This window comes from Diabrotica undecimpunctata, chromosome 7 (assembly GCF_040954645.1).
Source record: "Diabrotica undecimpunctata isolate CICGRU chromosome 7, icDiaUnde3, whole genome shotgun sequence".
In the NCBI taxonomy this organism is placed as follows: domain Eukaryota; kingdom Metazoa; phylum Arthropoda; class Insecta; order Coleoptera; family Chrysomelidae; genus Diabrotica; species Diabrotica undecimpunctata.
The window spans coordinates 2,890,031-2,962,119 of NC_092809.1; the positions used below are offsets into that span (position 1 = coordinate 2,890,031).

Sequence of the window (72,089 nt, forward strand, 5' to 3'; positions counted from 1 at the left end):
AAATCCACATTTCAAAAGCCTCTAACTTTTTCATTAAAATCTATGTAAGGGTCCAGCTCTCCATACCATACAGCAATGCGGAGAATATGTAGCAGCGTACTCATCTGCGTTTAAGGTTTAACGTAATATCTCTATTAATTAGAATTTTCTTTAATTTATAGAAGACGGCTCTGGCTTTTTCAATGCGTATTCTTATTTCTTCATTTATATCTTACTTATCGTTTACGCTTGTGCCCAAATAGGTAATATTGTGGACTCTTTCTAACTTTATTCCATACGCTGTGATGTTCGTCGATTGTAACTCCGTTTTGTTGACAACCATAAGTTTTATATTAGAAGTATTAACATACCGTACCGTGTGTATATAGCCAGTTTAATTGGTTTGGATACATTATCGTTTGTCAAAATGAAAAAGTTCCTATGCAGCCGGGACATAAATATAAACTTAAGAACGAGAATGTTAAGGTGCTATGTTTTCTCCGTTCTGCTGTACGGCATGGAAGCCTGGACAATGAAAAAGATAAACATCAAAAACATTGAGACATTCAAGATGTGGTGTTACAGGAGAATGTGGAAAATACCATGGACAGAAAGAGTAACAAATTAAGATGTTCTGCTGAAGATGGGGAAGGAATGCGAAGCCATAAAAACCATACAAACGAAAAAACTGGAATATCTGGGCCACATAAAGGAGAAAAGTACTCTCTGCTTAGACTTATAATCCAAGGAAAAATCTCGGGAAAGAGAAATGTGGGACGTAGGAGGATTTCTTGGTTGCGAAATTTAAGGGAGTAGTATGGGTGCAGTTCAATACAGTTGTTCAGAGCTGCAGCCAACAAAGTAAAGATTGCTGTGATGGTAGCCAACCCCCGATAGGAGACCATACTGCAAGAAGAATAAGGATACATTATCAGTTTTGGATTGTTCATTGACATCCAATATTCAAACGCATTTTTCAACTATACCTCCAAAGCGATAAGCAATTGGACGATCTATACCTCAAGTATGAAAGAAAAGAGCATAACGAGCTTCAGGATAAGACGAGCAGCGAGCGTTAAGGCTGAAAAATCTTTGAGTACATGCCACTGAGACCCGTGTGTCTGAATAATAAGAGAGGTTAGAAACTGATCGAATACAACTGGAAAGAAGGCTGCAAAATGTTCGAATAAGCACCACTCTTCTTCTTCTTAAAGTGCCTATTCGTTCCGGATGTTGGCGATCATCTCGGCTATCTTTACTTTGTTTATTGCAGCGCGGAACAGTTCAGTGGTGATCGTGTTATACCACTTTCGTAAATTTTAAAGCCAGGAAATGCGTCTTCTTCCCGGTCCTCTCTTACCATTTACCTTCCCTTGGAGAATCAGCTGGAGAAGGCCGTAACGTTCTTGATTTCTCATTACATGTCCTAGATATTCCAACTTTTTAGTTTTGACGGTCATGAGAATTTCACATTCTTTCCCCATTCTACGCAGGACCTCCACATTAGTAACTCTGTCAACCCAGGATATACGTAAAATGCGCCTATAACACCACATTTCGAAAGCTTCGAGCCGATTCATAGATGCAACAGTCAGTTTCCACGCTTCCATTCCGTAGAGCAGAACTGTGAGTATGTAGCAGTTCAATAGACGGCATTTTGTTTTTAATGATATGTCTTGACTGTTGAAAATGGTTCTCATTTTCAACAGTCGTGATTCTCATTTTCAAGCACCACTCAATCAAGACAAACATTGCATGAAGATTAAAATCGTTCTGCATTCTATTATGACTTTATACAAGTGTCGTCATTGAAAAAATGGATATAATTTCCATGTACTGTAGCATTCTCAAATTAAAAACGAAACGCAAGGAATGTGTTGCGCCAATGCAGAAGTTTAACTGCCAGAAATACATCCAGGTGGTAAAGGCAACACCTTTCTTCTTTTCTTGCTATTAAAAATTCTTGCCAGAATTTTTATTAGCAAAAGACAAAATGCAATTGTCGTTTTCTACATAGTTACAGTAAGTTCAGTTTGGTGTATTCTTTGTTTCAGTAAAGTTGTGTTTAAGTATTTATCAAAAGTGTTTGAAAATGCCAAAATAAAGTGCAAGTAAATCAATTCTTCCGAAAGTGTGGATTACTAGTAAAACAGGGTTCAAAATCATTGATGACAACCATAAATTTTGCACTGTTTGTAACAAACTGATAAATATTATGTTTAATTTAATTATTGTTTTAATTTTTAAAATTTTTCTAAAAATATAAGCTAAATATAATTTTACGTTTAAATGTAAGTTTTAGAATAGGACTGTCATTCATTATGAAAAACTTATTTAATTTAATGCCCTGATTTTAAAATTATTTTTAGCAAAGGTGTATACATGGTTTTAACACTCATTTTTTCGTCATAAATTAATATGATATTTTATTACCACACAAATGGGAAATTTTACTAAAACCTCCGATATTTTTGAAGTGAAATTCTACGATCAAAACTCAAACAATGGTTTATATAGGAGATGTGTATCTGTATCTGTAGAGTAGGGAGGGCGAGTTAAGTTTCACAGCACTTAGGCCACAATTGACTCATTGTGCATCCTCCCAGGGAGCTATCACCCTTAGCTCATTGTCCATCCTGCCATTTCTAGGAAGGTGGACAAATCACCAGGAGACATCTCTCTTATATGGGCAGGTGTGGGCCAGGACTCGCCGAACGCGTACTTTCGTATTAACGATAACTCCAAGCATTCACATAGGACATGCTCTGCAGTTTCGTCTTCTCGTTCACACTTCCTACATAGAGGTGTGTCTGCTAGCCCCAGTATGTGAAAGTGTTTGCTTAGTTGACAATGACCAGTTAAAAAACCAACTGCCAAACGTAGGTCTTTACTGGTCATTCCCAAGTACTTCTTTGATGTTGACTCTTCAAGGTTACTTAGTATCACCCTGGCAAGTGTACATCCTTGCCCATCTTCCCATCTTTTTACGGTTTGTGTATGGGAGTGACATTTGACAATTTCTGCGATTGTTGTAGTTGACCAACCAAAAAGATCCCCAAGTCCTAAGAGTCAGGCCTGCCACCTTCCTAGATAATTGGTCAGCAATGCGATTGCCTTTATTTCTATTGTGTCCTTTAGCCCACCTCAGGATGATAGTATTACTATCCAAAACTTGAGTTAGTGACTCGTGACACTCCATTACTAAACCTGATGTGACACGTGGTCTATTTAAGGTTAGTAGCGCTTGCTTGCTATCTGTGCAGATTATTATAGTTTTCCCTGCCATACCTTTTTGAGTTATCTCTTTTGCTGCTATGGAGATACCAGTCAGTTCTGTCTGAACTACTCTGGCATTTTTGCACATACCCCACTTTATTCATAGGTTCAGCAATCTGCGGTATATCCCGCATCCTGAGCCTTCTTTCATTTTTGAGCCATTGGTGTATATGCAATAGGCATTTGCCACGTTTGTCTCCATATGCTGTCTTGTTTTAATTTTGTAGGGTTTGTTAAAGACAAACTTTTGTTCAATTGAGCCGCAGCCTGCCTGTAGCAGTGGTAGCGCATCCAGCTCTTCCCGCCAGAAACGAGTTCTCAATTGTCCCATTCCTACATCAAGGTTTGCACCTTGCAATATTTCGGGAAACAAATTTGATAAAATTGTAACATGCAGTGTGCTTGATTAATATTTTTTGTCCATTTAAAATTGACTAAGAAAATCGTTTTATTAGTAAACAAATGGCTACAGTGTATATGCCAAATAAGCTATCATATTTTTCGTATTTGGCAACACCTGACAAATCAATAATCTGTAATAGTAAAATGACCTAGCCCGGTACTGGTTCTCCCTTCGGGATGATGATATGCTACCTTCCTTCCTTCAACATAATAATTCGGAGAGTAGGTTTTCTGGCGGACCCCATTTGCTTACTACGCGTTCACCACCCTATTTTCAATATATGCGTGTGTAACACACTCGGCTGTATCCGCCGAAAAAGTAATCTAAATAGAATATTAAATTCCTTCTCTTTCCCTCTCTGTCGAACAACTTAAAACACGCCTGAGAACATTATGAGTTTCACTTTTGTGATTATGACATCCCGTGGTGGTTTCTGATTAAACATATTTTAAAGACAAATAAATGAGTACTTCTTGCTTCAATTAAAATCGAATTTGGCGTACGTACCAAAAGGAAATACGAAATACATATATTCTACTATCTATATGCAGAAATATTTGGTTAGCAAAAAATAGACGCCATTGTGTATTTTTAAACTGCGCTACAAACTTATATTCTTCTTGGAGTTTCTTATTATATAGGGTGGAATATCCAAATGTAATAAATTCGATAATTATTATAATATGGCATCGTGTTAAAAAAGCGCTCGGACGCGTCTCGATTGGTATTTTTAGTAGCCCAAATTTTACAATAAAATTTTTTTATACAGTGTTATGTAACAGTGGCTAATACCAACTTTTTTTTTCAAATGTAGCACAATATAATATACTATTTAATTTTTGGATTCCCCAAAGTATTCTAGATATACTCCATGTACAATATACATGTTATATACCTATACTAAATTTTTTGGAAATATTAAGTGCTTTTAGAGTTACGATCTAAATTTGTTATAGCACACTAAAAAACTAATTAGTGATACGATTTATTTCTTGATATTGGTATAAAACAAAAAAAACTACAATAATGTGAATGTAGGAGATTTCACAAAGCTCACCGCGAATGTCTTGATAAAATCCTAATCTTAAATAGAAATTTCTTCTAACGTTACTCAACATCTCAGCGTGACCGATCTAATGGTAAGCGTTACTGGGCTATTTAGGTCAGCTACGTCGAGGGGTTTAGTTTTGTATACAATATTTTTCCCATATCCCCATAGGAAGAAATCTTATTGCGTGAGCTAACTTGATGAGAAAGCTAGAAGCTTTTGAGATGTGGCTTCTTAGAAGAATTTTAAAAATACTATAGACCCATCATATTATCAACGAAATGATGTTACATTAGGCACTTTAAAAGTAAAATAAATCTTGACCAAACAAGTGGATTGAGACCCTGGAAAAAATGGACATAATACATAGTAGCAAAATAGTATGGAACCTTGTAAAAAAACTTAGCGGTGATCCAAAAGAACATAAATCACCTTGCAAGGTTACAGCAAACCAAGTCGCTGCTCAACTCCTTATAAATGGAAGAAATACGAACCGATATAAGGACCCAAACACTTTTATACTAACAAAACTCCACGATGGTATGAACAGGTTAAAAAACGCGAAAGCTGCAGGTGTGGATGATATATGCAGTGAACAAATAAAGCATCTAGGTCAAGGAGCAAAAAACTGGATCTTGCAATTTTATAACACGTGCTGCAAAACCTGCGAAATTCCAAAATCATGGATGAAATCTAAAGTAGCCGCCTTGTTAAAACCAGGAAAGGACCCAGAAAACCCCAGTAGCTACAGACCTATCTCGCTGTTGTGTACTTTTTCAAACTATACGAGAGACTCATACTCGCCAGAATAAAAAAAAATGTCGACAAGCACCTCATCCCACAACAAGAAGGATTCAGACCCGGCAAATCTTGCACCGGTCAAGTCCTCGCACTAACAGAACACATTGAGGAGGGCTTTGCAGAAAAATTTATAACAGGGGCTGCTTTCGTAGATTTTGCAGCAGCCTATGACACAGTAAGGCACAAAACATCGCTCCGCAAATTATACGACACTCTTAATGGCCACCATCTGGGTAAGGTCGTATATTCCTTATTGCAAAACAGACGTTTTTTGGTTATGCTGGAGGGTAAAGTAAGTAGGTGGACAGTTAAAAAAATGGCCTCCCACAGGGAAGTGTTTTAGCACCAATGCTCTTCAGTATATACACAAACGACCAACCTACGCCGACCGAAACCAAGCACTTACTCTATGCTGACGATCTTGCAATTTGTGCTCAAAAAAATAGTTTTGAAGAAGTGTAGGAGAAACTCGAAACTGCCTTAAAAACAATGACAGCGTACTACCTGCGGAATTCCCTGAGACTCAATCCCTCCAAAACCCAAGTCTGCCAGAAACCCAAACGAAAACTGAAAATTGGGTGAAATGGTAATACATTAGAATACAGAAACCAACCTATATATCTTGGAGTAACTCTGGATCGATCCGTCACCTACAAACAACATTGCATAAAAACAAGAGGGAAAGTAACAACTAGGAGCAGCATACTCAGAAAGCTAACGGGAAGTTAATTGGGCGCACGTCTTGGCGTTTTAAAAACAACGGCACAGGCACTGTGTTTCTCAACTGCTGAATATGCGTGCCCCGTTTGTGGCAAATCTGCCCACACCAAAAGTTGATAATGGTCTAAATGAGACATGCAGGATAGTAACGAAGTGCATTAAACCAACGCTCAAATCTATATCAAGCAGCAGGTTTTGCAGAACCCTCAACACACAGAGGCGTTACAGAGCACATAAAGAAAATTAAACAGATTGCGGACTAGCGGCATGCCCTATACAAAGCTCGAACACCACTAAAGCGACTAAAATCTAGGAAAAGCTTCCTTTGAACAGTGCAAGATGAATCGCCTGAGTATTTTTCTCTTCCCCAGGTTCAATGGATCGGCCAGTCCCTAGACTTTAAAACGTGGAAAACTATGAATAGGATATGAACGGGGATCGCTCCAGTAAAATCAAACATGGCTAAATAGGGAAAAATTGACCAAGATGATGTGGACTGTGACTGAAAAAACACAGAATATGGAACATCTTTTTACAGGCAGAAACTGTCTGGCAGAAAGATGGCATGTCCGGACACGATAAAGTAAAAGTAAGTATGTTTTTTTCACGTTTATCAAATCTAATGAGAAATATTTTTTTTAATATACATATTTTGAATATAAGACATTGTTGCTTGTTGTTTTGTACTACATACGGCAGAAAAAAAATAAAATACATTTATTACTAAAAAAAACACTTAGGGTTTTTGAGAACCCACTGTTGGATGAAAGAACTGGGCTGTTCTAGGGTTAAGGACACTATTGGAAATTATATCGGAATAAAAAATGTAATCATTTAATCTAGTTAATTGGTTTTATTGTTAGCTTTACTACGTTTTGTGCAAACCAAAACTTAGTCTAATTTTAGTTTCTGATTACATTAGATTTTAAGCACTGTCTGTAATTAAACCAGCCAGTAGCAATGAAAACTCCACTATTTATTTGTGCTCTGCTTCTGCAATATCCTGTACAAACTGTAATTTAAATCGCCTCCAACTATTTCGACAGATCCAGTAAATCACGGATCCATTATAAGTTTATAGCTGTTTTTGTTAATGCCGAACCTCACTTTTGATCTTAAATCTGTCATTTACTACAAGTCGTAATTCGAAATAAACGACGACCGTAACCTAAGTTAAACCTCCAAGTTCGTAACTTGTAAATAAACTATAAAGTCCTAATGACTGTTCATCGCGTCTGACTATTTTAAAGTAGCTGGAGTAAATTGATGGTTCTGGAATATCGTGTTTTCCAGAAATTATCCAAGATGGTCTAGCAGCCACGTCGATGCCGCCATGAACATTTATGAATTATAAATTTCAACAAGAAGAGTTATGGTGATGAGGATTCCCCCGGGAAATTAAATAGGGTTGAGATGTGGTGAATATGGCTCGGCAGACATATACGGTCAGAATATGCTACAGGGGATTTTAACCAAATACGATTCCAATGATCATCATTAGACAAAAACGTTTTTATTTTTATATTATGTTGTAAACGACAATTTTCTTTAGCAGATTACTGATTAGCATGGTATGAATTGTTTTTAGAATATTTTGAAAATAAAAAAAATGACCACTTTGTATTCCATTTATTCCTGATCAGAATTATATAATGATACCAACCACCATGGCAAAGGATTCAAGGTTTTGTACTATATAAAAAGTTTTCCCGAATTTTTTGTTTTGATGAAATCTCGAATTTTTCTCTGTAATGAAGCATAATAAGATTCTGCAACTGTTTTCTTGTAGCATGTTAAATAATATGTTTATATAGTATCAAGCTATAATTCATTATAATAAAAATTACATTTTTAACCTTTTAGTGGATGCAGTTTAATTTTGTCAAATTAAATTATTTTTTTAATGTCAGTTAGTTCTTTAAAAATCGATCACCTATGGCGGAATATTAATTGGCGTGCACCAAAAGCAACACAACAAGTTTTTTGAGGTTTTTCCTATTAAACTTTATTATATCTTACCTAATATTCCTAAAATATCTATAAATAAAACATGTAATATCCAAAATCAGAAGACAAAATAATTTACGATACCTTTTTATGAATAGTTTCAATATATTTCTACAGAATATATTGTGTCTATGCCTAATTGTAACATACCTACATTAAAAATTAATTTTGTGAATTAGTAGTTACACACAGTCTACTGTCTACTACACCGGTCATAAAAATAGTTCTCTGAGGCTCTATATGTCATTGGAGCGGTAATACCGACCGTTTTGTTGTGCAAAGAGCGAGCAAGGGGGTAAGCGAGGAGGATGGATGTAAATATAGATAAAAATGAGATAGACAGAACGATAGTAGAGTGGCAGTGAGAATTAGCGAATGATAGCGGAAAGGCAAGGTGGACGAAGGAGCTTATTCCTGATCTGAGGCCGTGGTGGAATGTAAGTTCAGGAAACTAGACTTACTTCCTGATGCAGTTTTTGACCGGATGTGGAATTTTGGCACCTTCACAAATAGAATAGGCAAATCTGCCTCAGCAGACTGTACTGTTTGTGGGGTACCGGAGGCTCCCGCCCACATGTTTAACTGCCAGAGATGGGCAAGTGATAGAGGAGATTTCGAGAGGCGAATGGGTTTCGGGCTAGATGAAAGAAACGTTGTAAACATAATGTTGAGAGCAGAGAAAAAATGAAGAGAAGTACACTGTCTGATTTCTGAAGTAATGAAGAAAAAGGAGCAGGAGAACAGAGGAGGAAATTAAGCCAGGGATCTGAAATTTATGGTTAATATTTATAGCCTAACGTCTGAAACATTTTCTGATTTACGGTAATAGGTCTGGTTATTTATAAATTTTTAGTTTTTTATTTTGAGTGGCAAGACTACCTTTCTGGAACGGTAATTAAGGTTTTAGCCGGAACACGGTTAATCTGGCACTACCCTGGGCTCTTCTGGAATAGTATCCTACTCGGCCGGAAGGGTGTCTTGTTCCGTGACAAGATGTCCAAAAAAGATTTCTTCCGCCGTTGCCTGCCAGAATTCAATGAATACTTTCTTAGGTTCTTACTGAAATTTGGCAATAAAGCAATTAAAAAAAAAAGGAGAAACAGATTTGTCAACTAGAATTTTTCAAGAATGGAGTTCAAATATCCTAAAAACCTCTTTTTAAAAACGGAGAAAAATTGGACCCAGAAAATTACAAAGAAATTGAAGAGCTTAATGTGAAACAATGACAAGCCTCAAAAAGGCAAAAGTGAGATATTTGACTTTGAATGTTAAAAATAATATTATAAAATCCAGTAACAACTTTTGTTCTTTTAATTTAGATATGTGGGTGCATGTTGCGCTATGGAACTATATTTATAACAATATTAATAAAATTACTCCAAAGTTGAGATAAAAACAGTCTTTATTTAAAAAAAATGTGGCTTGTTACATTATTACATTAATGATAAGTACCCAAAATCTTATTTAATCAACCAACTCGGCGACCTCATCAGCAACATCAGGGCTGACATCCTCTTGTAAACTCTTGTAGAATGGATGATACACTGAAGGTATGTAGGGTAATAATGATCTTACATTTTCGAGTTTCTTTTTTGCAATCCGAATGGGCTCAATATACTTCTGTTTTAAAGCAGATACAGTAAGCACATTAGGACGTCCCTTCTTGACAACACTGACGGGGTTGTAGGTACCATTCACCGAATGTTTAACGTAAAATGCTTGTCTGTTATCACTTATGAACAAAAAAGAAAAAACATTGGAAAAATCCAAAGATTGCTGGTCATCAGTGCGAGTACTCTTTTTAGTGTTCTCTAAGAGTGGTTGTACATTGAGGAAATCTTCCTGCTTTATAACAGTTAAGTTGAAGGGCTTCTTTTTATTAGATTCTTTTATAATTTTTTGCCATTCCTCAGGAGAGTACACAAGCGGAGCATACTTTCTATGTCGTTTTTCTATAAGAGCAAAATCCTTGTCGGAGGGAAGGTAAGTGGGTCCGCTGACTAAAAAATGGTGTGTAATAGACTTAAACTTTTGTTCCTTCACTAGCTGGAACCATAAAGACATTAAAAGCCAGTTTTTGTTTTGCCCGGGACAATTATCCGTGAAGAAAACGAGATGCTCTACTTCACCTATCTTTGAGCTTAGAAATTTTATGAGTATTGATGCAATTTCATCACTTCCTCTTTTTGCAATGTTTTCCGTCCAGACAAACATATGACCAGAGTCTTCCGTACAATCATGGATTCCTAGATTATACATCCAGATTTTCCTGCAATAAAATGCAGGACCAGTGGTTAATTTGGGAATCGGTAACGCTTGCTGCAAGTCAAACGATATAACACATGTCCTGTTATCAATTTTGGACTGGGCTGTTTCGCTCTTCAGTAGTTGTTGCATTGCCTGAGCCTTAAACTTATGCAAGTTAAGTCTTGTTGTTAATTTGTTATAATCATTTTTTTCTGATTTTGCTGACTCTATTTGGATTTTAATTTCGTCGCATGTCTTGCAAGTATCTGATTTTGGCAGCTTGAATCCAATATTATACTCGGTACAAAATATTTTACGGTAAGTATGCTCCTTGACTGGTTCAATTCCCATTTCTGTACACCAAGGGACATATAGATCCAAATAGAGACTGGCTATACTCATGTTATGATCCAGATAAACTTTATTCATGTTCTTGTGTCGACTGTAGTGACTTTAATACTTTGTAATCGAATGTATGTGGTTTTTAACACTTAGTATTTCAGAATCAGATATTTTGTTCACACGGTTTGTATGCTTTCCTCTGTTGTCTTTTTCTGGCACTAGATTTCCTTCTATCTTCTTGTGAACAATGTTATTTACTCTGCCCTTAGAAGCTTGAAGTCCGTGGATATTTAAAAATTTTGTTTTACGGACACGTGTAGTTTCACCATTAACATTAATGGAGTAGACTGCATTGCTCTTTCTATGCGATTCTTGATGTTTTTTCTTCTTTCGGTAGGACCTTTTCTTCTTAACAATATCTATACATCCGAATAAGTAGCTATTTTGTAACTCCCATGAACCGAGGTTCCAGAATTCGTTAAAAATATTGCTCTCGTGGCCCTAAAGCTTTTCCCTACACTTGCAGTGCAACTGCAAGGCGGTCCCAATTCTCGACCAGGCACATTTTTTTTTCGTTTTGTCGCTTACATATGGTTGCCCTAAATTTCGTCGAATTTTTCTTTTTGATCTTGAATAACAGTGTTCATTGCTTTGTGTTCATCGACTTGTTGGTGTTTTGTCGGGTGTGTTTGGTTTTGTCCTTTTTCTTGACGGACCTTGTTCATTATCCTACAACAAAATGCAATAATATAACAAGCCATGTCACAAGCCACAACAATCATACTTTAATCTTTAATGGTAATAATGTGACAAGCCACATTTAACAAAAAAATTACGTACCGCTGTATTTTCATCACTTGAGTCACTTCTAGATTATACATAGTCAGGATCACGGTCACTGTCATCGAATGTCGACTGAACTTCAGTATTTGTCTTACTAGAATCGTCAGAACTCACAGAAATATCTGAATCGCTTTCGCCCATGTTCGCCATTTTGATGTGGCTTGTCATTATGTCGAGTAGATACTAAGACAAACTAGATCTATGCAACACTGTTACCATAGGTTTGTCGCGTCATCTATTAACGACGGGCTGAAATAAATTTTTAGTGGCTTGTTATACTATTACTTTAACCGATCATAGCACTAACTCTTTTTGAACTCATGTGTGGCTTGTCATTGTTTCACATTAAGCTCTTCAATTTATTTATTGAATGCTGATTGTAATGTTAATAAGTAGCTTTGTAGTTGTTTTAAAAAATGTGTAATTTAGATTATGTAGTTTGTACGATGAATAAAAAATTTCAAGTTTTTGAAACTTCGTATAAAAGCAATTTTTTGGCGTTATTTGTTTGGCAATTTTTTTCTGTAGCGTCTAATAAAACACTAAAATGAATTAAAAACAACACTGATATCCTTAAATACGATGGTAGGTTACGCCAATGTAATTGTTTATCTGAATTATACTGAACACTTAAAAGAACGAGCAAAGTTGAGTAATGCCCAAAAATGAGTCTCTCCTCTTAACCCCCGGAGACCTGCTGATTAACGCATGAACTATCAGGGAACATAATTAGGCTTGTCAGAAAGTCCTGTTGCAAATGTCCGCATTCTCTGATCTGAGTTTCCACCCTCTTGAGTATTACAAGGATTAAACAATTTCCTTTTATCAACGGAAATTTGCGAATTTTCGCCCCGGCCTTATCGAACTCCCAGAGGTAGGTCAATATTCTTTAAGTTTACAAGGATTTAGATAAAACGAAAGTTAGACTTAGAAAAATTATTATTTCGAGTAAATTGCGATATAAATTATTATTTCTATAAATTTTATGATTTTTATATTTCTTAACATTTTAGGCTTTTAGTTATTTTTGTTTATAACTTTTTTATTTTCAACTTAATGTTAAAAAGTAAGATACATAAAATTGAGGCAAATTTATTCTTTTTTTATTTAAAATTAACGTGTCTCGACAGCTTATGGTCATTGACACGGGTACAGTAGTTTACAACATAATACATATTTTATATAGGTATGGGTACAAGAATTAAATATGAACATTTTTTTTAGAAAGGTTAGAACAATAAAGCTTATCACTATGCACTGTTTATATTAGCTGAATTAAACTTGTTTCTTTTAAAAATCTAAGAACACTGTCAAAACGGTTTGGAATACTGAGAATGTCTTTTAGATTTCTTTTAAGGCTGTGCTTGTTTCTGGAAGAATCATACTGGCAGCTGTCCACTATCACGTGTTTGATGGAAAGGAGGCTATTACAGTGGTGGCATACTGGAGGGTTTTCTGATGCCATAAGGTATCCATGTGTGGGACGTGTATGCCCTATTCGTAGTCGGCGAATAACTGATTTTTCTTTCCTGTTTATAGAGCAGATATTGACGCGAGATAAGTTGGGTTGAACGTCATGCAGCTTAGTTTTTATTTTACTCCACAGGTCCGCCCATGAGCTGAGGATTTTTTGTTTTATTAATATTTTAAGATCCGTATGGATTTGGACCTCTTTGAAGGCTATGTCAGAAGAACATGCTGCTTTAGCGGCTTGGTCTGCTTTTTCGTTTCCCATTATACCAACATGAGATGGATTCCAGATCATTATGACTTTTATGTTAGCAGAATATAGTTGGTTACAGATGGTTTAGATTTCCTGCACTAGTGGGTTTTTTGAGAAAATGCATCTTATGGAATGAATCGAGAAAAGAGAATCAGTGCAAATGGCGATTTGTATGCTTTCATTTAAAGTAGGATGGATTGAAGTCTTTAATGCTTAGAGTGTTCCATATATTTCTGTGGTATAGATACTACAACTTTTAGGCAATCGCACAGAGCTTATTGTCGTCGTCAGTGTGGACACAGCCAAGCCACAACAGTCTTCATTCTTGGACGCATCGGTGTATAAAATCTCATCAAATTGTGTTAAGTTAATGATGTTTTGGAAGGATTTTTTAAGAATTGAGTTTGGGGTTTCTGTTTTGTTAAATCTGCATAAATCAGTATTGAATATTGGAAGATTGTGCATCCATGGAGCTGTCTTGGGAGTATAAATAGAAGTAGTATTGGAAAGGTTGATGGAATCTGATAAAGGAGATAATATTTGTGGTAATGTGAGAGACTGATTGAATGCGTTTGCTGGGGGAGGTTCTATGGGATTGATTAGATTTATTACCGGGTTACTTGGGTTTGCTGATATTCTTACAAAGTATGAAAGTAGAAGCTGCTGCCTTCTTAGATGGAGTGGTGGCTCTGAAGATTCAATGCACACACTTTCAGCGGAGCTTGATTTGAAAACACCGAGGCATAGTCGTAGGGATGTATTTTGAATCGTGTTTAGAGACTTTAGTAGGGAGCTACTAGATGCCATATAAAGAATACTGCCGTAATCTAGCTTAGAGCGAATTAACGCTCTATATATGTTTAGAACACATTCTTCGTCAGCTCCCCAAGAGAAGCTAGCAAGAGATTTAAGTAAATTGATTCTTTGGATACAGTTTCCTTTAAGTTTCTGAATATGCTGTCTCCAGATAAGCTTTTTATCAAAGGTGATACCAAGAAGTGTCAAATAATTAACTGTTTCTAAACGAAGTCCGTTTAGAGTTATAGAAGGTGGATTAGGTCTATGCTTTTTGGTAAAGTGAATTACTTTGGATTTAGGAGCTGAAAACACAAATCCAGCACGCGTAGACCAGGTGTCTATTTTGTTTATTGCGTTTTGTAGCAGGTGCAGGTGGTAGATGTGACTCTGCCTTGGCAGTATAATATAATATCATCAGCATATATCGAGTACCTGACTGGTGGTTCTATATATGAGGAAAAGTCATTCATGCTAAGTAAAAATAAGGTAGTGCTTAAAACTGAGCCCTGAGGCAAACCGTTGTCCAAAGCGTGTGGTTTTGATATTTTTCCATTTGTTAATACTCTAAAATATCGACTTGTTAAAAAAAATTTTTAAAATAAATAAATATTACCAGTTAAATTATATTCCGTTAATTTTTCTAGAATTAGAGGTCTTTGTACAGTGTCGAAGGAAAATGGGTTAACAATGCCAGTATGTAGTGTGACCAGGTTATCCATTGTACTTCGATTTGATCTGAAACCTGTTTGGAATGGGTCAAGAATATTATTTCTTTCTAGATACCATAGTAAGCGTTTATCGACCATCTTTTCTAACAGTTTACAAAGTGAAAAAGTGAGAGAAATTGGTCTATATGATTCTAGAAGATTTGGAGATGAGTCATTCTTGTTGATAGGAATTGTAGTTGCTTGTCGTCATAAAGTTGGGAACTGGTTTAATTTGTTACAAATAATGTGTTATTAAATTTTCTGTACGGTTGCTAATTTACGAGATACAGTGCGAAAACACTTTGGTCCATTTTAGTCCTCTTAAAAATGTGATCTTAATGTAACTTTCCAATGTGCTTATTAATTACTCTCATATATTATATTGCGCCTTTGAAAATTACACCAATATACAACCGTTTCAAATCCCTAAGTCGTCGCTTTTACCGCTATGACTTCTGGATTTCAAACCTATTAAAGTTCCATTAGACCTTCGCACGATAATTGTTAACTTGCATAATATACTTTGTTTAACAAATGTTTTATGATTATTGTTTGTCGTTAGCACCCTCTGGATATTAAGGGAGCCCTAACAAGCTGATCATTATTATTAAGATCTCATTTACACCAACACATAATTAAACATAAATTAGCCTATTTTTAAATAAAACTGTAGGCTTACGGACAAAGGAAAGTGATTTAAAATACAGGATAAATTGGAAAATAAGTTCACGTCTCCATATAATAATTTGCGTGTCAAATAAAAGGAAATCAGAAAACTTTTGTAACAAGATCGCATTATTTTCTACAAATTACTGCTAATGAAATCAGATATATTCTTAAAATTAAAAACAATTCTTTTAGTGTTAAAAAGATTAAATATTAAAATGATACCAAGCAGACTAAATTGGTAATTTTCTATATTTATTTGCACTTTCAATTTCGTTCTAGCTACGAAAAGCTCGAAACTGAAGTGGAAAATCAAGTGAATGGAGCAAACAGAGCCGCAGGCTGCCATAATGAAATAATATCGAGCAATAAAATATCGGGAAAGAAACGAAAGATAGAATTAACGAAACAGTCATCAGAATAATAATAACATATGCTGCAGAAACAAGACCTGACACAGAGAGGACAAAAAGGATGTTAGAAACAGCAGAGATGAGAACATTTGCAAATTGATGGTAACACACTATGGGACAGAGCTAGAAGTACAGATATACAACGTAGATGCAAAGTGGAAAACATCAGAACTGGATAAGAAATAGAAGAGTAGAATGGAAAACAGATTAAACACTAACTTATATTTATTGCTAAGATTAAATAACAATTTCTGATAGCTGTCCGGAAACACTGTGTTATGGGATATTTCACTACACTTTTAACTGAGGCTATTTTCACTTTTATGTATAATTACAAGTAGAATTTCTTAGCGGAATGTCGTTTATATATACAAAGCGAACTACTGGCCACACTGCTGGTTTGAATAAATGAAGTGTTTATATGGAAATTATAACTGCGGTTTTAGGAAACGCTGATTACTATGAATGATTGGCTTGATAATATTTATTAAGAATAATGCAATGCGAACTACTTAGTTGCAAATATAATACATTAATAAACGAAGCGAGTATTTTGCGAGCTAGCGATTTCAGCTTACAAGATTTTGCGACCGACTTCTGTGAAGGCTTTTTCTCAACTAGTTCTGATAATATCCAAATTATATACGCAGGTAGCGGCGGTCGCTGACCCCAAGAAGTATCGTTAAATATCTTTCCTTATTCCTTTTAAGAATTGGAATATCGGCATGGTTGAAAATCTATATCGAGTGGAAGGGAATTTCACCATATGCGTAAGACAACTTTTGAATCAACGTTTGCCAATTTAATTGATAGAAGGGGTCCAATAGAGTGGCCGGCCAGATCACCGGTTCTTTCGCCTTTGGATTTTTTTTTGTGGAAATATCTATAATCAAAAATATACGCCATTCCGTCTGCAGATCTTGCGGAGTTGCGACAAAAGAATTGTGGCAGAACGCCGAACATTAACACCGGAGGCAAATGTATGAAGGGGCTTTGAAAATAGACTGTATTATTGTATAGAGGTCACAGGAGGTCATTTTAAACATATAGGGTATCATGTAGAGAAAAAAAAGTACCTTTCAAATGATGTGCCGGTCGACCACATTTATTATTAAAAAAAGGCGTTGATGTGGGACAGTAGGGGTTTTGCATGAAAATTCTTCACCTTTCCAATACCAAATTGACGGGGTTCTTTTAAATTTTGGAAAAACTCTTCGTTTTTGAGTTTCTGGGCAGGTCAAATTTTCGTTGAAATACACTGTATACAGTGTGGCGCACCGAAAACGAAACAGAGGCATTTACTGGCAGATGATTCCTTTTTTGAAAAAACGCTCGGACCCGTCGATTTTGTTTTCGAGGGGGAGACAAAATTGGCATAAAATCACTTTAACATTTGCAGCCCCTTAAGCGGGGGTGGCATCATCCTTAAAATCTTAAATGAAAAGGGGGGTCGAATGATCCATTATTTGAAAGGTCTTTCAACTCCCTTTATAATGATGTAAAATTCATGTATTCAATTCAGTAGTTTTGGAGATTTATTGATTTAAAGTTTAAAGTAGACTTTAATAGGTACATCAAATTAGTTTGTACTTCTTTCAGAAGAAATTTGAGTAAAAGCATTTTCTTGATAAGTAAATGCTTTTATTTACTACGCCCATGGTTTATTAATAATAAAAATAGCAATTGAAGTGTTCTTTGTGACAAAAAAAGTTGTTTCTTGAAGAAAGATAAGTAGAGAATGCCACGTACTTATTTTAAATAGGAAATAGTACATTAGTTTGCTATTGATTTGACCAATCTTTGTTGTTAAAATATCATTTATTGCTTTATACATAAATTAACCATGGTATATTCCACGGCAGAAAGGGTTGAAATTATTGAAATATTTTTCGGAAATAATCAGTGCGCTAATAGAACAGCACAAATTTTTAATGAGCGACATGAGAACAATAATGTGCACCGAAAATATGTTCTAGAACGTGTAGCTAAATTTCGGGAAACTGGATCAGTCGCCAATAAAAAACGTAATATTGAAAATCCTATAAGGAACGAAGCAACAGAAGTGGGGGTTTTAGTGCAAGTTATTGTAGATCCTACATTAAGTACCCGCAAATTGCAAACTTCGTGTGGTGTTAGTCGACGTACTATCCAACGGATTCTAAAGGCCCATAATTTTCATCCGTATAAAATTCACCTTGTACAAGAACTTAATGAAGACGATTTTGATAAGCGATTAGAATTTTGTGAAGTTATGAGTGAACGAATTACAAACGATGAACAATTTTTATTTAACATTTGCTTTTCCGACGAATGTTCCTTTTTTTTAAACGGCGAAGTAAATCGTCATAATTGTCGATATTGGTCGGACTCTAATCCCAGAATTTACCATGAGGTACACACACAGCAGCCAGAAAAATTAAATGTTTGGGCTGGCATTTTTGGCGATCATTTGGTTGGTCCTTTTTTCTTACCTGGAAATTTGACTGCTGAAATGTATTTGGAATTACTGCAAAATGCCATAGATCCTGCGCTAACAGATATAATTGAAAATCAGAATGATGGTCGATACGTTGAGAATATGTTGATGTTTCAACAGGATGGTGCCCCACCACATTACGCATTAAGAGTTCGGCATTATTTAGATCAGACCTTTCCAGGTCAATGGATTGGTAGAAGAGGTGCCGTTGAATGGTCCCCAAGATCGCCAGGTTCATCACCTTTGGATTTCTTTTTGTGGGGTTACTTAAAAAGCAAAATCTATGCTACTCAGCCAACATCCTTAGAAGATTTACGACAAAGAATTGTGAATGAGTGCCATCAAATTACTCCTCAAATATTGCAAAATGTCCGGCAACGTTTTCAGCAAAATCTTTATTATTGCATGGAAAGTAATGGTGGTCATTTTCAACATTTACTGGCTGACAGGTCAGTTCATTCTTTATTTTTTAACAACTTTGCTGCTATGTATTGATCTCCTCTTACGATGATGTATTTAAACTTTAAATCAATAAATCTCCAAAACTACTGAATTGAAGTACATGAATTTTACATCATTATAAAGGGAGTTGAAAGACCTTTTAAATGATGGATCATTCGACCCCCCTTTCCATTTAAGATTTTAGGGATGGTGCCACCCCCGCTTAGGGGGCTGCAAATGTTAATGTGATTTTATGCCAATTTTGTTTCCCCCTCGATAACAAAATCGACGGGTCCAAGCGTTTTTTTTAAAAAGGAATCATCTGCCAGTAAATGCATCTGTTTCGTTTTCGGTGCGCCACCCTGTATATATGAACATTTATTTGTGTCGCATAACCATGCACAACATATCACACAAGCCGGTCCTGTTGGAAGAACTTTTGTAGCATCAAAGAAAGAACTTTTTGGCTAAAGCATCTTAAAAATTACCACTATAACTTAAGTTGGACAATAAAAGCATTTACCCTGTTAATCGGAGAATATTATGTTATTCTCCTTTAAATTAGTTCGTTTCCTAATGTCTGAGCGTAGCATCGGTTTTCATAATTTGATAACGATGCGAGTCCTATGCTGTTAAATTATATCAAACGATTCCGGATTTAATTAAGCCATGTCTACACTCCAGACGATGCCATCTCCAACGCCATTGTGGTAAATGATAAAATCAGGAATATTTGCTCCTGATACAGGACGTTAAAGTTTATGTCAAAGTACTCAGCATATTGATAAACAATTTTCTAAGTAGTATTTAAGTAATTTAAAGGGTTGTATAAGTAAATTTTAGACATAAAGTCAATTTTTTTAAGCCTGGGATGACCGGTTACGACCACTACAACTTTCTGGTCATCTTCAGGTGTCTGGACAGGTTAATCAAATTAAAATATTAACAGTAATAACGAAAAACTTGTTAGTTAGTCAGATTGTAAGCCAATAAATAAGTTTCACTAAAATACTATATAATATTCAGTACAAGCAACTCTGCTGGTACTGATCTATCACTATTACAGTTATACCCGTGACTGCAGAATGACAGTTTAACCCACCACTAGTTGTATATACATGATACATATGTGATAAATCTGTGTTACAGAGTCTCTGATATAACTCCTTATCAGGAACGTCACTAATTTAGTCTAATAATTTTTTAACGGGCGTATTTGACTCAAAATGCACTTAAATTAACCCGGCGTCACCCAGGTGGGGTCTATTGGTACCCCCAACACACTTAGAACTAGCATAATTGTATGGGTAATACACAGCTATTTAAGACACAATTTTACTTCGCAAGGTAACTAAGACAATTTTAATTCGTGGCATTATTTGTTGTACATATAAACTATTTTCTCTAGAATGAATTACGAAAAAAGAAACAAGGCAAACTATTGGCACTTTGGCAGGAACTCGAAGATGATGAGTACGAAAGTATGGACTCCGACGATGAAAACGAAATTGATCACATAAGTAATCAGCGTGATTGTAAACAAAATAAAGAAATTGAGGAACTAGAACTATTGGACTCTGAAAATAAACGAAAAGAAGATAAAAAATATCGTTATTATTTAGGTAGGGATTCACAAACAAAATGGAGAAAACACCATAGTAATAAACCAGTAAGAACGAGGACAGAGAACATAATTTCGAACTTACCAGAATTCAAACCATATTCTAAAAACGCTAAGACTCTTTTAGATTGCTGGCTTCATTTTTTATGAAGAAATGCTTAAAGGTATCACGGTCTGCCCAAATGTATTGATAGATAAAAAAGCGTTAGCCTACAAAGATAAAGCATATTGTAGCATGACCAATATGGTTGAAATAAAGGCATTATTTGGCCCCCTCTACCTAGCGGATGTATGTAGAAATGGTAATCGTGATCTAAAAGACCTTTAGCGAACAAATGGTACAAGAATCGATACATTTCGTTCAGAGATGGCACTCAAATAGATTTACATTTTTATTGCAGTGCTTACGTTTCGATATTGTACACAATCGACAAAAAGGGCAACAGTCTGATAAGTTGGCTCCTATTAGGGCAGTTTTTGAAAAATTTGTCGTAAATTGTCAACAAGCTTACTCACCAGGACAGTACTTGACTATTGACGAGAAGTTAGAGTCTTTTCGTGGGCGTTGCTCATTCCGGCAGTATATTCCGAACAAGCCCGCAAAAAACGGGATAAAAGTTCAGGCTCTAGTAGACTCTCGTACTTTGTTTTTAATATGGAAATTTATGCATGGACTCAGCCAGATGGGCCGTACCAAATAAGCAATAAACCAATTGATATTGTATAAAGACTGATAGCACCAATTTCTGGTAAAAATCGAAATGTGTGTATGTGTGTGTGTGTGTGTGTGTGTAGTTTCATTTTATAACTAGAGATATAATCCATTAGCCCATTATGTTTTAAAAATCGAAATATCACTTTCGATAATTAGTATACCTCTTACAAACTTGTGAAAATTTTGTGCGAACGACGTACTTTAACTTCAGTAGGAACTCTGGGGAAAAACAAGCGAGAGATTCCTCCAGAATTTATACAGATTAAGAACAGACAACCAAAGTCCTCGGTATTTGGATTTCAGGAACATATAACTATGGTATGCTTTGTACCAAAAAAAGGGGAAAACGTGATTTTGTTATCATCAGTTCATCACGATGATGAAAAAGATAAATCTACCAACGAGAAACTTTTACCAGAAATAATAAGTTTCTATAACTTTACAAAAGGAGGGCTCGCTACGGTGGATGAGTTGACAGGAAGTTACAGTGTAACTCATAATTGTAGAAGGTAGCCACTAAAAATATTTTTTGCACTAATCGACACAGCTGTAATGAACAGCCAGGTAAATTAGGGAACAAACACTAGTGACTATTCAAAGAAACGTCGTATATTTCTGGAAGATCTGGGATTAGCATTAGTTAAGCCAATTATGGAAGAACGAAAAAGTAATCCGCGATTTACGTTCCAAAATAGTTCAAATTTTGGGAGAAAGTGACCAAGCTCCACCGAAAAAGCAACGTACGGGACGTTGACGGTATCAAAAGTGTTCCAGAAAATCTGAGCGGAAAACTAAACAAACGTGCGATCAATGCCAAAATTTTTATTGTTTAGATAACCTTCACCATTTGCGACGAATGTATCCAGTTCCGGGACTTCTAACTCTTTTCAAGCTTGGATATCCAATGTCCTTTTTTATATTTTTATTTGGACCTTTTGAAAGAAATTTTTTGGAAAATCTCTTATTTTGAATCATTATCTTTTGTTTGTAAATTTTTGAATCTAGTCTTTTTTGTTTGTAGAAATTGTAATACGCGGTTAAATTTAATCCAGTGGTAAAAATTGCTGTTATTTATGAAAACTTAGATAGTCAAATAAGGTATTTAAAAAAATAAATTCGTGTTCAAAATGTTTGTCGAGTTTTTCCAATCAATTTTATATGGGGTCAATAGTACCCCACTTGGGTTATTATACACACATTTTTCACCTGGGTGACGCGGGGTTTAAGAGCTAATATTTTCCTACTATACTGGTTAACTTCAGGTTCATCCTTACATTTTATTTTGCTATATTTAATTTCTGTATATTTTGCAATATCTTGAGCGTAACAATATATAATAGTACCTGTGCTATTGCTTAATACTTAATTTTTTGCTTTTTTAATTAATGATTCTTATGTAAACTATTGTCTGTGGTTAAGAGTAGTTTTACATAATCTAAAAATAAATACCTGTGCTTAACGTGTTTCTGAAATAATATAAATAATAAACAATAAATATTAGCACAAAAAAGTGAAGGTCGTATATTCTGAATAGATAAAAAATATTTTTTAGAGATCTTAAAAGTTTGATTTGTGTACAAAATTATATATGTATGAGCAATAAATATTAATAAACAATAAATCATTTTTAAAATTGACATTTTTATAAATATTTTTATAAAGATTTTTATTATAAATACCTAACACTATTTTTAAAATTGACTAAATTGGATAACTAGTGTACAAGGTTGGATAAAAAAGTTGGAATAAAGCGTTGGAACCAAATGAAAATATGTAAAAAAAAGGTCGATATTCATGAAACTTTATAATACACAATTACAATGATACATAGTATCTGTTGCTTTATTATTTATTACTTTTGTTTTTACTGGAAACACCTTCAATCTATATAACTTAAATAGGATACTCTGTATATTATTGTATATTTCAAAAACCTCCTTCTTCTTCTTCTTATTCGTTTTATTTTTATATAGACATGACTCTGTCTGTTTTTTAGTGTTTTTCCACTAAGTTGTCATTCCATCGTTTTAAAAACCACACAGAAAACTACTATGTCCCTGGGCAGATGTAGAAGAATGTGCGGTAAGAATTGGGGACTTAACCCCAAAATGACTCTATGGTTATGTAAAAGGGTTATTAGACCCATGATAACCTATGGCTCGGTGACGTGGTGGACAAAGACGCAGCAAGTGGGAGCAATAAGGCTGCTAGGTAATACACAAATGCTAGCATGCTTGTGTATTACGGGGGCCTTAAAAACAACTCCTACTGCATCGTTGGAAGTCCTGTTGAATCCATTACCACTTCATATCTTTATTAAGGGCGAAGCCAGATCAGTGATGCACAGATTAAGCCATAGTCAGCGACATATAAGCCAGATGCATGGTACTGATAACAGAAGCTAATCGATGAGTTAAAAGCCGACATTATGATGGGAAAACCTATCGAAGCAATAGTTACGAGATATAGCTTTAATAAGTTCACAATTAAGATACCAGCCAGGGAAGACTGTAATAAAGGTGTACCCATACAAGCTGCTGCTACCTGGTACACGGATGGCTCAAAAACATCGGAGGTTGTGGGAGCCGGCATAGTAGGGGCAAATCAAGGCATACATTTCCCGGTAAGTCTATCCAAGGATATGACAGCTTTCCAGGCGGAAATAACTGCAATCCATCACTGGGTGGAAGAAATAGAAAGATAGGAATGAACGTTCTGTTCAGTTGGCATCTTCACAGATAGTCAGGCAGCGCTTAAGGCACTCAATTCTATAGAGGTTAATTCTAAGCTAGTATGGGATTGCGTGTGTGCCCTAAATAAACTAGGAGAACGTAGCAAGGTTACGGTAACCTGGGTACCGGGGCACGAGGGTCATAAGGGCAATAAAAAAGCAGATGAAATGGCCAAATAAGGCTCATCATTGCCATTCATTGGACCGGAACCCTTTTGCGGAGTTGCAAAATCAGTAACAAGAACGGCTACAAGGTAGTGGCTAGCTCAAAAATCTCTGGAATGGTGGAGGAACTCACCAGGACAAAGACAGGTAAAACAGTTCATTAGAGAACATTTGCCAAAATTTACGGCAGACCTAATAAGCAAAGACAGGAAAACAGTCAAGGCCATAGTAGGTCTTCTAACAGGGCACTGTAAGCTGAATAGGCACTTGAAGTTGATGGGATTATCAGATGATGACCTATACAGATTCTGTCACCTCGAAGAAGAAACAGCAGAGCACATTTTATGTCAGTGTGACAGTCTGGCAAATGTGCGGTTCTTTGCATTAGGAGAAGAAAATCCACCGGCAAATAGCTACATGGAAGGTACAGTCTCGAAGCTACTAGACTTTATAAAAAGGGTCAGGCTAGAGAATGTTATCTAGAACTAGAGGACTACAATAGTTCTGAAAAGGTCGCAGTGGAATAGTCCGAAAGGCCACCTCTCTTAATCTAATCTACTCTAACCAGATGTAAAATAGAAATTAATGGCATCGGTATTGAACAAGTAATGGAAATCAAATACCTAGGAATTACACTGTCTAGGTATGGAGGAAACCTGGACCAAGAAATGAGAGATCAGGTATAAAAAGCAAATAGACTGGCATGATGCCTTAATAACACTATATGGCGAAACAGACACATTAACACTGAGATTAAGTCAATAATTTATAAAGTCAGTGTAAGACCAATAATTACATATGCCTCAGAAACAAGACCCGACACAACGCAAAGCCTTCTGAAAACGGCAGAGATGAGTTGAGAACTGGGAGATCGAAAAAGAAATGAATACATTAGCAGAAATTGCAATGTACGGTCTATAAATAAATGGACATAAAATAGAAGCAAAAATGGAATAACCACATAAACAGAATTAAGGAGACACTGGTCGCCAAAATAATAAGAGATAAGTCACCAATCAGCAGAAGGAGTGAAAACCTTCCACAGTGGTATTAATCCGCCAAAGAAAAAGCAAAATTGCTTATAAAGAGGAAAAAGAAGAAGAACTTCTAGATTCAAGTTGTTACCAGGTGATCTGGTATCTTTTAAACCACTCGACAGTATTGCTAATGAAGACGAAGCTGTAAATTCGTTTAACATAATAAACATAATTAGGCGTATAATAACCAAACCACAACTGATTCCTGGTGTGCTAGAAATTTGTACATGCGTTAAAAAAATGTGCAAAACTTTTGATAATTTTACTTTTATTTATTACGCAAACAAATACATATTATTTTTCAAAATGGTAGATAGGTTATATTATACTAAGGGTTATATTATACTTATATTAACTCACTAACTACTAATATCTATAAAATAATTATTATACAGTGATCTTATGTCTTACCGCCCGGCTTTTTAACGTAAGAGATAGAAAAGACAGCTACCTTGTGAAATAAAAAAGGTGAAACTCGTAGAGGTGGGAAATAATCAATACAAACCTATAATTTACATTACATTACATTACCGCTATCGATAGTCTCACACCTTTAAACGTTATAGAGCGATCAGACATAACTTATTTTCACACAGATGAAACCTTAGAGTCTGAGTAGCGTCTCGTGTGCTTTGAATACCTGGGTATTTATGAAACTTGCTGAGTGACACCTGGGCAGGTACCAGGTGAGAAAGGTAACTAAAAATAAGAGCTATTTAACTTAAATTTACATAACTGATTTTTATACATATTTTGTAGAATATTATTTTGAAAATACTGTAATAAGTGTCAAAAACTTGTCATGGACCAGAACTTTTGTCAAACGCTTTAAAGCTCAACTAAAATTAAATGAACTTTACTTACTTTAACATGTCTGATTTTTAAACAGAGATGCAAAAATATTTAATCGGATCGAAAACAGTAAGTATTCTTAATGTATTTGAATTTTTTACTCTGAGGATCATGCGCACAGCACTCTCGCGCTCATACTTCTGGTTAACTAATTTTTGTGTTTGAGGGATGTTTGGTCATATTAATTTGTCTGACTGATTCAATACAACTTTATTCTTCTTCTTCTTCTTTAGATGCAAATCCACTAATGGATGTTAGCGATCACATTTTCCATTAATTCTCTATTTCTTGCAATATGTATCAGAGATTGTATGTCGTTAATCCCTGTCCATTGCCTTATGTTTCGGAGCCAGGACATTTTCTTGCGTCCCATTCCTCTCTTGCCTTCAATTTTACCCTCGATTATAAGTTGGAGGAACTGGTATTTTTCATTTCGCATGATGTGACCTAGATACGCCGTTTTCCTTTTCTTGATGGTTTCGAAAAGTTGGCGTTCTTGGTTTATTCTTTTAAGGACATCTATATTTGTGATTTTCGCTGTCCATGGTATTTTTAGGATACGGCGATAGAGCCACATTTCGAAAGCTTCTAATCTGTTTATATCCCTCGTTTTGAGTGTCCAGCCCTCTACGCCATATAGCAGCACTGACCACACGTAGCACTTAGTAAACCTTAGTCTCAGTTGAAGATCGAACTCTGAACAAGTCAGTACCTTCTTGAATTTTACGAAAGCTTGTCGAGCTTGCTCAATGCGACATTTTACTTCCCTGTCCGATGCCCAGTCTTCAAAAAGCCACGATCCCAGGTATTTAAATTTACTCACTCTTTCAATGGACTTAGTATTCAGTGTTATGTTGGAGTTTTCAAGTGCATCCAAGTTTCTGGAGATGATCATAAATTTGGTTTTTTTGGTATTAATCTCTAATCCCATTCGCTTACTGTATTCTCCGATTATAGTGACAAGTTGTTGAAGATCGACTATGTTGTCACAAATTAAGACACTATCATCAGCATATCGTATGTTGTTGATCAGTACTCCATTCACTTTGATTCCCATCTTTGCATCCTCCAGAGACTCTTGAAATATGGCTTCCAAATAAATGTTAAATAAAAGAGGGGAAAGCACACATCCCTGTCGAACGCCCCTTCTTATATGTATGGGTTTGGATATAGAATTGTCTATTTTTAACTGTGCCGTTTGATGCCAGTACAAGTTTTCAATGCATCTTATGTCTTTTTGGTCTATATCAACTTTCTTGAGGATCTGCATTAACTTGTGGTGTTGGACACGATCAAACGCTTTTTGGTAATCTAAAAAGCATAGGAACACATCCTTCTTCTGATCGTAGCAATTTTGGACCAGCACCTGTGTTGCTACTATTGCTTCTCGTGTTCCTAAACCTTGCCTAAACCCGAACTGGGAGTCACTGATGTCCCATTCACATTTTTTGTATACTCTTTGATGTAGTATTTTTAAGAATATCTTTAAAGTGTGACTCATCAGGCTAATGAGTCTGTGATCCTCACATCTTTTTGCATTGACTTTCTTGGGCAGGGGAATAAAGGTAGAGCGTAACCACTGTTGAGGATAGCAGCCAGTTTCATAAATTAAGTTAAATATTTTGTGTAGTGCTGAAATTCCCCTTTCATCCAGTAATTTGAGTATTTCTGATGGGATTTCATCTGGTCCAGGTGCCTTATTGTTTTTTGAATTGAATATTGCCTTTTCTATCTCCTCTTTGGTGATTGAAGGGCCAGTCAGCTGGTCGTCTGTATAAACTTCACTCATGGGTCTTGCGTCATGGAAGAGCTCCTGGATATAATTTTCCCATATATCAATTTTTTCCTTTTCACCCAGCACTATCTGGTTATCCTGATTAACTATGGTGGTTGGTCTTCGTTTTCTGTATATTCCAGCAGTCTCCTTAAGCTTTTTATGTAAATTACGGTCGTCGTGCGGTCGTTGTAAATGTTCTAGATCGATACATTGTTGCTTAAGCCATTCATTTTTTGCTATTCTTATTTTTGCTTTTATTTGCCTGTTAATGTTTTCATACATATTGCTGCCATCTTGTTTATTCTTGTGTCTTCGTCGTTCTTCCATTAGTAATAGTATTTCGTCTGTCATCCATTTTTGCCTCTTGTTATTTCGTTTGTACCCTAAGTTGTTTTTCATGATGTCTGTTACAGCACTTGTAATCGTATTCCATGTTGGTGTTAGATCTTCGGCAATGTTTGTCGTCAATATTTGAATTTGTGCGTTACAACTTTATTATAGTTTCATTAATAACATATTTAAAAATCAGACATGTAAAAGTAAGTAAAGTTCATTTAATTTTAGTGGAGTTTTAAAGCGTCTGACAAAAGTTCTGGTCCATGACAAGTGTCTGACACTTATTACAATATTTTCAAAATAATATTCTACAAAATATGTATAAAAATTAGTTATGTAAATTTAAGTTAAATAGCTCTTATTTTTAGTTACCTTCCTCACCTGGTACCTGCCCAGGTGTCACTCAGCAAGTTTCATAAATACGCAGGTATTCAAAGCACACGAGATGCTACTCAGACTCTAAGGTTTCATCTGTGTGAAAATAAGTTATGTCTGATCGCTCTGGGATCTTGGACTATTAGCTTCGAGCTAAATCATCTCGGTCATAATTATTATGTGTAACGTCGTATGTGTGACGTATTTCCATTTTTTAGTTTCGCATAAATTAAAAACTTATTGACCACAATAAAGCAAAAATGTGAATAAAATAATTTAATTAATAGTGATTATTTAATCTAAAGTTTTAAATTATTAACCAAGAATAATTTCTACTGTGATTTGAGGAGTTTCATACACTCTTGTCACGAAATAATTATTAATCCTTCGTGGATTAGTGGTAAGAATTCGACACTGCGACACAGACGTAGCAGACGATTAGAGTTCAAAACCCACATGTGGTTTACTTTTTTTTTTGTTTTTTAATAATTTGAAATTATGCAGAGATCGTTTTGCTTTCAATCACTAAACATTTATGTCAGTCGTTACTAGTATTAGAAGTGTTAGTTAAACATAAATATCTTATTGAAAAACCAGTATCATCGTACTTTCGAATATAAGGTAAAAATTCTTCAAAATTAAAACAACGGTGAAAGAATGTTTAAATAAGTATAAATTCTACAAAAATAAAAAAAAAATATTTTCTATTATTTTTTGATTGAGTAAAACAAAAATTTTATCCTTGGTGTGTATTGAACCCCAATCTTCTTGTCAATAGACCACGTCTCTAACTATTACACCAATTCCACACACAGTAATTGTTTTCGGACAGAACATACCTACCTTTAGCTTAGTCAAATATTTCAGTTGAGTTATTTTTATTATTAAATAAACTTAAAGATTTATAATTTAAAATCGCTACTAATTAATGTTTTTTACTACAATATATCTTAATTTATTCAATCATTTATTCTAACATCAGAAATTATTAAAATAAAATATTTTCGAGGTCATCCGTATAATTATGACTGAAGTCAAATAGAATCGTCTAAGAACTAGCTTTATCTCGTACTATCTCATAACTTAATCTGTCTTCTATCCTTTCCGCTATTTTGCCGGGTTGTAAGACACTCATCACTGTATAAACGAAAGTTTAAATTAAACTCATTAAACAGATGTGTAATTTTTAAACAGCAACGATTTATAATTTAAAACAGAAAAACAAAAATATTTATAAATACATAAAAGAAAAGTTTATTTCTGGAAAAGACATTTGGAAGGTAATTATTATTTTTTTAATTTGAAAAAACAGTTCTACCACAATACAGTAAAGAATATAATACAACTACAACATTAGAAACAGTATTATTGACATCCAACAATTTAGGAATACGACGTTTTGTACAGCAAAAATGATCAAATAATAACTTATACGTTTTTTGTATTTAAAACTCGACTTGACTTTCGTATGTCGCCTGAATCAATTTGCCCAAAGTTTCACTACTGTATTTGCTTAAGTTAGCTCCACGGGTGACAAATAAGTTGATTTGGTTTGAATTGGAACTAACTGACACTTCTAGTTTATTAAAGCTTAAATCAATTAAATTTAGTCCCTTGACATCTTCAAAAGCGTTTTCTTCTAAGCTAGAAATCTGGTTTTTCGCCAAACTAATAAAACCGATTTCTGCACCCTTAAATGTATCTCTTTTAATAGCCGTTAAGGAGTTGTTGTGAAGTTTTAATGAAAGTAATGTAACTTTCCTGAATGAATTGAATTCAATATTAGAAATACTGTTATTATCAAGACTTAATTCTAATTCTGTATTGTTTAGTGTTCCCAAAGAAGCAACAGTTAAATCGCCAATTTTGTTGCTTCCAAGTTTCAAAGTACGAAGTTCTTCCGTATCAGCAAAACTACCATCTTCGATTTTAGAGATCAAGTTACCAATAAGAGCGATAGATTTAAATGGAAGACCATTAAAAATCCCCTTACCGATTTTAAATAACTGATTGTTATTAATAGAAAGAGTAGATATTTTGGAGCCTGCAAAACTGTTTGGTTTAAGTACTTTAATTAAGTTGTTGTCCAAATTCAGATCGGTTAAATGCTCCAAATAGTTAAATAGATCTGTAATGTTATCAATTTGGTTATTGCTGAGATCCAGAGTATTCAAACCATAAATTTGAACAAAAGTAAAACCTTCAATTTCCTTAATTTGATTTTTACCTAAATTAACGGTACTTATATTAGCTCCAACGAACATATAACCTGTAAGTGTACTCAGTTGATTTTCGGAAAGTATGAGACTATTTATTACTGAATTGTCAAATGCGCTATTTTCAATTTTTGAGATCTTGTTTTTTTCCAAATTGAGGACGTTATAATTCTTGTTATTAAAAACTCCTTTTTTAACAACTTCAATTTTATTTTCTTGTAATTTCAATCCATTCATCACAATTTCGTTAAATGCTCCACGCTCTATATTAACAATATTGTTATTATCCAAAAACAAAGTTGATTGTTTAGAATTGATACATTTAAGGAATTTTGATTTCAAGTCTCCAATATTATTATGCGAGAGAATAATCGAGTGAAGATCAGGCTGACCAGCGAAAGCATCAATGTTAATTGAAGAAATTTGATTGTTACTAAGATTTAAAAACTTTAAATTTAAGCCATTAAAAGAGTTTGCTTTTAGCTCTTTTATATAGTTGTCTTGAAGATGTAATGAATTTAACTTGGAGCCAGCAAAATGATTTGGTTCAAGAGATTCAATTTTCTTATTGGCTAAATTAAGCTGAATTACAGTATCCAAATTAGAGAAACTTCCTCCAAGATCTTTAATAAGGTTGTTATTCAATTCAATGTAAAATAAGCTGGGTATCTGATTTAAAGCATTAACTTCAATTTTTTGTATTTTGTTATTTCTCAAATCTAATCGTTCAACTTTAGTATTATGAAATATACCTGCTGTAATTGTTTCAAGATTGTTGTCGTTCAGCCGTAGAGAATTAACTTCCAAGGTGTCGAAAGCTTCATCCTCGATGTTGAAGATTTGGTTATTGGATAGATCAAGCTCCCACAATGACCTGCCATTAAATACGCCTTTTTTAATACTTTTAATGTTATTGTGATCTAACTTAATCCTTTTGATGTCGGCTTCCTGCAACGCACCAGGCTTGATGTCTTTCAACTGGTCATGCTTTAGTTTGAGTTCAGTGAGAGTTACACCTTCTAACACTTTACTAGGTAATTCAAGAATAGTTTGGTCTTCAATTTCTATTCGGTACGTCTCATTCGTAATAACACTTTTTAAATTATCGATGGAAGGAATAACTGTTTCTTTTAATTTGAATTCCCAATGATTAGTGTAAACCTTTACCGTTATTTCACTTTTTACGTAGGCCACAAATAATGTCGCTATCACCAAAAACAACGGTTTCGACATCATTGTTACTAACTGACAATAACCCAATTATAATATTTTTTGATATTTATATCTTATAAGTTGTTTTTATTTCTTACAACGGTTTGTCCAGTGTCGGCTTGAGAAAAAAATTTATTTATAATGTGGACATTACCTATTATTTATTACGTTTGTTACGCAATGTTACAGAAAATCAATTTCTATTTGCGTCGTAGGAATTTTCCATTTACATCTGTTCTTTGTTGTATTTGCTCACACCATACTACAATTTATACATAGTTTTATGTATGTGTAATCTACCGTGGTAATGAAATTGATTATAAATAAATTATAAGCACTTGATGTTAATTTATATTTAACTAAAAGCTATTTTAAGGAAGTTTATTTTAGGAAAAATACGAATAAGCAGAAAAACCTATTAAATTTTATTTGTTTATCGAATATATGACATTACAAACTGTGACTATATGTTAACACTAGGTCAAAATAATTTAAAAATATTATTAGATTTACTCTTTATAAAATATGGCAAAGCATCCAATGCAAAGTCCAATATCGCATTTCTCTTCTGCGTACGTCCTACTGTAACCGTTTCAAAAGATTTAAAAGAAAATCATTATAATTTCGATTACTTTTTTTTTAAATAAAACTACTAACCCCATCTATCTGTCAAGTACCTGTAGCCGACTTAATGATTCTTCTGTAGTTCCCAAATATATCCGGTAGACGAGCCCATTCATCAACTTGTCACTTAACGCCCAGAATCAGAGCGCCAAGATAGCGTCTCGCTCTTTTCTCTTAAAAACGTCCAACCGTTAAGACGTGTTTCCGAAGTGGGTCTCCTTTAGAGGTGAGCTAAGAAATCCTTTTCTTGTCCATATTTCAGATAGATATTTATTTTTAGACCCTTATTGGAGAGGCTATAATGCTGATATATTTCTGATACATGTCTCAAGATAATATTGGTATGGAGTTATTCCAAATCCTGGTCCAATAGCCATATTTTTTTTATGGAATACCTAACCCCTCTTATCTAGGATGGTGGTGGATTGATATAGGATGTAGCCGAATCAATGATTTCATTTGGTTGACTGATTAAATAAGAAAAGAAACAGAGCAGATTCAGGTTGTACCAATTTTTATTATATCTTCTTTCAAGAAAACGGGAAATAATTATGAACTCAAAGAATGAAAATATAGTGAAGTGTTTTAATTTTATTTAAAGGTTTAATTTCTCTATTATTCCTAGTTGATAAATAACTATATTATTTTCAATGTAAACAAATTTCGAAATTTGGGGTTAATATATATATATATATATATATATATATATATATATATATATATATATATATATATATATATATATATATTTATTTTCTTTATAACTAATTCTTAATTTAATACGATACAAAGCTTTTTTGTTTATGATAATATAAACATAAAATGGTATTTTGGTATCCCTTTGGGATGACATAACTTTTAATGTTTTCTTTTAGTTCATTACTAAGAAATAATAAAGTATAGTTTTCTTGTAAACCTTCGATAAATCTTAATTTTTTTGCTCGTCCCCTTCGAGGATAAACCAGGGGTGGCGTCCAATAATAAATTATAATTTCATATTATCTAATTGTGCTTGGATTTAAGATACGATATAGTTTCTATATGTTTAAAAAAAACCCCGCCCAATTCTCTTCGACAGTGAGCGATTCTGGCCTTGCATATATCATTGTAGTACGCAGTGCTACACTACTGAGCAGCACCCTTCTCCTGCAGTCATTCGTTTTTTGTTGGGAACAGGTATAATGGGATATTTAATACCATCGTACCTAATGTTGTCAGAGATTCTGTTAAAAGAGAGACTATTTCTTCTTGTGTTGTTGGTCTACCAGGTCTAATGGGAAAGTAAGAAGTCGCGATTTCACATAGAAAATTCAAATTATTTGTCGGTGTTCCTGAACTGACCGAAATTTTGTTGATCTTAAAAAATTGGATGCGAATTTGGTGATCGGTAAAAATATAATACAAAACTTGAGCTTTCCCAATAAATAAATTGCCAAACTAGAATGACGCTGGTTTTATATCTAGGTCGATTTCATAAGACGACTTAACACAAAAAATTACTTATTTGTTATGAAAGTTGTACAACAGATTAAAATATTATTCTGTTGTCATCCCAGCCTTAAATAAGACAAACACAGAAAAAATTAATTTGATTGATTGTAAATGTAATTGATTGGATTGCCTGTCGCACTGGACGGGCAAAATCACTATTGTATGATATAACAAGTTAAAAACCCTAATAGTATAATTTGAAATACACCATTTTAACAATAGGCCTTGTACCGGAATTTAAGTACTGCTGATATTATTTTAGATTAGTTTTACGTAAACATTCATTAAATCAATAGACTCACTTTTTTAACTAACATAAGTAATATTGGCATCTTTTGTACCATACCTGAGGTAAGGTTTGTTCAAATTAGGGATGGCGGTTTTTGACAAAACACCGGTTTTCGGTTATACTGTTTTTTTTTTGCTTACGGTTTAACCTGGTGGTTATAACCGGCAAAAAAACCGGTTTTTTTGACCGGTTATAACCGCCGGTTTTCGGTTTTTTTAATCCAATAGGTTACAAGTTTGCACTTTTAGTTAGCTTCTGTATTTATGAAATAAAATAAAATTTGAATTATGGTTTTGTTTGGAAAAATTACTTGAGAAGAATAATTATGATTGGGATCCAAAATATTACCTAACCTAATCGTAATCACCATAAACACCTAATAACCGGTTTTTACTTTAAAAATAAAAAACCGGTTATAAACGGGACAAAAAACAACCGATAAAACCGGTTATTGCGAAGTAAAAAACCGATTTTCGGTTAAAACCTATAGGTTTTTCCCATCCCTAGTTCAAATTGTTAGAGTTACAATGTGTAATTGTTTTTAGCATTCTGAACATTGTAGTTTACCGGTAGCCTGATACCAGTAGACTTACCTTATATAAAGCAATCACAAGGGTTATTAATCTAAAAACTAATAAATAAAATAAGCTGAAGATGAGTGGACTTTATTTTGAGGAGTTGTGTGAAATACTTATTATTAAGTGAATACACTGTCAGCACAAATAGCCATGTATATGATATAGATTACAGCTGATAGGATAGTACCCTAGATAAGAAAAAAAGACAAGGTGCAAAGAAAGTACATGAGATTATAAATAACCTGGCAAGAATGCAAGAGTTTTTAGCAGATCTTAAAACGATAAATCTCATTTTAGACACCATAAGCAGAATAGTGAAGTTGTTTCTTGATTATAGGAAATGCTTCTAATAGTGTTTTCTGTAAAATTAATATCAGACTACTAGGAGGCTTGAGGAAACTTCCCCTTTCTATAGAACTTGGTGAGGAACTACCTTCCTCCTCAGACCTAATCTCTTTTGGGATCTGGTGACACCAGGCCTTGACAGTTTTTTGAGGATTTCTCTCCACTCTTCCCTGTCCTGGGCTAGTTGTTCGGCTTCATGTAATCCTTGGTTAATCAATATTTTTATTTGGTCTACCCAACGGCTTAAAGATCTTCCCCTAGATCTCTTTCCATCAACTCTACCCTCGACTATCAGTTTTTCCATCAAACCTGTTCTGCTAGACATGTGTCCAAAATACTGCAAATATCTCTATTGTTTTTGTTTAAGCAATATTAAATTAGTAAGGAACTACCTCACTAATATATACAAATATACGTATTTCTGACTATTTGCCGTCTTCAGTACCGTGCAGCCAAGTTAAAAAGGAGCATGTTAACTTACTAAAGGATCACTACCTGAGCAATGCTACCAGTTTGTGGAATTAGAGTTAAAAGACCCTGATGGTTTCTACTGGATGGATCAGCTACCTGAGAACAGAAATGCCAAACGTTTGTTTAAAACAAATAGAAAAGTTAATAGAGTGAATATTAAACTCGTGTTTCGTTTATCGTCACCAAAATAGCTAAATAAGCAGTGACATTCGCCAACCATCTGTGTATGAATTTGTATCTTTTCCGGATTTCTGACGAAGCTGGGTATATGCAGACATAACGTTATAAGATGTCTCACAAAAACTGGCCTAGCATACAAATTGCATGAAATGTCGCACGACCAGTTTTACCATTTGAAATCGCTGCAGGAAAGTTAGGGCATTAATTTAAATTTGGATGAGGAAAATAATCAAGTTAGAAGGCATGACATTAAAGTTCTCAAAATGGCACAGAAAAGTCCTAGCACCTTCTGTTAAAAAACACATATTTAGGAATAAACTTCAAAAAATGTCTTGTGCACAAAAAGAAAACCACTAGACAAACGGCGGAAACTGATGCTGACTTTTCCAGTGGATTGACTAAAGCATACAGAAAAAAATACCTTTTCAGATGCAAAAAAGAAGAACATCAAATAACATGTAGAAAAAAATCTTAATTCCTAGATCTTACTACGATAAGTATCTACTAGCTAACTTTTATTGGGTTTTTATCGTTTAATTAAAAAGTTGACAGATATTACCAACTATATAAAAACTTAATTTAACTAACATAATTAAAAATTAATGAAAAAACTTAAAAACTTGATCTGAGAGTAATTTTGCTTCCGAATAAATTTATCTTTCTAGTGATAAAATCACTATATTGTATATAATTTATAAAAAAATATATTGAAATTGACCTGAGCGACCCTGATATTATAATCAGAATTCCCCAGACCGTTACTAAGCAATTTGTGTGTATTAAGCGATTAATGTACAGCAACTCAACTGATTGTGGCCGCTCTGACCGGTCAGGTCCACTAGATGTGGCTATTTTCAAACGAAAATAGAAATTTTAGTACCATAGTAAAATAAACGTATTTAAATAACTTGTTCTATATAATACTTATATATACCTATGAGCGAATAAAGTTTATACAGTTGTAACTTATTTAAGTGAATTTTTTTCAAACACCTAAATCTTTTTTTTTATTTTTTAAAAAGGAGACCGTGGGGCTCCACATCACCTTCAGTATACCTAACTGAAATTGCATCTCATCGGTTACGGGTTAACTTCCTCTACCACATCAATAAAAAAAACCGTTTTTATACAAATATTATTAAAAGTTAACAAAACTGTAATATTTATATATCCCTTATATAAAATTACTATTGAGAACTAACAATACTATTCAAAAATTGAGGTCTAAACTGATTAGGATATCTTTTATGTTGCAAAACACAAAACCTGGTTAAAAACAAAAATATTTTCAAACTTTTAGAAACCTAAACTAAAAAACTGTATATTGTGGTCACCCTGTATATTCAAAACAGAATACAATTTTTAATACAAAAAGACGGAAAAAAATGGTCCATGATGATTAAAATGTATGAAAAAAATGTGCAATAATTTTGATATCGTAAATTTTATTTAATACAAAACACCAACAATTATTTTTAAAATAATAAATATGTAATAATTATTAATATTTATAAATATTTACGAAATAATTACAAAAACAAAATTTTTAATAAACACATTGGTTTTTAAAGATCTACGATTTATAATTATATATACATTTACTATTTTCATAGAAAAATCATTTGATAGAACATTTTTTGAGTAAATCAAAATATTTTTCTTATACAGTGAAACCTGCTTAATTCGAACTTCACTCATTCGATTCGAAAAATTCGAATTCTTCTTTAATTCGAATTTTTATTCTGGTCCCTAGCATTTTCTATAGAAGTAATGGTAAAAAGTCGTGGATAATTCGAACTTTTCTGCCAGAAAACTTCTACCAGAACTTTTCTACTTCAAGTTAAAAATGCCAATTTCATGCTGGAAATTTCGGCGAAAACAGGTAGTAAGTACTCTTTCTTGTCCTAACGTGCGACTTGTTTATTCACACCAAGGCATTCAAGGCTATTGTACATTGCATGGTACAATGAATACTCATTGTACCATGGTACATTGTACCTGGCAGCTAAATTCTCCCCCACCCATCACGCTCCTTTAGTTAAGATGCGTTGGCGTTGCAATCACTGCAAATCACGTCAGTATGTCACTTCCTATTGAGCGAATATGTCGTCGCATGGTAAACTTCGAACATACAAAACTTTGACGTTATCGGAAAAATAGCGGCAATTAAAGAAGTAGAAAAGGGAACGAAGAAAAAATCTGAGATTGCCAAGGACTTTGGAATTTCTCCTAACACATTATCCACCTACTTAAAGAATAAAGAAAAACTTCTCAACAGTTTAAGTGAGTGCGGTAAAAATCAAAAAAGGTTAAGGGAGTCATAAAATCCAAATTTAAACAGTTGTTTTAAAATGGTTCAAACAAGCCAGAGATAAGAGGTTCCCGTAAGTAGTCCCTTACAAGAAGCAAAGCTGAACAATTTGCTATTGAAATGGGGAAAGACACTTTTAAGGCGAGTACAAGGTGGCTCTACGGCTTCAACAAGCAACGAAATTTCGTTAAAATCCATTTGTCGAGAAAGTAGAGCCGTTAATCAGCAAGAAGCCAACCAATGGGAAAAAATTTGGAGGAGATGATTCAGGATATAGATGAAAGAGATATCATCAATGTTGACGAAATGGGTCTTTTTTTTAAATGCACCTCCTTTTTTTAAAAGACTGCCTCTACTGATGACTGGCAAGTCGGCTAATCCGCGTTGTTTTAAGAACGTCAAGTCAAAACCCGTGGAATGTGTGAGCAGCGCAAGATCTTGGATGACTAATAATCTTCTCGAGAAATGGCTGAAAAAATTAGACAAAAAGTTTATAAAAAAAAAGTTATTTTGTTTATTGACAACTGTAGGTCACACACTATCCCACTGATGAAAAACGTAAAAGTTAGTTTTTTTTCTGCTAACATGACTTCAGTTCTCCGGACTATGGACCAGGGTGTCACAAAAAAATTTTAAACATTTTTACAGACGTTTTTTGATTGAAACATTGACGGAAGATTGGACCTCCCATAAAATAAAGTTAGACATTCTACCAGCATCTCGAATGTGTAAGAAAGCTTGGGACAAGGTAACATCCGAAACGATCAAAAACTGTTTTAAAAAAGCAGGGTTCATAAAAAAGAAGAAGAACGCATATGACACTTTAACAGAAGAGCTCCGTTTAGTTGACTGCTGGGGGGAAATTATTGCTGATCCTGCCATCTCTTATGCAGATTTTGTCAATGTGGATGAAGATGTTGCAGTATGTAGTAAAATAACCGATGCAGAGATCATTGCTGAAGTTCTTAAGGACAATGATGAAAAATAAGAGAGTGATGAAGACGACGCGTCATCAGTTGCGGGAGAAATACATGTTCCGAGTGCGACCGAAGCAACAAACCATATTACGCAACTTAGACGGTACTTTGAAAGTAAAATTTTTAGTTCACTGAACATCTTAGAATCTCTTGTCATTACCGAGAAGCTAAATTCTAAAAAGCAGCTAAAAATTTTGGATTTCTTTGGCAAAAATTACTGTGTCTTTTTTTATTAATTGCAACAAATATGTATTTTTATTTTCAATAAATTATTTGAGAAAAAATGTTTATTGTTTTAATGATGCAATTTCTCCAATTTCTCATTGGACATTTTTTATCAGCCGATTGTATCCAGGGCCGCCGCTACCATGTGTGCCAAGTGTACATCGCACACGGGCGGCCAACAATAGGGGCGGCCAAAAGCAGTAAACTGATGATAATACTTTTTTAAAACGAAAATAAATTCAAATAATTAAATAGTAATAATTCAGATAATTCTGTGAACTCTAATATTCCAAACAATAATAATTATTCAGTACGTCATAATACTTAAATGCATTTCATTTATCATGTATAATTCTTTTTTTCATCCTAATCTAAAAAAAATGTCAGAAAATATTATTTATTGTATGAACTGCCTCCCATTTGCAGGTACAGTCATAAAGTAGTTTCGGGAATACTTTTTAATTCAAAGCAGCTGGCGGCTTTCGGACTTCAGTTATTTAAGATTTCACACGTAGATACTTTACAAGAATTTAGGCATGTGATTGTAAAGTTTCTGTTATAATATTGTTCCTATGGTTATGTTTATAGATTGGTTATTATGTCTTATGTTCAGTCTTAGTTGAGAATTCGATGAATTTAGACACGCTTTTGATAAACGGTTTTGTTTGTAAAATATAGTAGTGTACTCGTTTGTTTGGCACAGTAGGTACTGTATTTCGAAGTAACGTTGAGATCAGAGCAATTTTATTCGTATACGCGTTACGGCTACATATTATTTGGGAAATCATTATTTGGATAACTTATTTGCAGTGTTTTTGGATTTATTTTGTTAAATTCGCCCGGCTTCGTTCTTAAGTGATAATTTCAAAATGTCCGAAAGAAAAAGAAAACGACTTTTAGGTTTTTAATATAGAAAAATAAAAGAGGCAAAAACTGAGGAGAAAAAAAACTTAGCGGTGCACTGGAATCATTTTTGATGAAAAACATACATGAAAATATAGAAGACTCGGATATAAATTTAGAACCCTCAACTTCAAGCGAAGTTCAAACCGTAGAAAAAAGTACCAAACAATTGAATATTCCTGCGGATAGAGACGGATGATTTGATGACAATAATAGCGATAGTGCGAGTGCTGACGCTGAAACGCCTGAACCTGAAACCACCAACCAAGACAGAACAATTAATGTTCCAGTTAATCTAGATTGCAGTGTAGGAAGCTCCAGCATATACTTGGTTTCAGATGATCCCGGAAAATGGCCTGCAAATAAGAATCCAAGTGAAGTTCAATTTGTTGTTGAAAATTTTCCTCGGCAAATTACAAAAATTAACTTCTCCAGAGATATAAATAATAGGAAATTTTCAGAAATTTATTATTATCGCACATTACCTAATCAAGACCAAGTTCATCGCCCATGGTTACTTTACTCATTATCACTAAATAGTGTTTTTTGTGCACCTTGTAAACTGTTTTGTTGTGATGAAAGCAGCAGACAATTACTTAGTGGAATTAATGGGGTAAGAGACTGGCAACATTTAGCTAATATTTTAAAAAGACATGAATCCGGTGCAGCTCATATAAAATATTCTCAAAAACTGTTTAAACTATCTACAACATTAAAAAAAGGATTAAAAGTTGACTCTGCTCATCAAAAATTATATCAAATGGAGAAAAAACATTGGGGCGCACGTAGAACAAATAACAATTGTAGTAAGATGTGTTTCTGCATTCTGTAATGTTATCTATAGAACATGAAGTGTGTGCGACATTGGACATTAAAGATATTGTCAAAAAGTTTTCCGAGACGAAAGCCCGAAAAGTGCGCTTTTAGTTTTTTATGGACCTTTAAATTAGGATATTAGGATGGGATATTAGGATATACATTAGGATAATATATGGACGTTGGATCATGGAGATTAGTCTAAATGTTCAAGTAAGTATTTATCTATTTACAAATTATTATTGTTATATTATGCATCTTCTATACATTTCTTTAAATAATAGTATGTATCTCTAAAGTGTTGGAAGCGGGGCGGCAAATATTAAGTTGCACACGGGCGGCCAATACCTTAGAGGCGGGCCTGATTGTATCGGCCAAGATTTGGCAGAAAATACCAATGAGAACACCTGCAACTGGTAAAAATCGACAATAATTGACAATTTTTTATAGCTTGCAAATGTTTTAATTGGTATATTTGGCCGAATTTTCTTGGCCCATTTTTTTCGGTTGACAAAATTCGTTGAGAATATGAACGAAAACATCAGCAAGCGATAAAAATGGTCAATTATTGTTAATATTTATCGTTTACAGATTTTTTTGTAGGCATCTTTGTTTTTTGTGGATATATTTTTAATTCGAATTTTTGGATAATTTCAATTTTTTTACCGGTCCCCTGAGATTCGAATAATCCAAGTTTCACTGTATAAATATATAAAGAATGGAAATATAGCAGTATTGTTAATATTAATTTAAGAATACTAAGCTTTCTATAGTAAAACTCTATATACAAGCAGTCTTATATTGATAATTTTTTACTTAAAAATCGACTAGACTTCCTTTTGATGCCCGAAGCAGATTATTTAAAGTTTCACTATGGTATTTACTTAAAGTAGCTCGAGGGGTAACAAATAAGTTGATATATTTTGAATTGGAACTAACTTTCACGTGTAGTTTGTTAAAGCTTAAATCAATTAAATTCAGTCCCTTAACATCTTCAAAAGCGTTTTCTTCTACGCTAGAAATCTGGTTTTTGGGCAAACTAATGAAACCGATTTCTGCGCCCTTAAACGTTTCTCTTTTAATGGCCGTTAAGGAGTTGTTGTGAAGTTTTAGTGCTAGTAATTTAACTTTGCTGAATGAATAGGGTGCAATATTAGAAATACTGTTATTGTCGATAATTAATTCTAATTCTTTGTTGATTAGTGTTCCCAAAGAAGCAGGTGTTAAATCGCCAAGTTTGTTGCTTCCAAGATTTAAGTTACGAAGTTCATCTATATCGGCAAAACTGCCGTCTTCGATTTTAGAGATTAAGTTATTAATAAGAGAGATAGATTTAAATGGAACACCATTAAAAACTCCCTTACCAATTTGGACCAACTGATTGTTATTAATAGAAAGCGTAGATATTTTGGAACCCGCAAAATTGTTTGGGTTAAGTACTTTAATTAAATTGTTGTCCAAGTTAAGATCTTTTAAATAATCTAAATGGCTAAATAGATTTGTAATATCTTCAATGCGATTGTTACTAAGATCTAGAGTTTTTAGTCCATTAATTTGATGGAAAGTAGAATCTCCAATTTTACTAATTTGATTTTTATCCAATTTAACAGTGCTGATATTAGCTCCAAAGAAAACTTCTTTTGTGAGAGCACTAAGTGAATTTTCGGAGAGCGTAAAACTGTTTAACACCAAGTCTTCAAGTGCTCCATCCTCAATTTTTGAAATTTTGTTGCTTCCTAAATTTATAGAAAAAAATTTTTTCTTATTAAAGACTGCTTTCTTAATAATTTCAATTTTATTTAATTGTAACTCCAATCCGGCAATAACAATTTCGTCAAATGATTCAGGTTCTACATTAACAATGTTGTTATTATCTAGAAACAAAGTTGTTAGTTGTGAATTTATACCCTTAAGGAATTTTGGTTTTAAATCTCCAATATTGTTGTGTGAGAGAATAATCGAGTAAAGTCCTGGCTGATCAGCTAAAGCGTCGCTGTCTATTAACGAAATGTGATTGTTACTGAGATTCAAATGATTCAAATTTAAGCCATTAAAAGAATTTGATTTTAACTCTGTTATATAATTATTTTGAAGATGTAATGAGTTTAGCCTGGAACCAGCAAAACTATATGGTTCAATAACTTCTATTTTATTGTTGCCTAAATTAAGTTCAATTACAGTATCCAACTTAAAGAATCTTTCTCCAAGATTTTTAATTAGGTTGTTACTCAGTTGAACGTAATATAGACTTGGTATTTGATTTAAGGCATTAACTTCAATTTTTTGAATTTTGTTATTGTTTAAATTTAAGATTCCTACTTTAGTATTATGAAATATACCTGCTGTAATGTTTTCTAGATTGTTGCCGCTCAAGTCTAGACAACGTACATCCAATGTGTCGAAAGCATCATCCTCGATGGTTGAAATCTGATTGTTGGAAAGACCAAGATTCCATAATGATCTACCGTTGAAGACGCCTTTTTTGACGGTTTCAATGTTGTTGTGGTCGAACTCAATTCTATGGATGTGGGCTCCATGCAGCGCACCGGGCTCAATGTCTTTTAATTGGTCATGCTTGAGTTTTAGCTCGGTAATACTCACACCTTCTAATACTCCGCTAGGTAATTTAGGAACGGTTTGGTTTTTAATTTCCACCCCGTAGGTACCATTTAAGATAACACTCTTTAAGTTTTCTATTGATGGAATAACAGCTTCTTCTGATTTCCAAAAATTGGTGTAAACATTTAGTGTAATTTCACTTTTCACGTAGACAAAGAATGCCACAAGCACCATAAGTAACAATTTTGATACCATTGTTACTGAACAAAATTATCAAATCAACTGCTATTTATTTTTTGTGTATGTTCTTTCTCACAAACATCGGTTCAGTACCGACTTGAATGAATTTAGTTTGTAGTTTTAAGTATTGCATTACCTTAACTGAATAATAACTATTATTTGCAATGGTTTATAAAACCAGTGAGTCAGTGCAATTATTCAATTTGCGTTCTAGGAATTACCCATTGATATTAATTTTTAAATGTATTCTCGTATACTAAACTAAGAGATATAAATATGCTACCGTGGTATAGAAACTATGCATAAAAGTTGTTATGTATTTATAATTTTACTTTTTAAGATTTTTTTAAGGCAGAAAAATATTTTTAGTAAATATCCTGTTTTGGGTAAACTTCTATTGTTCAAATTTCATTTATTATTTTATTAATTTTTAACGGGCTGCTGCAAAATAAGATTAACAATGATACAAAAGTTATATTCCAACATAACCTTATATATAAAACAAATTTTCAATGTATACCTGTATAAACAAAAAGTCAATGTATATGCGTGTTAATTCGGACTCGGTGCAAAAAAATCTAGATCTGGATAAATATTTTTTCATCTTAGTGCTCGAAATAAAAGATTATTATATGCATAGTTGGTACTTTGAATAGGAACATAAAAAGTTTGGCTTAATCCTGTTTTACGGAGAGGTACATGCAGACCAACCTGCTCAAGTAGCTGAGGACACAAAACTCTTAATAATTAGAGAATAAGCATCTTTGCATCTTTAGTTAATCGTCGCGTCAGTCGTACAGCGAGAGAATAACAAGATGGGCTTTAATTTAATCATAATTTACTTGAATTAATTCAACAGGTATACTTTCTTTATATGCTACATATTTCAAGAAACTCTGATGGACTCTCTCGATTTTTAATATGTAAATATTATAAGATGGGGATCATACGTAAAACAATACTCTAGACGAGGTCTAACTAAAGAACAGTATAGTTACTTAATGGCTGCATTAGATCGTCCGCAAAAATAAGAGGTGAACTGTGCCGGAATCAGTGGTGTATATATTATTTGATAAATATGTTAAATAACAGGGGTCCCAAATAAGAACCCTGGGGTACTCCTAAATGAACCTTAATCTGACTGGCAACAAAATCCCTGATACGCACAATCTAAACTCGGTCAATCAAGTATGATCTTAGCCATACAAGACTTTGACCACCAGCACCCACTTTTTTTAGTTAAAAGAATAAAATATTATGGTTCACCTGATCAAAGACCTTGGAAAAATCAGTGTATAGTGCATGTACACTTCAACCCCTTTACAAGGTCTTTCTCAGGAAGTTCATAAACACTAATACAGTTGCAAACATTCGGTTGATCTGCTATTTAGACATCCATATTATTGGTCTTCTTCTTCTTAAAGTGCCTATCCGTTCCGGATGTTGGCGATCATCACGGCTATCTTTACTTTATTTATTGCAGCGCGGAACAGTTCAGTGGTAGTCGTGTTATACCACTTTCGTAAATTTTGAAGCCAGGAAATGCGTCTTCTTCCCAGTCCTCTCTTACCATTTACTTTCCCTTGGAGAATCAGCTGGAGAAGGCCGTAACGTTCTTGATTTCTCATTACATGTCCTAGATATTCCAACTTTTTAGTTTTGACGGTCATGAGAATTTCACATTCTTTTCCCATTCTACGCAGGACCTCTACATTAGTAACTCTGTCAACCCAGGATATACGTAAGATGCGCCTATAACACCACATTTCGAAAGCTTCGAGCCGATTCATAGATGCAACAGTCAGTGTTCATGCTTCCATTCCGTAGAGCAGAACTGTGAATATGTAGCAGTTCAATAGACGGCATTTTGTTTTTAATGATATGTCTCGACTGTTGAAAATGGTTCTCATTCTAACGAATGCTGCATTTGCTTTTAATATTCGCTGTTTAATTTCTGTTGAGTGGTCCCATTGGCTATTTAAATTGGTGCCTAGATATGTATATTGCTCGACTCTTTGGATATTCTGTTGGTTGATTGTAAGTTGAGCGTTTCGTATTGGTTTTTTACTAATTGTCATAAATTTGGTTTTCTTTATGTTAAGAGCTAGTCCGTATCTGTTGCTGACTTCTGTTATGCGATTTGTTAATATCTGTAAGTCATTCAGATTATCGGCAAAAACTATAGTGTCATCTGCATATCTAATGTTATGCAACCATTCACCGTTTATTAGTATTCCCTTCGCACAACCGTCTAAAGCTTCCTTAAATACCCATTCAGAATAAATGTTGAACAACAATGGAGACAAAATACAGCCCTGTCGTACTCCACGTTCAATTGCAATTTTATCAGTTAACTGGTCTTCTATTTTCATTTTGGCCGTTTGATTGTAGTAAATGTTTCTGATAATTCTAAGATCTTTGTTGTCAATTCCAATGTCTTGCATTAGAGTCATTAATTTGTCATGTTTTACTCTGTCAAATGCCTTCTGGTAATCTATAAAGCATACGTATATGTCACAATTCACATCCCTGCATCTCTGAAATAACACCTGTACAGCAAAAAGGACCTCCCGTGTTCCCAGAGCATCACGAAATCCGAATTGTGTTCTTGTTAGTTGTTCCTCACATTTTGTATATATTCTTTTGTGAATGACCTTTAGAAATGTTTTAAGTAAATGGCTCATAAGGCTTATAATTCTATAGTCTTCGCACTTTCTCGCATTGGGTTTTTTTGGAAGATTTATAAAAGTTTTTAAAAAAAATTATTGGTCTACTAGCTATTTTTTAAGTCAAGCTTTAAGCTGCTTACATATAAAACATTTAAATATCTTTGGCATTACACTAATTATACTAATGTACCTGTAATTATTTAATAATGAATTATTTCCCGCTTTAAAAATAGGTGTTAAAAAACTATATTTCCAGCACTCTGAAAATTCTCTCTTATTTTGAGGATAGATTAAAAATGTGAAAAAGAGTTCTCCCTTCAACACAGCAGGCAAGGAGTGGTTTCCCCTCCAATAATTTACAAATGACCAAAATCCCTTTAAATTATTTTCTAATGACAAATCTGTTCAATAAATATAATTTTTGTAGCATTCAGCTTTAAACAATGTACTTAGTTAATAAAAAGTAATAATCAATAGTTTTCCTCAAAATAAATTATCCCAATAGAACTGTGACAAAAAATCAGTTATCTTCACATAGTCAGCTGACTTAAAGTCCTTATAGAAACTATGACTAACTAAATCACTATCATTGGGACACCTTTATGTCATCTTGATCTTGATCTTACCAATTGCATTCACAATAGTGTTGGACTAAAACAAATTGTGGTATATACACATACTAGACACAGCCTGCACTGCTTTAACTTCAGATGCTATGGCATTGAGGAATTTTTGTAGGGGCAGCTGGTAGTTTTAATATTTTAATGTAAGGTTATGTCAGCAAAAAAAAAGTAAAACCTCAGCCAAAATTCCCAGTGATATAGTCTGTACATATTGTTAATTTAAATGCACTACTTTTACTAAAGAAAATTTAAAATATGTGAAATATATTGGGGTTTTCAAAACTATACCGGGCAAAAGGAGCATATTTTAAAATTTGCTTAAGTAAATCAATCAAAACGGCTAAAAGTGAGTGATAGCAATCATAATGCTCACAGCATATCAAAGACATAGTAAAAAAAAAATGATAATGGTAACTATGGGGTATGTTCTCAATTTTTACAGAAAACCTTGCATATTTCTAATGGTCAACACAGCGATAAAAAATGCCAGATCTGTTGGCTGCTTTTCTAGAGAGAATAAGAGAGAGAAAAAAAAACACCAGGTAACAAAACTAATAAAAAAGATTTAAGCATGATAAAACAACGCAACAGTAGGTTTCCCGTAATGTAATTCCATTACGTACGTAAATATACTAAATAATTATATTATATATATTTAGACATTATAAAGACAATTTCTGCAAGGACAATAATATAAAAGGAGTGAGTAAAAAAAGACACCGCCGCATATTTTGCAACCACTATAGTTAATCTTTTTTTTATACCTAGAAAAAAATATGTGTGTGACTTCTTAATATAACCACCATAGATTAGTGATCAGAAAATAATAGGTACTGCTTAGCGGTATTTCTAAACGTAAGCCAGGCATTTAATGAAGTTTGGTATAAAGTTCTATGTAAACTAAAACAGAATTTACCAACAAATTACCATACAAGCAAGGAAAAGATGCGAAGAAATTGAGACTCTGCAGGAAAAGTATATAGGAAAGTTAAAGAACTCACAGGGGGACTAAGACGAATTCAGAAAGGAAATATAACTGATTCTGACGGAAACATCATCTTGGAAAAACAGAGTAAAATAAGAACGTGGAAAGAATATCTAGAAAATATCTATATGAAGACCAAAGAGATAACACCTTTGGGCTAGAAGAAGAGGTAAATGATGGAAGAAGAATATTACAACAGGAAGTTTATTCCGCAATTAAAGGATGGCAAAGCATCAGGCCCTGATAATATACAAGCAGAATTACTCAAAATAATGGACAACGAATCATTAGCAATAATCGCAAAGATATTCAACAACATATACAACCCTGGCGAAATACCAACAGAACGGCTGAAATCTGAGTTTCTTGCACTTTCAAAAAAACCAGTAGCCAAAAGAATGCGAAGATACTATAAGCCTCATGAGTCACCTCCTAAAATTGTTTCTAAAAATAATTCATAAGAGAATCTACAAGCTGTGTAAAAGTCAAATTTCAGCCAACCAATTCGGGTTCACAAATTCTGTTGGGACCAGAGAGGCTTTGTTCTCAGTACAAGTCTTATTCCAGAGATGCAGAGACGTCAACTGCGACATATAAGCATGTCTGGTTGATTAAGAGAGAGCGTTTGATCGAGTACAGCACGCCAAGATAATGCAAATACTAAAAGAAGCAGGAATTAATAACCAAGATCTGAAAATAATTAGAAATCTTTACTGGAATCAGACAGTAAATCTCAGAGTTGAAGCTGAACATACTGACTATGTGAAAATCGTGCGCGTAGTGAGGCAAGGCTATATTTTGTCTCCTCTAATTTTTAATCTGTACTCTAAAAGAATATTTATCGAAGCTTTGCAGGAAACTAAAAAATGTATTCTACTAAAAGGTTACCGGCTAAATAACATTAGATATGCAGACGACACCATAGCATTTGCGGACAACTTTCAACACCTACAAGTCCTTATGAACAAAATCACGTACTACAGTCAACAATATGGACTCAATATAAACGTTAACAAGACAAAGCTTATGATAATTAGCCAGAAAAGGATAACAGAAGGTCAACTATACGTCAACCAATCCCCTGTAGAAAGAGTGACGCACTACAACTATCTCGGCACCATAATAAATGAAGAATGGATCAACAACCAGGAGATTAGAGCACGCATCGAAAAAGCTAGATTCACCTTCAATCGGATGGGGGCCTTCTTCAAGAGTCACAACCTCTCTCTTGATACAAAAGTAAGAATACTGCGATGCTACGTCTTATCTGTCCTTTTTTATGGAGTTAAATCGTGGATCTTGAACGAAGATATGTGCAGAAAACTAAAAGCATTCGAGATGTGGCTATATCGGAGAATACTTAAGATCCTATGGACTAACCGAGTTACAAATGAGGAGGTCCTCAGAAGAATGAATAAGAACCGAGAGGTACTGATGGTACGAACCATCAAATATCGAAAGTTACAATTCTTCGGACAAGCCATCGTACAAGGAAAAATATTTGGAAAACGAGGTCCAGGAAGAAGGAGAATATCTTGGTTAAAAAGCTTCAGAATCTGGTTCAATACAGCATATGTTCAGCTTTTCCACGCTGCTGCAGATAAAATAAAGATTGCCATGATGATCGCCAACATTCGTAATGGATAGGCACATCAAGAAGAAAAAGAGATTTTGAACCATTAGAGCATATTCTATGTTGCAAAATAGAAAAACTTCATCAGAGTCAAAAATATTTTCAAACTTTAAGATACCTAAACTAAAATATTATATACTGTTGTCACCCTGTATATTCAAAACTTAACATAATTTTTAATATAAATATATGATGGAAAAAAAAATTCTTGGGAATATGATGATTAATTTGTGTTAAAAAAATGTGCAATAATTTTGATAACGTAATTTTTATTTAATATAAAACAAAACCAACAACACATTATTTTTAAATTAATAGATATGTAACAACTGTTGAAAATATATAAACATCTACGAAATAACTACATAAACAAAATTTCCAACATAGGTGTGAATTTTAAATATTAACAATTTATAATTAAAATAAGAAAAAACGAATATATTTCTAGATACATAATAAAAAAAATTACATTTTTTAAATTACATTTTGCAGGTAAATCAATATATTTTTCTTATTTGAAAAAAACACAGTTCTACAACACTAGAGTAAAGAATTTAAAACAGTATTGGTAATATCTAACAATTTAAGAACACTACGTTTTTTAGAGTAAAAATGTACAAATGTTTAATATACAAGCAGTCTTAGGTTTTTTATCATTTTGTACTTAAAAATCAACTTGAGTTCCATATGATGCAAGAACCAGTTTGCTTAAAGTTTCACTATGGTATTTGCTTAAATCAGCTCCATTGGTAACAAATAAGTTGACATGTTTTGAATTGGAACTTACTTTCACGTGTAGTTTGTTAAAGCTTAAGTCAATTAAATTTAGTCCCTTAACATCTTCAAAAGCGTTTTCTTCTACGCTAGAGATCTGGTTTTTAAGCAAATTAATGTAACCGATTTCTGCACCCTTAAATGTATCCCTTTTAATGGCTGTTAAGGAGTTGTTGTGAAGTTTTAATGAAAGCAATGTAACTTTGCTTAATGAGTTGGGTTCAATATTGGAAATACTGTTATCGTCAAGATTTAATTCTAATTCTTTGTTGTTTAGAGTTCCCAAAGAAGCAGGTGTTAAATCGCCAAGTTTGTTGCTTCCAAGTTTCAAGACGTGAAGTTCTTCTATATCAGCAAAACTACCATCTTCGATTTTAGAGATCAAGTTACCAGTAAGGGAGATATATGCAAATGGAAGACCATTGAAAACTCCCTTACCGATTTGGACTAACTGATTGTTATTGATTGAAAGAGAAGATATTTTAGAGCCTGCAAAGTTATTTGGGTTAAGTACTTTAATTAAATTGTTGTCCAAGTTAAGATCATTCAAGGTATCTAAATGGCTAAATAAATTAGTAATATCTTCAATTCGGTTATTACTGAGGTCAAGACTAGTCAACCCATTAATTTGATGGAAAGTAGAATCTTCAATTTTACTAATTTGGTTTCTATCTAATTTAACAGTAGTGATATTAGCTCCAAAGAATACTTCTTCAGTAAGAGCAGTAAGTACATTTTCAGAAAGGGTAAGACTATCTAAAACCAAATCTTCAAGTGCCTTATCTTCAATTTTCGATATTTTGTTTTTTTCTAAATTTATTAAGTTAAAATTCTTTTTATTAAACACTCCTTTCTTAACAGTTTCAATTTTATTTAATTGTAACTCCAATCCGCTAATAACAATTTCGTCAAATGCTCCAGGTTCTACATTAACAATGTTGTTATTATCTAAAGACAAAGTTATTTGTTGTGAGTTTATACCTTTAAGGAATTTTGGTTTCAAATCTCCAATATTGTTGTGTGAGAGAATAATCGAGTAAAGTCCTGACTGATCAGCAAAAGCGTCGCTGTCTATTGACAAAATGTGATTGTTACTGAGATTCAAAGAATTCAAATTTAAGCCATTAAAAGAATTTGATTTTAACTCTCTTATATAATTATCTTGAAGATGTAATGAGTTTAGCCTGGAACCAGCAAAACTATATGGTTCAATTACTTCTATTTTATTGTTGCCTAAGTTAAGATCAACTACAGTATCCAACTTGGAGAAACTTCTTCCAAGATCTTTAATTAGGTTGTTACTCAGTTGAACGTAAGATAAACTGGGTATCTGATTTAAAGCATTGACTTCGATTTTTTGAATTTTGTTATTGTTCAAATTTAAGCTTGTAATTTTAGTATTATGAAATATACCTGCTGTAATTTTTTCAAGATTGTTGTCGTTAAGGTGTAGATGACTCACATCCAATGTGTCGAAAGCATCCTCCTCGATGGTGGAAATCTGGTTGTTGGATAGATTAAGCTCCCATATAAACCTATCGTTGAAGACGCCTTTTTTGACAGTTTCGATGTCATTGTGATCGAGCTCAATTCTGTTGATGCGGGCTCCCTCCAACGCACCGGGCTCAATGTCTTTTAATTGATCATGTTTGAGTTTTAGCTCGGTGATGGTCACACCTTGTAACACTCCGCTAGGTAATTTAGGAATGGTCTGGTTTTCAATTTCCACCCTGTAGGTTCTATTGAATATAACATCCCTTAAGTTCTCGATTGATGGAATCACTGATTTTTTTGATTTCCAATAACTAGTGAAAACATTTACCGTAATTTCACTTTGCACGCAGGCAGCAAATGCCACTATCACCAAAAATAACAGTTTCGACACCATTGTTACTGACTGACAACAACCAAATTATAAAATCCACTGATATTTATATTATGTAAGATGTTTGCTTTTCTCCCAAATATTCGTCCAGTACCGGCTTGAAATAAAGTTTAATTTTAGGTTATGGTATTATATTACGTTCTTTAAAAAAATAATATCTATTATTTACATTATTATTTTGTAAAATCAATGAGTCACAACGATTATTCTATTTGCATCCTAGGAATTACCCATTTGCATTAATTTTTAAATCTATTTTACTAAACTATACTAAGATATAAAAATACTACCAGGACAGTAAAATAAAAAATTATAACTGCTTTATAACAGAACTAAAAAAAAAAACGATTTAAGCATGTTAAAACAACACAATAATCGGTTTCCTGTAATGTAATTCGATTATTTACGTAAATCTTCTAAATAATTATATTTGGGCAATAACTTATCCATTTCGAAAATGTATAATCTTTCGACATTATAAAGACAATTTCTGCAAGGACCATAATATAGAAGGAGTGAGTAAAAAAAGATACCGCCGCATATTTTACAACCACTATAGTTAATCTTTTTTTTTATACCTAGAAAAAATATTTGTGCGACTTGTTCTTAATATAACCACCATCTATTCTCTCTCTCTTGTCGTTTCCTCATTGCTGAGGATCGTGATTTCCTACAATGCGGGCTGTCAATTCTCTCCATCTCTTTCGATTTGGGCTGCTCTTATGGACTCGGAAAACGTCTCTCCAGTGGCTTTCTGTACTTGATCTGACCATCGGATAGGTGAGCGTCCTCTGCCTCTACGTCCTTCTACGTTTCCGCACACAATTAGTCTTTCTAAGTTGTCATTGTCTCTTCTCGCAATGTGGCCAAAAAACTTTAAAACATTTGCAAGACACTGAGAGGAGAGTCTGGTCTGAATGTTTAGCTCTTCGAGAATCGACTGATTGGATCTGTGCTCCGTCCACGAGACGCGTAGCATTCGTCTCCAGTACCACATTTCGAATGCGTCAATCCTTTTCCTATCCTCTGATTTTATTGTCCATGTTTCGGCACCGTAACTGAAGATTGAAAAAACGAGTGTCCGTACCATTCTCATTTTGAGTTTTTTGGATAAAGAGCGGTCCTTCCATATTTTTGACAGTCGACTCATCGCGTTCTTGGCCATCCCTATTCTTCTGCGAATTTCCGTATGGGAGGAGGCTGCATTGCTTAAGGAAGATCCTAGATACGTGAACTCGTCTACTTTCTCGAATTGATTTAGGGCGCCTGTTGTTTGGAGAATATTCGCGTGGTCCACAATCATGATTTTTGTTTTCTGATTATTAATCTTGAGCCCACACTTGTTGCTTTCGGTTTCTACTCTCTTTATCAGTCTCGACATCTCCTCTTCAGATGTTGCTATCAGTGTTGTATCGTCTGCGAATCTTAAGTTTGAGATCTTTTTTCCTGCAATGGAGATGCCGCCTCTCCATCCATCGAGTGCGTTCCTCATTATGTATTCTCCATATAAATTGAACAGGTCTGGAGATAGTATGCACCCTTGTCGTACACCTCTGCTGGTTTTGAAGGTATCAGATTGCTGGTTTTCAATTCTTATTTTAACTGAGTTATCTTCGTATAAGTTTTTAATTAATATTGCCAAATGATCTGGAACTCCCATCTCATGAAGAACTGTCCAGAGAACTTCCCACTTCACACAATCAAATGCCTTTTGGTAGTCTAGAAAACAGATTATTATTGGAATTTCCATTAACCAACCATATAATCACTAATAGATGGTGGTTATTTCCAATAACCACCATCTATTAGTGATTAGAAAATAATAGGTACTGCTTAGCTGTATTCCTAAACATAAGCCAGGCATTTAATGAAGTTTGGTATAAAGTTCTATGTAAACTAAAACAAATGTACAATCTTAAAGTCCTATACCACTAATAGAAACTTCTAGGTAAAGTATGAGAAAGAATACACAGGTATACAACAAAAGGGAGGGGTGAGCAATATACTTTATATTCACTGCTGACCTATCGACTGATACAAATATTAAAACAGCCAAATTTGCAGATGATACGGTAATACTGTCCTCTAACGAAAATACCAAATCGCCAGAGAAATCTCACAAAATTACGTAAATTAATTACAACAATGGATGACAAAATGAAGAGTCAAATTAAATGAAAACAAATCACTACAAATAATATTTACCACGCATAGGCAATGTCCTGCTTAAATGGTAAAGGAATCCTACAGTGATTCAGGCTGATATCTAGTTATGTACTTATACAGGGCTGCATACTATCACCATTAGTATACAACATATATTCTGAATATATAATTAGAAAAAAACTATACGAATTTGATTGTTAGACCAAGGGATAATAAAAACTTGAAATCCCTGTATAGAAAGATTTTGATGAGAAGAATGTTACCATTATTAAAATGTTCTTTATCAATGGTTGAAATAAAGAAGTCATCTTCTTCTCATGGCGCCATCTCCTTTCGAAGGTTGGCGATCCAAATGGCAATTTTAGTTTTGGAAACAGCTGCGCGAAAGATTTCTGCGGATGAGCGGTCGAACCATCTACTCAGGTATTTCAGCCACGAGTTCTGGCGTCTTCCTACTGATCTTTTGCCCTGTACTTTTCCTTCCAGTATAACTTGAAGTAATTCGTATCTTTTGCCTCTCAACATATGACCCAAGTATTGCATTTGCCTCTCTTTGATTGTTCTTAGTAATTCTTTTTGTTTACACATGCGACGAAGTACCTCAACATTGGTAACTCTTTGTACCCATGGAATTCTTAGCATTCGTCTGTATATATACTTCTCAAAGGCATCTATTGTTTTTTCTATTTCAGTGTCCATTGTCCAACTTTCACAGTCATACAGTAAGACAGAAAAAACGTAACGCCTGATCATTCGGATTTTACGCTGCAAACAAAGGTCTGATCTTTTAAAAAATGTTTTCATGCTCATGAATGCTTTCCTTGCTTGTTCGATTCTTGATAGAATTTCTTTTTTTGGGTTACACTGACTATTGATATTTGCTCCCAAATATTTTATGGAATTTACCTGTTCTATTATTTGACCCTTGGCATACCCATGTACGTTTATTGGTGTCTTTGAAAATACTAAAGTTTTAATTTTGGAAATGTTTAGATGTAAACCGAACATTTCGCTGTGGTGAACTACCGCATTTATTATATTTTGTAGTTCTTGTGCGTTGCTTGCTATTAAGACGGTATCATCAGCATATCTGATGTTGTCTATGCTGATTCCGTTAATATTAATTCCGCCTTGGACCTCGTCTAATACTTCTCTGAATATAGACTCCGAATATAAATTAAACAGTAGCGGTGATAAGACGCAACCCTGTCTCACTCCTCGTCGAATTTGTATATCTTCGGATGTTGTGTGCTCTATTTCAATTGTTGCCGTTTGGTGCCAGTATAGTTCTCAGATAATTCGCAAGTCTTGTTCGTCAACTCCAGTTGTTCTCAGAATTTCAATCATCTTTTAATGGTTAACGCAGTCAAATGCTTTTCGATAGTCAATAAAACATGCATATGCATCTACATTCATGTCTCTTCATCGTTGCGTTAACACATTTAAAGCAAAAAGAGTATCTCGTGTTCCCAACCCGTTTAGAAATCCGAATTGAGTGTCACTCATCTAGAACTCGCACTTCTTGTAAATTCGTGTATGGATAATTCTGAGAAAAGTCTTAAGGATATGAGACATCAAGCTTAATATTTGATAATCGTCGCATTGTAAGGAATTCTATTTTTTTGGTAACGCTATGAATGTTGATTTTAGCCAGTCTGTTGGTATTTTACCTGTGTCATATATCTTATTGAATAGTGCTGTTATTAAGTCTAGGCTTTTACTTTCGTTATCTGCAATTAGTTTTAGTATTTTGACATAGAAGAGAAGTCATAACGATTGCTAATGCCTTAATTAGGATTGAGACAGTATAGAGAGACGTTTCAACCAATAGAATTGAAAAGTGTTTCGTTTGGTGCGGTTTTTTAAAAAACGATAGTGATGGAGAAAAAACTGGAAAATCTGGAGCTACAAGACCTGGAAGATGATTTGCCATCGTCAGCCTTTTGCGAGAGTCATGGAGTTAACAATATTTTAAACTACCTAAAGATTGATGCAATCCTATTGACGCAAAATCCTGAAGTAAACTTAGCTTGTAGTTGTGTTAGTGATTTAAAAAAAAAACAAACAGGTGTTTAATGTTTCCGACAATGAGAGTGACGATGAATTAGAACTTAATACAACTGTAAGTAATTTAAATGATGCTTACCTAAAATTAAAAGACTTAGAACTATTTTTGATATAATAGGGGTGATGTAAAAGTAGGTCAAAAAATGTCTAACGTAATTCTAAATATTGCGTAAAAAATTGTGAAAAATAATGTTCAAAACAAAAAACAAACCTAAGTAACACCTACCTTTTTATATTAGTATTTTGTTTTATTTGTGTATATGCTTATGCAAATATGTAAAAAAAATTATTTAAATGTCTTTATAATAAAAGTCTTTATATAAACGATAAAGAAGAGCCAATAACATTTACCATGGAAAAGGAATATAATAACCCACTACCTTTCCTGGATGTTTTAATCTCTAAGAACGATACTGGATATGAGACTCAGGTGTATAGAAAACCAACACACACCAACCAATATTTAAATTTCAAATCAAATCACAATATCAATATTAAAATGGGAATCATTCAATTCTTATATGATAGAGCCAAAGTTACTTGTTCTAACAAAAATTCGTTCTTGGAGGAAAAACATTTGTTAACATCTGTTTTATTAAAAAATGATTATTCTTTATCGTTTATAAATAAGGAATTTTCAACAATAGACCGAATAGAACAGAACAACTTAGAACGAGATCCTACAGCATACACAAGGAAAATAACAATACCATAGATAAACGGATTATCAGAGAAACTTAAAAGGATAGGAAATAAATTCAACATTATCACAAAGTAAATATCAAAGCCCACGTGTACAGAGCGTGGCAAACTACTTGGGATCAGACTGCTAACAAACTCAAAGAATGTCTAAGTCAAGTAGGAACCAAACCCATCTTACCAAATAATAAAAAAGACCAAGTTATCATCAACCGACTCCGAATAGGACATACTTTCCTTATACACAAGCATATCTTCAACCAGGAGGCTGCCCCGATGTGTACCAACTGCAACACTCAGTTGTCAGTGAAACATATAATTGTTGAGTGTCCAGTGTACCAGAACGAAAGAATCGCGTGTACCCTTAGTGATAATTTAAAAAGTATACTAACGTCAAATTTACAGTCTTTATTAAGTTATCTTAAAATGACTAAACTATATACCAGATTGTAAAAAATATTTTTTTATGTAACAATATGTATCTTACTGTTTGTGTATGTCCCCCCGCTAATAACCCTTAGTGGTTGATGCGGGTATATTTGTTTAAATAAATAAAAATTCAACATTTCAACAACATTCAAAACAACAAACACATTGAGATCTATTTTGTCTAAAACCAAACCTAACAATGAACAAGAAAGGACAAAGAATTGCATTTATAAAATACCGTGTGAATGCGATCAGTTTTATTTAGGAGAATTATCAAGGCCATTCAATGTAAGAATAAGTGAACATCAATCTTATAATAAAAATAGAGAATTTGATAGATCTCAAATATGTGACACGCATGGGATAATAAATATAGGGTTCAATGGAATGATTCAAATATAGTCTTAAAAGAAACGGATGGTAAAGAGAGAAAAATCAAAGCAGCAGCTCTAATTATGCTAAATGAGACCAATTGTGTCGCAAATTCCTCGGCAGAATGTAGTAGGATCTGGTTGCCCATATTAAAAGAGAAAGTTATTAAAAAGAAAATACCAGTATTAGTAAGTCGTTAACATTTATAAAGGATATATCATTTATATTTTTTAAATAACAAACATATAATATCAGAATTTGGTGTTTATTGAAAGTAAACTAAATGCACGACCAAATACTTACCATGACGGGATAGTATTATGAGGTTTTTTCCTGGTTTTTCCTCATAATTTACTATGGAATCAATAACAGGAGATTTTTACTGTCATCATGGTATGTGTTTGTCTTTTTAAAGACGAATTACATGCTATGATTTTTCTGGCAGATATTCTCAAGTTAAAGTTGATTTCATGTAATCGAATGAACTATCTATTTTACTTGTAGTAAAGTCGTCCCAGAAACGCAACTCAACAATATTGGCAATATCATTTTAAAGTCGTCTACTTTAAAATGTATAATGTATGTCTGAATTGTCAATATAAATGAGTCAGATAAAATTAAATTATTAGAAGAATTTTTCACCAAGTAACAAAAAAACAAAATTTGTTTAATTTACTAATGTTTTTATTTTGAGAACGATTTCCGAAGTGAAAATTGAAACGTCAATAAACGCACTTAAACCTTTAATTGTGGCTTATTCCCATTTAAATAATAATTACTCTAACATGCCACAAGAAAATAGCTTCAGAACAATATGTACAAAGTAATAATTAGAGATCAAGCAAATCAAAACCTGTTTTTTATTTTAATTGATTAATCTATATCTCTACATAACGGACAACTCTACACAGCGGACTATTATTTTTATCATTGGTGGCTGTTATGGAGAAGTTTCACTGTACTTGCATTGCTTGTCCTATCACTTCTTGTCTATTATCAACCCAAACATTTAGGTTGAGATTGTATAGGTAGATTGACAGAGATGACTATACAGCAAATTCACTCTTTTGAGATAAGTGAGGGTAAAGTTAATCGGTTATATAAATTTCTAAATAAAGTAACATAACTACATTTTGGTGTTTTTGTATAGGAGAAACTAAAATAATTCAGGTAGAATAAAGCAAAAAAATATTAATTCAAAATTAGCTTTATTTTTAAAGAAAAAAGAAAAAAAAGTTGTATAGGCGTTTTTCGCACTAACAAAACTGAAAAATATTTTGAATTGGAAAAAAAAAGTATTACTCCCTCTCTTCCTCTTTCTCTTGAATCTGTGCTAGACCTATATCCATCTCATTGGTACACTTGAGAGTTTTAAAATAGTCGTGGTGGACAGGAGGCACGTACTTTAACAATGATATTAGATCGTTCTTTTTTTCTACTGTTATCCCTCTTCTTTTGGGAAATAATAAATCTAACTTCATGTATGGATTTGTTGAAGGACGGCCACGTATTTTTTTCGTGAAGTCTACTTCAAAAAAATAACTATCAGTGTTATAGTTATATTTAAAATACATTTCTCTAGGCCTTGATTGTCGTAAATGAATCCAGGATATTTTTAGCCATTCTACTTTTTCTCCTGTAATTCCTTTTTTTCTATTTACAATGTTGTGTTCCAATTTTTTGGTACTGAAAAAATCATTTTTTTCCATTTTATGAGTACAAAATTTAGGCTTCTTTTCTTTGAGATGTTTATTACATTTATCCAGTCGTCTGGCATAAATATATTTTCGTGATATTTTTTTTCCTTGTCAATGACACCAAAATTTTGATCACAAGTTGAAAAACTGTGTCCAGACACAAAAATTTTTAGATTTATTTCCTTTACATTGCTTCTTTGCATTTCATTAAGAACACCTACTTCATTAGAAGTTCTACAGCAACTTCCTGGTTTGCATACTTTTGGACGAACAGTCTTACCTTTATCTGAAACATGTTTTTCCCTCTTCATAACTTTTTGCTTTCTTACGAACTTTTTGGACAACTTAGGATTTGACTTCCGTTTTCGAGTGTTGAACGGCGTTTCAGATGTCACATGATCGTTGTCACTATTTGAAATAAAATAAAATAAAAAAATGGTACCTATACAAAAATTAACTTTAATAATTAAATTAGAGTGAATCATCTAATTTCTTCAAAAAATTCATGATAACGTAGAACGAGAATAGCCTATGCAACAATATATTATAATACAGTTTTTTAAAGAAATATTATTAAAAAATCATTTTGTCTTACCGCGAATAATACAAAGTATAGTTTATTTCACGAAAAATGGTTGAGTGCTTAATGATTGCAATAAAACCCGACCGCAAGTACCACAGCTTAATCAACATTAGTTGAGCAGGTAAGTATTCAGGTAAAATTGAAGCTACTGTGGAGTGTCGTTATCTTGTTTGTATAATAAATTCCTGGTAATATAAAAACGATTAAAAAATCGTATAAAATTATAAAAAACGATTAGAATATATTTTATTTCATAAAGTTGTAAACATTTTAACAGTGAGTTTCACTATCAATGGTTGATCTTTTAATGACCACAATAAATTTGTTGATCGTTAAGTATTTCCTGGAATAATTATACAGGTTCCCTCTATTCTATATAATTTGTAAAAGTATATAAAACCGATGAGAAATTTTTAAATATACATTTTGTTTCATTTAGTTGAAAGTGTTACAAGTATTACCAGTGTTATACCTATTTATACCTATAAAACAGCATTATGTGGCGTCCGTGGAAAAACATTGATGGTGCTTCTTCCAGTGTTCCAGCAAAGAAAAAGCATTTATCTGCTGACGCTAGAGAAATCGTAAAAACAATATATAGTTCTTTACTTACAAGAGGACTTACTGCTAATACTGGTGCCAGTAAAATATTTGATTTAACGAAAATACCTGCAATCACAGTGAAAAAAATTACATCAAATCCCATTAAGTCAAGAAGGAAGAGTAAGGATGCCGGTTCTACTAAATGTATTGACGAAAGTGATAAGGACTTAATAAGACGAAAAATTTACACAATGTACGAAGAGCAACGAATACCTACATTAGATGCTTTAAAACAACGGCTTACTAATGATGATACACAAATAAACTGTAGCCGCATTAGTCTTTGGAGGATTTTGTCTAAAATTGGCTTCAGATATCGTACAATTGACAAAAGGCAAGTACTTATGGAGTCCCATCGTTTACAAAAGTGGCGTACTAAATATATAACTTCCATAAGAGAGTACCGTACAGAAGATCGACCAATAATTTATCTGGACGAGACATGGTTTGACACTCATGAAACACCATCCAAAGAATGGTCCGATTCTTCCAATAGGTGTCAAACAAAAGCTCCATCAAACAAAGGGAAAAGAATAACAATTTTACATGCAGGATCAGAAAACGGTTGGGTCCCAAATGCCTTATGGCTTTCTGCAAAGAACATTAAAGACTCCTGCGTGGACTACCATGAGGATACAACGGCAGAGCTTTTTGAGCAATGGTTTAAGAATTGTCTTTTACCTAACTTTCCTTAAAATAGTGTGATAGTAATGGACAATGCAAGTTACCACAGTCGTCAATTACATAAGTCTCCAAGTGCAAATAACACGAAAATTGAAATTCAAAACCACCTGTTAGAAAACGATATATATTTTGAAGAAAGTTATTTAAAAAATAAACTGTTAGAAGTGTTAAAATCATTTTCTATTAAAAAAGTATATGTTTGTGACGCATTGGCCAAGGACATGGGACATATAGTGTTACGGCTTCCGCCCTACTATTGTTTATTTAATCCCATAGAGCATATGTGGCACCAACTAAAGTCAAATGTTAGGTCACAAAATGTTTCTCCGACTTTAAGTGGTAGTGTAGTCGAATTAATAAGGAAATGTGTTGATGATATCTCCCTGGATTCAGTACGCCATGTAATGAACGTAGAAAATTCATATGTTACTTTGAATCACATAATTAAACCAATTGTTATTAATCTTGAACAGGATAGCGACAGCGAAACAGAATTAGGTATTTAGGAATTCATAAATATATTTTGGTTATTTTGGGTATATTTTTTTTAAATATTAACTTGTATATATTTTTTCAATTCATCTATTTTTTGTACATTATGTATTCATTTGTATGTATATACTGTAAATAGAACTGTTATTACAGTACATTTTTAACGATATTCGATTAGGAAGAGCAAAAACTTTTAAACACGCCAGTTTTTTGCTGACAGTCCTAAGCCTGTAAAAAGTGTGAAGGAAAGTACCTTTCTGAATTTAGATCCATATACTACAATTATTCACGTAGAACAAAAAAACTACTTTCCTCATGTTAAAAATTGTTCAATTATCAAGTATATTCACTTGAACAACCTGAAAATACCATATGAAATGATTTAATAAATTTTTATAATCGTGTATTACACAGCTACCAATGAAATATATTAAACAACAAACTTTCTGAAGTGCGACCCTGTGTACTTCGGTAGTTTATTGAGAGACTCGTGTATACACAATAGGATCAACTTAGGTAACCATTAAGCACTCAACCATTTTTCGTGAAACAAACTTTACATACCTGTTTTCTCACTATCACTTTCACTAGGCTTATACTTCTCTTCTTTTCCATGAAAATCGGAAAAAGAATCAACATTACTCAACGGCTCGGCCATCTTGAATGCTGTATAGGCACGTCTGGCGGTTAACGAAAGTGACATTCGTGTTTTGCAATATTTTTATTAAATGGCAACACGGGTTCTAAAGTTATTTGAAGTATAGGCATGTGTGGCTTTTGCTTAGAAAAAAATATAATTTGCAGAGGTGCACTGAACTTAAAAATTACTGAACTATTTTGGATAGGCACATCTGGCTCTGAGCGACTCAGTTATCAAAATTCTAATATTCTTATATTCTTTAGATAAAATACTACATATTTAGAAAAATTAAAAAAAAAAGAGGTTAATCTTTGTATATGGGTATATTTTATAAAAACCCTTAAAACGGCTACATTAAAAACACGAACGTTTTCGGAACAACAGTTTCATCATCAGGTTAAAATACCTAAAATCTAAAATAAGTATAAACCATTTAATTAAAGCAAACGTGGTTTAAAATTTTGACTAGTTATACTTGACTATACTAGTTATATTGACTGGTTATACTTACAGGTTACCATGCCTGAGCCACCAAAATATTTGGGTAAAAACCCTTTAAAATATATTATGTTACCAAAGATTGTACATGATGTTGATAATATTATTTGATGTTTAATATTTTAATTAAATTTTACTTCAGGTAACATACACCCATGCTTTAAGTGAGTTCCAGTGTCCGGAGAGTAAAGCTCTTCAAACGGACTTCAGCTGGTAACTGATTGACAAGATACCCATGAACGGTGTCAAAAACAAGGATTTCAGGATTTTTCATAATGTGTGTGGATTCTAAGTGATCCATAAATATATCAGCTAGGAGAGGGGAAAGGCAACTACCCATGGCTAAGCCATCAGGTTGTCTGTAAAATTTACTATTGAAAACAAAAAAGTCTTGAGCTAGACAAGTTTGTAATAATTGAATAATTGAGTAAGTGGTAGACATAGTGATAGAATTTGCTCGTAGAAGAGAGTGGACCAGATTAATAGTTTCTTGTTTGGGGACTGAAGTAAACAGATTGCTGACATCAAATGAAAGCATTGTGATGTTGGGATGAAGATTTATTTGTTGGAGATTGTTGACTAGATGAATTGTATTTTTGACTGAAAAGCGAGGGGTGAAGTTCGTCATATTGTTAATGAGATTCAATATGAATTTTGACAGGATAGAAACTGAAGTGTTTATAAAACTAACAACGGGACGAATGGGAATTCCCTCTTTGTGTATCTTAGGTAAACCATACAATCTGGGTGTTAATGGGTTACTAGGTATTTTATAATATGGAGCATCGTGTTCTGAAAGAAATTCTGTAAAAAGTTTATTGGTGGCTTTGATTTTGTTAATGAACTTTTTTGTTGGATCTTCGGGGAGTAGAGTGAAATTGTTATCGGAAAGAAATGTAGTGACAGTGTCGTTGTATAACTTTTGATCTAGAATGACTAGGCAATTGCCTTTGTCTGCTTTACTAATAATTAGATTATGAGATTTAATTTTGTTTTGGATAGACTTGAGGATCTGGAGTTGGTCTTTCTGTTTTTTGTCTGAAAATTGTGGAAAAGGAACATTGAATGAGTAATTTTGAGAAGTAGAGGGTAGGTTGATGGATAATGAGTTGTTGGGTGTGTTAGATGAAGTGTTGGAAGTAGAGATATTGAAAGAAGTAGAAGATGATGGAAAATTTTTGTTTTTGAATTTATATATGGTTTTGTAGCAAGAGTTTCTAATTGAAGTTTTTTGGTTTAGAGGGACTGACAGATTCTGGATGATAACATCTAGCTCAATGGAGAGACTCTGAAGGTCCTTTTCAGAAATCTTCCTCGGAATGGAATATTTGAGACCTAGATTCAATAAGTTGAGTTCATTTTTATCAAAAATTACTGAGGATAGATTTTTGAGCCTAGGGTGAAATTGGAAATTAGAAATTTAGTTCTTGTTACTGTTATTATTTTGTGAATTAGATGCATTACTAATGAGTTTATTGAGTTTAGATTTAAGTTTACTGAATTAAATAGAGGTTACACTGTCCATTTTGTCCTGAACATCATTCAGAAGGTTACTTAAGTTATCAAAACCTATGGATTCAAGTAAAAAGTCATATGTTACCTTAAGTTTACAGTTTAAAAAGTTAAGTTTTCCATAATGGTTGCAAACCTCCTTCTTTAGGATTTTTAGTTGAAAGGTGTTCCTTAAGGTGGCTGGAACATTTCCTGGAGTTTTAATTCTACAAAAGGTTGGAAAAACTTTGTAGTTGATACATTGTGAGATGAACCATATATCCAACTTGAGAGTACATCTTTTAGTGGCTAAGCGCATGTATTGAAGAGCCAAGTTGACCATACCGTCAATTAACAAAATCCACAAGGAAAATAACTCCTGCAGCTGGCTGTATACCACGTATCACAAAAAGAGGTTAATCTTTGTATATGGGTATATTTTATAAAAACCCTTAAAAGGGCTACATTAAAAACACGAACGTTTTAGGGACAACATGTTCCGAAAACGTTCGTGTTTTTAATGTAGCCCTTTTAAGGGTTTTTATAAAATATACCCATATACAAAGATTAACCTCTTTTTGTGATACGTGGTATACAGCCAGCTGCAGGAATTATTTTCCTTGTGGATTTTAGATGAATTAAGATTCTGAACCATTAGAGCATATTCTACGTTGCAAAATAAAAAACTTTAGTAGAGCCAAAAATATTTTCAAACTTTTAGAAACCTAAACTAAAATATTATATACTGTTGTCACCTTGTATATTTAAAACAAAGCACAATTTTTAATATAAATAAACGACGCCGCCGTGAAAAATAAATGTTGGGTACATGATGATTGATATGTGTTAAAAAAATGTGAAATAATTTTAATAACATAATTTTTATTTAATATAAAACAAAACAATAACACAGTATTTTTAAATAGTAGATATGTAATAACTGTTTATAAATATCTACGAAATAACTACATAAACAAAATTTCCATCTTAACACATTGAACATAAGTATAAATTTTAAACATCAAACTATTTATAATGAGAAGAAAAACAAAACGCAAATATTTGTACATACATAACAAAAGAAAAATTACATTCTTAAAGTTACATTTTACAGGTCAATCAATATATTTTTCTTATTTGAAAAAAACACAGTTTTACAACAATATAGTACATTATTTAAAACAGTATTGTTAATATCTAACAATTTAAGAATTCTACGTTTTTTAAAGTAAAAATGTACAAATGTTTAATATACAAGCAGTCTTAAATTTCTTATACTTTTGTACTTAAAATTCGACTGGACTTCCATACGATGCCCGAACCAGATTGCTTAAAGTTTCACTATTATATCTGCTTAAATCAGCTCCAGGAGTAACGAATAAGTTGATATGTTTTGAATTGGAACTAACTTTCACGTGTAGTTTGTTAAAGCTTAAATCAATTAAATTCAGTCCCTTAACATCTTCAAAAGCGTTTTCTTCTACGCTAGAAATCTGGTTTTTGGGCAAACTAATGAAACCGATTTCTGCTCCCTTAAATGTATCTCTCTTAATGGCTGTTAAGGAGTTGTTGTGAAGTTTTAATGAAAGTAATGTAACTTTACTAAATGAGTTGGGTTCAATATTAGAAATATTGTTATCGTCAAGACTTAATTCTAATTCTTTGTTGTTTAGTGTTCCCAAAGAAGCAGGTGTTAAATCGCCAAGTTTGTTGCTTCCAAGTTTCAAGTTACGGAGTTGTTCTATATCGGCAAAACTGCCATCTTCGATTTTAGAGATCAAGTTGCCAGTAAGGGAAATAGATGAAAATGGAAGACCATTGAAAACTCCCTTACCGATTTGGACTAACTGATTGTTATTAATAGAAAGAGAAGTTATTTTAGAGCCTGCAAAGTTGTTTGGGTTAAGTACTTTAATTAAATTGTTGTCCAAGTTAAGATCATTCAAGGTGTCTAAATGGCTAAATAAATTAGTAATATCTTCAATTCGGTTATTACTGAGGTCAAGACTAAACAAACCATTAATTTGATGGAAAGTAGAATCTTCAATTTTACTAATTTGGTTTTTATCTAATTTAACAGTAGTGATATTAGCTCCAAAGAATGCTTCTTCAGTAAGAGTACTAAGTACATTTTCGGAAAGGGTAAGGCTATTTAAAGCCAAATCTTCAAGTGCTCTATCTTCAATTTTCGATATTTTGTTTTTTTCTAAATTTATTAAGTTAAAAGTCTTTTTATTAAAGACTCCTTTCTTAATAGTTTCAATTTTATTTAATTGTAACTCCAATCCGCTAATAACAATTTCGTCAAATGCTCCAGGTTCTATATTAACAATGTTGTTATTATCTAAAGACAAAGTTGTTTGTTGTGAGTTTATACCTTTAAGGAATTTGGTTTCAAATCTCCAATATTGTTGTGTGAGAGAATAATCGAGTAAAGTCCTGGCTGATCAGCTAAAGCGTCGCTGTGTATTGACGAAATGTGATTGTTACTAAGATTCAAATAATTCAAATTTAAGCCATTAAAAGAATTTGTTTTTAACTCTGTTATATAATTATCTTGAAGATGTAATGAGTTTAGCCTGGAACCAGCAAAACTATTTGGTTCAATAACTTCTATTTTATTGTTGCCTAAGTTAAGATCAACTACAGTATCCAACTTAGAGAAACTTCCTCCAAGATCTTTAATTAGGTTGTTACTCAGTTGAACGTAATATAGACTGGGTATTTGATTTAAAGCATTAACTTCAATTTTTTGAATTTTGTTATTGTTCAAATCTAAGTTTGTAACTTTAGTATTATGAAATGTACCTGCTGTAATTTTTTCAAGATTGTTGTCGTTAAGGTGTAGATGACTCACATCCAATGTGTCGAAAGCATCATCCTCGATGGTGGAAATCTGGTTGTTGGATAGATCAAGCTCCCATATTGACCTATCGTTGAAGACGCCTTTTTTGACAGTTTCAATGTCATTGTGGTCGAACTCAATTCTGTTGATGCGGGCTCCCTCCAACGCACCGGGCTCAATGTCTTTTAATTGATCATGTTTGAGTTTTAGCTCGGTGATGGACACACCTTGTAACACTCCGCTAGGTAATTTAGGAATAGTCTGGTTTTCAATTTCCACCCTGTAGGTTACATTGGTGATAACATCCTTCAAGTTCTCGATTGATGGAATCACTGATTCTTCTGATTCCCAATAACTAGTGTAAACATTTACCGTAATTTCACTTTGCACGTAGACAGCAAATGCCACTAACACCAAAAATAACAGTTTCGACACCATTGTTACTGACTGACAACAACCAAATTATAAAATCCACTGCTATTTATATTATGTAAAATGTTTGCTTTTCTCACAAACATTCGTCCAGTACCGGCTTGAAATGAAGTTTAATTGTAGGTTGAAGTATTATATTACGTTCTTTAAATAATATGTATTATTTACACTATTATGTTGTAAAACCAATGAGTCACAGCGATTATTCTATTTGCGTCCGAGGAATTACCCATTTGCATTAATTTTTAAATCTATTTTGCTAAACCATACTAAGAGATATAAAAATACTACCGTGATAGTGAAATAAAAAATTATAACTGCTTTTCGGTAATTTACATTTAACTAGAAACAGGACATAAAAGTTGTTATGTAAACTGCTATTTAAAATTTTTATAATTACTCCCGTCGTCAAAGACGAACATGCCACTGAAACTCTAAAAATTATACGAATAATCTAAATTTTGCTGAGAATGTCAATTTTGAGACCGCAAAAGGATACAAAAAAATTATCAGTTTTAGTTCTAGGCTTCCGCTTAAAACCCCCTTTGTAGGGGAGAAAACTCGGAAAAAATCGATTTACCAAGAACCATGTACGCCGTAGAAAATAATATTTTAAATAAAAAAATGTAGCTGAGATAGTTTTGAATAAAAATGATTATTAGCACTTTTTTGCAGACTGAACCGTTCTCTCTGCAGAAGCAACGCTTGAAGCGACCGGTGATTTTTAATGTCAGGTATGCGGGCGAAATCAATTATTTTAACCCTATAATACGGGTCATTCGTAAATTTTACGACATTTTTTTAAAACATTGTGCTTTTCAAAACATTGAGCTTGATAGTTGTAGAAATTTAATTTGTCTACCACGTTGGGTGTCACTTGTTACAATATATAATTGCTTATGGGGGGTTGAAAGGGGAAATTAACAATTACTGGGCTGGAGATAGTGTAAGGAAATAAATTCAAACGTTTAAAAACGGCTACTCCTGTTTTAGTTAAAGAGCCAGGTCGTGAACAAAGGTTTCTTTATTTGAGGGACTGAAAAAACTAACTACAAGAAAAGAAATCAAAAAAATACTTCCTGAGGCAACAATACACAACAAGATTCCTAAACTATTTAAAATGAATGCCGTCAAAAAAATCATCTTGTAAACAATTATTACAAATAAAATTATTTAAATTTATCAACAAACCCTACGATAAGTTTAACCTTTTAACAAAACAGAATTTAACATTTTGATTATGTACCAAATGACAGAAAAAGGATAATACTGACTTTCATATGTCGAAATGAAATATCAAACTTTTCTGAATTATTAATTAATTATCAAGGTTAACTTTATTTAAAAGAAAACTAAAATATGACAAGTAGCTGATCCATAAAACTTATATTTACTTATAATCTTTTAATTTGTCATGAAAGCAAATCTTATTATATTAACGAAAAATGTTATTTTACTTAGAAAAATTTAACTATTACTACTTGGCTACTACTACGTGTAGAACATATTCTCCATCCTCATACGTTAAAATTGACAAACAACTTTTGACATTCCGAGGACGCTGTCATTTTAGGATGTATATTTCGAAAAATCTAGTGAAGTATATGATAAAAATTGTTATGGTATGCGATTTCTTAACCAAATGTATGGTAGAAGAAAGCCCTTATTAAAAAAAAAAAAAAACAGAAAGCTACGGTTTGCCTCTAGCTGAATATTATGTAAAAGAGTTGACAAATCAATGCAAGGTATGCATTGCAATGTAACTATAAACAACTGAATTATAGTTTATTCGTCTTCCGGGTTTGGACCGTGTCATTTGTGAGTGACCCAAAAGTGGGTTCATCTCGACGTTTCGCTACAATTGTATGTAGCTTCTTCAGGAGAACAAAAAGAAAAAGAAACAAAAGACAGGAAGATGGGTAGTTAGCAACGGTAACTCAGTTACTCAACGCAACCAGAGGCGAATACTAACTACCAAGATGGGCATTTGGTCACAGTAACTCAACTACTCAACGCAGCCAGAGGTGAAAACCAAATGCCAGGACAGGGATTCACGTCCAACAGCTCAGAACACTAACGCGTCGAGAGGCAGGGAGTGAATCCGACGATTACTCCGCTACCGCTCTATTTATAGTCGCGGTGACCTGTCGTGTCGGGACGTATCGGCACACTTCGTGGCGCGAACGTCAAGAAGCGCGCGCTGGCCAATCATGTGGCTGCATCGTGGTAGCGGGACCGGACGGCGGCTCTAGACTGGGATTCCAGATGGGAGACAAGTAGTATCCTTCCTCTCGATTGATATTATGTGGATTTTTTCGGATCTCTAGAGATTCGCGGATTTTCCTGGAATAAAAGAAGGGGCTCTTAGAAATAATATGAGTTTTTTCGAACAATATGGAATGACCGGTTTCTTGGCAGTGTTCTGCAACTGCAGAATGGGAGAAAAGACCTGATCGAATGCATCTTTGATGCTCTTGAATCCGAGTTTTGACGGAACGACCAGTTTCGCCAATATACACTTGTCCACATGAACAAGGAATAGAATGGCACCACAGGAAGATAGGGGCGGTAATGGGTCCTTAGGAGAGGGTAGATATTGTGAGATTTTCTTGGGTGGTCGAAAAGTAGTCCTGATACCTTCCTTGCGAAGAATTTTGCCAATCCTATCAGTGACACTTCGAATATACGGAAGAAAAGCCACAGGAGTATTACCCGAAGATTCTGAATTTGTCATCCTAGGGTGTAAAGGGGGATGTAGATGTCGGTGTGTAATATTTTGAATTGTGGACTTGGAGTAACCGTTGGCGACAAGGGTTTTTTGCAGATGGCCAAGTTCTTCTCTAAGGTTGTCAGGTTCAGAAATCGAAATGGCCCGATGGATGAGAGAGTTGATCACAGAATTCTTTTGGGCAGGATGGTGGTGTGATGAAGCATGTAGGTAACGATTCGTGTGAGTCTTTTTTCTATAAACAGAGTGACCCAATCGGCCATTGGGCTTGGAGGTGACTAACACATCGAGAAAGGGAAGGGACCGATTATTTTCTACTTCCATTGTGAATTTTATACTCGGATGTTGTGAGTTAAGATGATCTAGGAAGGGAGAAAGGGTATGTTGACCATGGGGCCAGATGATAAATGTATCATCAACGTAGCGGAACCAGACTTTTGGTTTTAAGGGGTAAGATTCTAGGGCTAACGACTCAAAGGCTTCCATGAAAATGTCAGCAATGACAGGGGAAAGGGGAGAACCCATTGGTGTTCCAGATATTTGTTTGTAGAAATTGCCTCTAAAAGAAAAATATGTTGAAAGGAGGCATTTTCCGCAAGATCTGCCAAAACCAAAGACTTGTTATCATTGGTCAAGTGATCTCGCAGAACAACTAGAGAGTCATGTATGGGGATATTGGTAAATAGGGATGATACATCGAAACTGACGAGAATGTCTTGGGGATCGACCGTGAGGGAGGAGATTAAGGTGATGAAATGTGTGGAATTTCGGACATAAGAAGAGGTACTACCAGTATAGGTCTTAAACTGATTCGACAAGTACTTTGCGAGTTTGTAGGTAGGAGAGTTAATCGTAGTCACAATGGGACGAAGAGGTACGTTGTCTTTATGGATTTTGGGAAGACCGTAAATTCTGGGGCAGATGGAGTTTTTCGGAACTATGGACTTCTTAACATCATCGGAAAGATCGGATTGTTTGATGGCATGGGAAATTTCGCGTTCGACTCTAGGAGTGGGGTCTCGAGAAATTGTGTTATAACAGGATGTATCCCTAAGTAAGTCGTTTACTTTCTCTATGTAGGAAGGAGTATCTAGGATGACTGTGGCATTACCTTTGTCTGCAGGAAGGATTATTATCTCAGAAAGAGAACGGAGATTT

General features: G+C 33.7%; 3 protein-coding genes across 3 annotated transcripts; all 3 read right to left on the minus strand.

Annotated features, from left to right (window-relative positions):
• Positions 1 to 28,530: 28,530 nt before the first annotated feature.
• On the minus strand, positions 28,531 to 33,103 carry LOC140444902 (uncharacterized). The gene has a single exon (XM_072536585.1). The coding sequence runs from the start codon at positions 31,949 to 31,951 to the stop codon at positions 29,945 to 29,947; it is 2,007 nt and encodes a 668-aa protein (XP_072392686.1). The 5' UTR covers positions 31,952 to 33,103; the 3' UTR covers positions 28,531 to 29,944.
• Positions 33,104 to 37,468: 4,365 nt separating this feature from the next.
• On the minus strand, positions 37,469 to 52,563 carry LOC140446144 (uncharacterized). The gene is made up of 2 exons (XM_072538673.1): positions 50,516 to 52,563; positions 37,469 to 43,962 (listed from the first exon to the last, which is right to left on the minus strand). Exons 1-2 carry the CDS (start codon positions 52,506 to 52,508, stop codon positions 41,954 to 41,956), a joined length of 4,002 nt encoding a protein of 1,333 aa, XP_072394774.1. The 5' UTR covers positions 52,509 to 52,563; the 3' UTR covers positions 37,469 to 41,953.
• Positions 52,564 to 67,137: 14,574 nt separating this feature from the next.
• Positions 67,138 to 68,295, minus strand: LOC140444903 (uncharacterized). Its single transcript, XM_072536587.1, has one exon. It carries the CDS (start codon positions 68,207 to 68,209, stop codon positions 67,298 to 67,300), a length of 912 nt encoding a protein of 303 aa, XP_072392688.1. The 5' UTR covers positions 68,210 to 68,295; the 3' UTR covers positions 67,138 to 67,297.
• Positions 68,296 to 72,089: the final 3,794 nt, after the last annotated feature.

Bases quoted from the DNA above. Each gene is read 5' to 3' on its own strand.
- LOC140444902 (XM_072536585.1), bottom strand. From the start codon at position 31,951: ATGATGTCGAAACCGTTGTTTTTGGTGATAGCGACATTATTTGTGGCC.
- LOC140446144 (XM_072538673.1), bottom strand. From the start codon at position 52,508: ATGGTGTCGAAACTGTTATTTTTGGTGATAGTGGCATTTGCTGCCTGC. The intron at 43,963-50,515 runs TTTAAGTACAAA...TTTGATAATTTT, and splicing joins ATATGGAACTCAAGTTGATT to GTTCAGTAACAATGGTATCA.
- LOC140444903 (XM_072536587.1), bottom strand. From the start codon at position 68,209: ATGGTGTCGAAACTGTTATTTTTGGTGTTAGTGGCATTTGCTGTCTAC.